The sequence below is a fragment of the Lytechinus pictus genome, chromosome 11 (genome assembly GCF_037042905.1).
Source record: "Lytechinus pictus isolate F3 Inbred chromosome 11, Lp3.0, whole genome shotgun sequence".
NCBI lineage: Eukaryota > Metazoa > Echinodermata > Echinoidea > Temnopleuroida > Toxopneustidae > Lytechinus > Lytechinus pictus.
This window is the reverse complement of record NC_087255.1, coordinates 30919716-30991804: the sequence shown is the minus strand read 5'-3', so window position 1 is coordinate 30991804 and position 72089 is coordinate 30919716. Positions and strand designations below refer to the sequence as shown.

At 35.4% G+C, this 72089-nt stretch overlaps 2 protein-coding genes across 2 annotated transcripts; one reads left to right on the top strand and one right to left on the bottom strand.

The window, feature by feature from the left end:
• Positions 1–26033: 26033 nt before the first annotated feature.
• On the top strand, positions 26034–40517 carry LOC129271171 (sia-alpha-2,3-Gal-beta-1,4-GlcNAc-R:alpha 2,8-sialyltransferase-like). The gene is made up of 6 exons (XM_054908542.2): positions 26034–26150; positions 27272–27443; positions 33084–33196; positions 33917–34006; positions 34749–34984; positions 35314–40517. Exons 2-6 carry the CDS (start codon positions 27411–27413, stop codon positions 35619–35621), a joined length of 780 nt encoding a protein of 259 aa, XP_054764517.2. The 5' UTR covers positions 26034–26150; positions 27272–27410; the 3' UTR covers positions 35622–40517.
• LOC129271172 (uncharacterized) lies at positions 39026–48543 on the bottom strand. Its single transcript, XM_054908543.2, has 2 exons — positions 47333–48543; positions 39026–41810 (listed from the first exon to the last, which is right to left on the bottom strand). Exons 1-2 carry the CDS (start codon positions 47850–47852, stop codon positions 41164–41166), a joined length of 1167 nt encoding a protein of 388 aa, XP_054764518.2. The 5' UTR covers positions 47853–48543; the 3' UTR covers positions 39026–41163.
• Positions 48544–72089: the final 23546 nt, after the last annotated feature.

Sequence of the window (72089 nt, the reverse complement as noted above, 5' to 3'; positions counted from 1 at the left end):
GTTTGAGAAAAATTGAATAAGTGATAAGAAATTATTTGAAGTTTAAATCATCTAAACTTTAAATACTCATAACTCATAACTTTCTTATTATTTTATTCAAATTTGTCTAAAACTATCGTTGATCTGTTTCTTTGATTTTTTTTATTCCACACCAGCTCATTTGTTTCAAAGGTTTCACCCCCTTTAAACATGCCTTAATTACATGGTGACTATAGCAAAACAATGGACACTCTATTTTTATATTTTTAATTTATTTATTTCAGATATTTTGAGAGGGTAGCCCATTCACCAATAAGTAGTGTTCTTCCATGGGGCCCTGAATAACAATAAACATATTTACAAAATGCATAACGTATGTACAGAATGTTACGGCATTAAGATTCACATTAGGATTTGAAAGTAAAACGAAACATTAACAAAATTAGCAGCAAACAAAACGCAGATGGGCACTCGTTTGACGTATAATCAAATATCAATAAATCAAATTAACTAAGAAAGACATCTTGAAAATACTGATAATATACACCAAATCATGAAGGTCATGCTAACACAAAATACGCACAACTGTGGATGTTCCGCAAGTTATTTATGAATTATGAAGTTATTTACAAAACCTCTGTTAAAACCGCAAGTTATTTATCAAGTTATCCATGGATATCAAAACCGAAAGTTATTTACAAAACCTCTATGAAGGTTTTGTTTCATTTCTACTTTGAATGCATTAGCCCCCCATTAGCATAATAGCTCCATGTTCTGATAGCAATGTACGTGGCCAACTGTGAGTACCAGTCGCTGGTGGAAGCATATTGTGTGTGTGTGTGTTTGCTTATATTTACTTTGAGTTTATTTGAATGAAAACCTTAATACAAATATGTTTTAAAAAAGTGTGTGTGGATCTAATGAAAAACACACTGCAAACGAATATATTGAATAAACAAGACATCAAAGGTGGTGCTTATCTCATTAAATAGTATATCTCCATGGTCCCACAGACTCCCACTGCACTTACGGATGCAGAGAGGATGTAAAACGGAAAAAGAATGGCATCCGTTGGAAAACGTTATGTATATGTTGTGAACTCCTTGCATACGCGTTTCATACACTATATCCATAGAGCTATCTTAATAGCTCCATGCTATATCCTAATAGCTCTATGCTATATCCATAGAGTAATAGCTCCATGCTATATCCATGGAGCATCAGTCCACTGTGATTCTATTGTTCGCCCATTTTGTCCATTAATTGTCTGGAGCAGATGAAAGCGGATGGAGCCACGCCAAAAATGTTTGCTTGTCCGCTGTATTCTTGATTGGTTTTTAATGGCGCTCTCATTAAAAAAAGAGAATGTAATGCGCCAATCAAAATTATTTTATCATATCAAAAAATGTTTTTGTTTTATTATTTTCAGTCGATATAAGGCCTTGTATTTTAAGACTTGAGAAGTATAAGGCCGTCAATTGGATAGAAGAGACTTCGCAAGTGCACGCAAGCTTTGTTGGGTATAACTCGAAAAAATATCAACATCATATCGCATTGGTAAACACCAGATGAAGGTGGATGTGTTCAGTACAATACATAATTGATATAATAATAGCAATAATGGTGATGTCTATTATTATAAGACATGTCTTATAATTAACAAAGGTATAGTTATATGCATCATTCGCCGGTCATTCCTATCTTCATCCCGTATCCGTTATAAATTCGTTTTGCGTCCGTCGGCCAGTGTCATCATGGACATACTACCTTCTTCTGATCATGCGCAGAATGGAACTACAAACTGGCTAATTAAGCAAACCGCATAAACACTCGTTACAAGAAACAAAGTAATACTGGATTATGTGCTCCACCGATTCCTCATAAGACATATGAATGAGAAGAGTTTTAACAAATAAAATCAACGCTTATAATGCATCCCACAAAAAACGAAACCGAGATTTAGCGATGATTTATCACATAGATTAGACAAATGTACTATCACTGTAAAGCTTACAGTCTCCTTTTTTAGCTGGTGCTATGTATTGAACATGTCCCATTCACGCATGAGTGAGTAAAAACAATTCGAAGAAAGGATACCAAACAAGTCATGGGGGTATCTGAATTTTAAAAAGAAAATCACATGCCTGAGAAGTTCAATATCTGTTCTTTAATTTCATACCTCAATCACATGAAATGTCAAGAATTAAAGGACAAGTCCTCCCCAACAAAAGGTTGATTTGAATAAAAAGAGAAAAATCAAACAAGCATAACACTGAAAATTTCATCAAAATCGGATGAAAAATAAGAAAGTTATGATATTTTAAAATTTCGCTTAATTTCACATAACAGTTATATGCACATCCAGGTCGGTGTGCAAATGAGGGGACTGATGACATCACCCACTCACTTTTTCTTTTGTATTTTATTATATGAAATATGAAATATTTCCATTTTCTCCTAATTGTCATGAGAAACAAGGTTTCATTTCTCCATGAACACGTGGGATTACCATTGTTTGAACATATTGTGGTCCAACCAAGAGGGACTTTATTGTCCAATCTAAGAAAATTGAAATATTGTATAATTCAAACAATAAAAAACAAAAGAAACAATGAGTGAGTGACATCATCAACTCTCGCATTTGCATATCACTGAGTTGTGCATATCACTGTTTTGTGAGAAATAAGCGAAACTTTAAAATGTAATAACTTTCTTATTTTACATCCGATTTTGATAAATTTTCAGTGTTATGCTTGTTTGATTTATCTCTATTGATTCAACATTTTTCTGGGGTGGACTTGCCCTTTAAGAGACGGGTCATTATACGACAAAAAATAGCCTTACCCGGAACAAATTGCAACAAATGGGTTTTCAACGTTTTCTTGTACTAACTTGACCTCAGGAAGAACATACTAAAAATCTACCAAAATCCGTATCCGGGAAAGTGGTTATTTACAAGATGGCCGCCATTCACTGAACATGCCTATAACTCAAACATCATCCGCCCTAGAATCTTATTTTGGTTCATATTCCATGGTCCAGGGAGTACAATAATTTGTTGATACAAGTTCGAGTGAATCACTCCAGGATACCTGAACATCCAAGATGGCGCCCAAAATGGCTGCCGTAGGCTAAAGTCTTCTATTCTTCCATTACTTATTTTAGTGACTTTGATTTGGTTTCTATTCAATGGTTTTAAGGGTGAAGTAGTTCATTGGAACAAGATAAAAGGGCAGTCAGTGGTATCGTGGGGCAAAAAAAATCCAAGATGGCTTCCAAAAGTGGAGTTTAAAATGGCTGTTGATACTAAAAATGGACATAGCTCATTTCATATCCACCTGGGAGGTACGGTGTCTAGACCAAAGTTTCAACGGTCAAAATACATTGGGACAACTTACACGGACATTCAGTGGTCCAGTATGTCAAAAAAAAATCCAAGATGGCTTCCAAAATGGAGTCTAAAATTACTGTTGCTACTTAAAATAACCCCCGACATAAAATGTTGATTAGGTCACACACAGCAAAAACTGCGGTGTTAACCGGTGTACCTAGAGGACCACACCAGTTATTTTACACCGGTGTTAAATTTACAGTGTTAGTTTAGCACCTATAGGTGTTATTGCAACACCTTTGGTTGTTACATGTACACTATTTGGTGTTATATTCAATCTCTAGTGTGTAATTTTAACACTAGAGGGTGTGGTCCTCTATTAACACACACTGGTGTCAGTTTTAACACCACAGTTTTTACAGTGCACCCACGAAACGACTCGAATCCGATCGATGGACTGTCATATTACATCGGTTTGGGGTCAATTTCGCTCATGGCACTGGGAGGCGGGGGTGCACCGAACAAGATTTTCCTGGGGGTGCTGCGTGTATCATTCTCCATAGGCAGCACCCTATGCGTCCCATTTCATAAAGACTTGTCATAATAACAAATCCACCATTTCTATAACAAATTAACAATAAGCCAATCAGATAAAAGGATTTTAGTAGCTTTTAACATGCAATTGGGTTTTGTAACAAGTTTTATGAAACGGACCCCGGATATTCTGGAAGGTGTGGAAAAATTGAATATTGTAACCGAAATGACCTTCATTTTGTAGTGGAACAATTTTTTTTTTTTCTTTTTGCTTTTCAAATTTCTTTGGACCAAAATGACCTCGATTTTGTAGTCAAAACCTCTTTTTTATCATTTTTTTTCGCTTTTCAAATTTACATCAGCACCCCCAGAAAAGAATAATCGTTCCCAGTGCCCTGGTTTTGCTTGTGTAACGGTATACTATAGCATCAATGGTGTAAGCTCATTCTGGCCATATTGGCTGAACAATAAATTGTAAAAATATCTACCTTAAGGTGTAGATAGCGAATTCATAATTTGACCATCCAAGTTGCATTTCATAGGAATCAACTAATTTGATATCCCCAGGCGAAGATCATTTTATCCAATTACCAATAGCATAAGCTATTAGTAAGTGATTTCAAAAGAAGTTTTCTCGTGCTACGCATTTTTCATACATTATTATTTACTGTTTAAGAAAAAAAAACGCATTTAATTTTCAATATTTAAGACTTTCGCGATACGCACTTTGTGAAATTGTAGAGTTATTCATTTAAATCTAGGAAAATTGAGCGCATTCCTCTTTTTGCATGCATGTACTTGCAATGACACTTCTTTCGTTTTCAAATAAATTAATTCAGAAGAGACATTCTTGATAGTATTTATACTCTAAAAATGAAAGGGAAAGAACAGATCCCTGCGGAATTCCCAATTCCGATTTGATGACGTCATTGATCATATTTAAATGATCTAAATAATCTTATCAAGAATCTATAGAGCGTGTTGTTAAATTATTGATAATTCGTCCATTAATCAAGAAGAGTGTTATACTCAACCTTATCATTTATCAAATTTCTCGGGATTTTTCTTAAAAAGATAATTTAGTAGTAAAATTCCCCAAGAGATCTATTGATCGCATAGTAAGTCAAGAGATGTATGGATAGAGTTGTCAATCAAGGAATTTTTTTTAAATATTTGTCATAATTTATATAATTTGTATCTTTAACTATGAAAAATGAAGAAAACAACCAAGAGAGCAAATCATAAAAATAACCAACCCACCAACAAAATATTATACTAAATAAATTAATTTAAATAATGAATATATAGGCCTATATACTTAATTGTATATATAAACTTTTTATACTCATATTTAGATCTACATAGACATGATAGAGATTTATAGATAAAGCAACCTCTTGATTTGATTGACAAGATATAGGGGGGGGGGGCATAAAACGTGTTTCCATGGTTACGAACGTCAAAGTGAGTGAAAACGTAAGAATCGCTTCATCATTATGTTGATCTGAATTTACTTTCAAGAATTGTTATTTCATTTAAAACAAATTAACTACAAAATCTTGAAATTGATGTGCAAAAATGTTGATTAGGTGATAAATACCAAGCCTGTCCGCCTATAATACGTAAACTGTGCAATATAGATAAGATAAGAGTTTATTCACTCTATCGACCCCTTTTCGGGGTATGAGAATACAACATAAATTATAAACATACAAATGTATGCGTACATTGCATGCAATCAGATTTAGATAACTTAATACAATTTATTTACACAAGAAAACGAACTACCACTTCGAGCACGAACTGAACTAGCCGAGTAGAAGTACTACATCATAGAGATGTATACTAATTACGTTATTAGTATACATCTCTATGTACTACATGAATTAAAGCATCAAAACGGCCTTTGTGGTAACAGGTAGTGCATGTGATCTACATCTGAAGTTAGAAAGTGTCTTTCGCAATCATGACGTGATATATAAATTATGATTTCAAACTCTATTGGACTTTGGATTTTACTATCGAAGTTTATAATGTGTCTACTTCTTAAAGGGAATCAAATTCATAAATGGCTAGACTTGTGTAAGGCAAGAAGGTGTGTAAAACAACTGAGAATCATTCAAGAAATTAACTATTCCACAATTTTCTTTCTCGAAGCATCTTTGCCCAGTTGGTTCCTATTTCAGTTTCATTTGTTCTCATTATATAACCATGGTAACAGAAAAAAGAGAAAAATTTCCATATATACAAGTATCAGTGGTGTAAATCCGTGACGTCATACTATTCAAGGGGGTGGTGACACAATAGATCATCCCCCTTAACAACAGGTTCACCGCTTGGATTTACACCAGTGATAAAAAGAAAATAAACAATTCATTTTTTTGTCTGTTTCATTTTTAAACTGAAACTGAAATATTAACCAGTTGGGCAAAAATATTTTGAGGAAGCAAAATTGTGGAAGAGTTGATTCCTTGAATGATTATCAGTTGTATTAAACGTCTTCTTAATAAAAAAATAAAAATTGGTATAGATCGACAACTAAAAAGATTGACATAAAAATATCGAGAAAGCCACACCGAACTGTAGTTGAGAGTTGGATGTGTATGCTACGGTAAATCTTGGTAACTTGTATATTTTTACCAAGATGTGCCGTAATATGCACATACCATATAGCTTAATTTATATAGGCAACCAAACTTTCACCCACCGCTAATATGATTTAGAATGCGTATGCATCACATTAGGTTTTCAAAACCACCCGTAAAAAATATAATATAATGATAATGTACTATGTAGTCAAGAAATTGCATAAATTGCGCTAAAGTCAACAAGCTAGATAAAAAAAACAGAACGCTACATTTCTTTTAAACATAATTGCTGGGAGTTCCACAGAAAAAAGTGGAATATAATTACTATGTAAGAGTGAAGTGTATAGATCAATTTTTTAATGATATATGTTGCATATTACCTTAACGAATCATGGTGTCTATCTATATGAACGTAAAAGAATCATGTATCTGTTTATGAGATATCTTTGTTAAAATGTGAATTGCAAATAAAACTCATTATAAAAATCAAACTAGAACAACACTGAAAATTTCATCAAAATCGGATGTAAAATATAAAAGTTATGACATTTTAAAGTTTCGCTTATTTTTCACAAAACAGTTATATGCACAACTCAGTAACATGCAAATGCGACAGATGATGATGTCTCACCTGCGAAGCAGAGTGAGACTGTAGGCGCCGCTTTTCCGACGGCCTCGGCGTCAACACCAAATCTTAACCAAAGGTTAAGTTTTTGAAATGACAGCATAACTTAAAAAGTATATGGACCTAGTTCATGAAACTTAGCCATAAGGTTAATCATGTATTACTGAACATCCTTCCTGAGTTTCAGGTCACATGACTAAGGTCAAAGGTCATTTAGGGTCAATGAACTTAGACCATGTTGGGGAATCAACATCAATTCTTAACCTAAGGTTAAGTTTTCGAAATGTCACCATAACTTAAAAAATATATGGACCTACAGAAACTTGGACATAAGACTAATCAAGTATTACTGAATATCCTGCCTGAGTTTCAAGTCACATGACCAAGGTCAAAGGTCATTTAGGGTAATGAACTTTGGCCAAGTTGGGGGTATGTGTTGAATTAGCATCATAACTTTGAAAGTTTATGAATCTGAATCATGAAACTTGGACATAAGAGTAATCAAGTATTACTGAACATCCTGTGCGAATTTCAGGTCACATGACCAAGGTCAAAGGTCAATGAACTATGGCCATGTTGGGGGTATCTATTGAATTACCATTATAACTTTGAAAGTTTATGGATCTGATTCATGAAACTTTGACATATTTGTATCACTGAACATCTCATTCGAGTTTCAGGTCACATGACTAAAGTCAAAGATCATTTATGGTCATTTAATTATTAGATTGCTGTCATAACTTTGAAAGTTTATAGATATAGTTTATAAAATGTGGATATAGGGGTAATCGAGTATCAGTGACAAGTCTTAGGTCACATGATCAAGGTCAAATGTCATTTATTGTCAATGAACGTAGTATTGTATCATTACATGAATGGTGTTTTTTGTGAATAATTATTTTATAGTAGTTTTCAAAGTCAGCACTGCTGCTATATTGAATCGCGCGATGCAGTTGAGACTGCCAGAGGCGCTCCACTTGTTTATTGTTTGAATTACACAATATTTCATTTTTTACAGATTTGACAATAAGGACCAACTTGACTGAACCATATGGTATCATGCAATGTTAATTCCACATATTCAGGGAGGAATTAATCATTATTTCACTTGACAATGAGGAGAAAATTACAATATTTCATATTTTATATAAGGATTTACAAAAGAACGAGTGTGTGACTTCACCAGTCTCCTCATTTGCAGACCGACCAGGATGTGCATATTCATGTAACTGTTTTGTGAAATTAAGCGAAAATTTAAAATGTCATAACTTTTTTTTTACATCCGATTTTGATGAAATTTTCAGTGTTATGCTTGTTAGATTTTTCTCTTTTTATTCAAATCAACTTTTTGTTGGGGTGGACTTGTCCTTGAAAGGGGAATGAAACCTTTGAAACAAGTAGGCTTGTGTCGAAACAGATAAATAAAAGAATAAGAACAAAGAAAGTTTGAGAAAAATCGGACAAATAATGAGAAAGTTATGAGCATTTGAATAATTATTGCAATCACTAATGCTATGGAGATCCTCACATTGGCAATGCGACAAGGATGTGTGAAGTCACATGTGAACAACTTTCCCTTTGATGGACTATGAAATACCCTCAAAATGTCCCTTTTTGCTTTTTCTTATTGTGATACAAACTCTTTATCCATGATGTATTCTTTAAAAATCTGTATTACATGCCCTCCTCTAGAAAGAACACATGATCTACTGATAGATGTGATAAAAGAGGCAATTTAAGTGAAATATGTACTAAAGTAATGGGGAGAGTTGTTAACAAGTGACATCACATATCTTTGTCGCATTGCCAATTTAAGGATCTCCATAGCATTAGTGATCGCAATATCCAAATTCTCATAAAATTTCTCATTATTTGTCCGATCTTTCTGAAACTTTCGTTGATCTGTTTCTTTGATTTTTCTGTTTTCACACAAGCTATCTTGTTTCAAAGGTTTATTCTCCTTTAAATAAGGAAAGAGGATACATGTATAGAGTCGTAAACACGGCATGAGACATTCTTTGTGATAAGCGCTATATAAATGATGTTAATTATTATTATTATGATAGCAAGCGTGTCAATGAGTAATTAACTAAATCATTCACGATCTGGGGCTCGATCGTTTCATATGTTATAATAAAAACTTTGCAATGACAGTTAAAAGCTACTGAAATCCTTCAATCTGATTGGCTGATGGTAAATTTGTTATAGATGTTGTGCATTTTTTTACTATAACAAGTCTTTGTGAAACGTGGCCATGATAAGGATATTGAGATCAGAGAACAACGGAAATTTCGTTGACATTTCCCTGATAAAACCAAAGCCTTTTAGCGATGTAATAAAAATAAGCATTCCATATCGGTTGATAAAAACAATAACCAATTTTTTTTAATAGGGCAAGGGAATCTAATGAAAACTTTACAAGTTCACACAAGCTTGGTGAGCGAATTTATAGGCCTTTTATACAAAGAAAATATTCAGAGAGGTTTTATTGTTTTATACTACTTTTCCTTCTTTTTTTATTTTCTCCTCTTTTTTATCCTCTTACATAATATATTCCTTGCAATAACAACTTATTGGCATTTTAACGATATCTTGGTTGGGCTTCTGTGACATTGTATCACTGAAAATATGCAATTAAGTGTCAGGGGCTTGCACCCAATATGCGATTATTATAAACATAATTGTTACTATTATTATAATTATTAATATTATAATCGTTATTGATATTATTATTATCATCATTATTATTATTATTATCATTATCATCATTACTATTATTATTATCATTTGAGATTGTGTTATTCCTTAATGCCAAATACTTTGTAGTCCTCGATACATTTTTGTAGAATGCTGATAATATTCTACAGAGATCATTTGATGACCACTTACATGACTAATTTTTTTAAATAAAAAAAATATGACAGTTGGGTTTCCTTTTTTTCGATACACGCAGTATGGGTGGCGATCGGGAGGGGGGGGGGGGTGAGTTGACCCCGATATATATATTTTTTTGTACAACAGCTAGTTGGGGAGGGTCACCTCTTTGTCCCCCTTTTAGAACCACCTTCCTAATTTTTCCTATTTATCTCGTTTTCCCATCAGACGAGCATGACGTCCCGGAAGGCCCAAAGACTATTACTGTGGACAGCCGTTTTAGCGGGCATTATGCTCGTGGTCTACATACCCATCATGGTCAGACACGCTCACAGATCTACAAGACTCGCTCACAGCTCATGTGGAAGTAAGACAGAATGCGATAGGTCAGTATGTGGGCGGTGCTCCGGGGGGGGGGGGGCAGCCACCTTCTCTATTTATTCATTTTTTATTGAGTGATGGAAAAAAGGAGCAGGAACGGGGGGATGGAGAAAGATGAAATAAAAAGATGGAGTACGGAAAAAGTGATGAGCAAATCGCATGATGTATACTCATTTTTTGTCTACATGTATTATAAAAAAAAGTCCGAATTCATTTTGGGGTCATCTTCCCCCCTCCTCCACCCACCAAAAAAGCACCCGGTACCATAGAATGACGGATTTGGTGTTATTTAGGATCCAAACTAAGGAGGGGCTAAGGTATGATCAAGATCAAAATTCAAGACTTCACAATTATACTTTTTTATTCTCATTTTTTTTTCTCCCAGGTTAATAAATATTCAAAGTGAACATAATAGGAAATAAAATATAAGATACTATTACATCACTTTGAACAATATCTTGCACTTTTTTTTTTGGTGCATTTGTTGTTTATACGCGATTATACATCAAGATGGAATTTTGACATTCTTAGAACGGCCATTGTGCAAATATGTTTAGTGCGTATTGGAATCAGACAAATATGATTGAGGTCTGAAAATTCCGGGTCACAGTGTGCACATGCACACACAAAATAATACTTATCTTGGACGGACTTTGCACGGTGTTAGCGGTCAAGTTCCAACTATACGCATATAATTATGATAAGGCAATGACTCAAAATTACACACTGAAACGTGGCTGTAGATCCATTCTCCATGAGATTACAATTCTAAACTTGGGAGAACCGACAGCTGATTTGTCAATATTGGCCAAGTTGACCTGAATTATTGATTTACTTTTATCAATAGAAATAGATAAGTAAACTTCCCGAAATGCCCTCTATGAGTTCACAATACTTTGCAGAATTAAAAATGAATTGTGCATAGGCGGATCCAGCTTTTGGCGAAAGGGGCCAGGCGCACTGCCGAGTGGCGCACATATTTTTACACTTCACCGGCGCCATAAAAGAAAATGTTGAAAAAGGGGTAAAGTCTGACCCTGTCAAATGCTCTTTTCAAAATGTAGGATTTCCAGTCATGCCATTTTGCATGACCACACGCAGATAATATTTCCGGGGGGGGGGGGGGCAAGACTCGAAAATGTGTTGCACATCTCACATTTGCACATTTTTCATAGTTTTCATGAAATGTTAAGGGGAAAAAAATGTTTTTTACAACAGCAGATCGCGAATGTGCCCCCCCCCCCTTCCCCCTGCTGCGTACGACCATTCCCTGAAGTCCACTTAAACATATCTCATTGTAACAGAAAATATACATCAATTTAAACATATAATCTTTCTAAAATATATATAGAGAGAGTTTGAAAAACTTATTAAAGAAAGAAACAAGCAAAAAGTAACACAAATTATGCATGTTATGTGCGATTGCGATGAGGCCAATACTTTTGTATATTAATATAGAGATACAAGTTTTTCTTTACTATATGTATATATATATATATATACACAGGGGCGTCGATCCTTTTTTTAAGATTTGGGGGGCAAAATCATGAATCAACTTTCCAAAGGCGCTCGATATCACACAAAACAAACAAACTCACACAAACACACACACTTGTGCATATATATACGTATGCATATATATATATATATATATATATATATATATATACACTCGGCAAAAAAAGTTCTTGGACACTTAGAAAACTTAAAATATTTTATATAGATGTTTGATTAAAGGCAAATTATTGTATGTCAACGTGACCAGACAATATTCCTCTTCCAGTATGACATGACATTTAACCGCCCATGCATGACTGTTAACATGAAAATGTCATGTCATACTGGAAGAGGAATATTGTCTGGTCATGTTGACATACAATAAGTTGCCTTTAATCAAATATCTATATTAAATATTTTAAGTTTTCTAAGTGTCCAAGAACTTTTTTTGCCGACTGTATATATATTCATATGACTCATGAGATAGAAACACATATCTCACCAACAAATTAATGCGAGCGCGAAGCGCGAGCTGAAATTTTTTAGTATACTGACCTGAAAACAGGAAAAAGGAAAAAGGTGCCTGTTTAGGACTGTTTGTAGTAACTCATGAGGAGGATACATATCTCACTACACAGATAATGCGAGTGCCGAGGGCCAGCTGAAATTTCTTTATACTCTGACTACTAAAAGCTTGATATTCTATGCATTTTTGGTACCAATGATTAAGATGGGAATCTAAAAAAAACAATAGATGCGAGCGCGAGCTTAAAATTTTGATATTTCAATCTGAAAAAAAAAATGACAGTTTAATGGACGTTTGTAATAAAGAACAAGATTATATCCAGCAAAAGATTATTGCAAATCGAAGCGGGAGTTCTTTTGACGTTTAGAACTGAAAACGGGACATTCTATTCACCTATTTAATCATGAAAGGTATGGGGTTTTGCTACAGAAATGATGCGAGCGCGAAGCGCGAGCTGAAAATTTTTATATCCCAATCTGAGAAGCGGATAATTTAAGCACGATTTTAAATAAAGAACGAGTTGTGTAGCTCAATCTCAATATTCGGTTGCGTAATTATACACTCCCGGTACTAGCAACGGGTTTTAGCAAAGCTTTGGGCTAAAATATCGAATCATCTTCATAAAACACTATAGTAGCTGTCTTAAACTAAAGGCCATAGAGGTGGCACAATGTGGAATGTGTAAAGAAGAAAAGTGATTGACCTTCTTTTTATTAAAGCATTGGAAAATAAGATCAAAATTAAAGGATTTGCTCTACGCTTTTGTATGATTCTGGGATTTTTTAATAAATAAAAGATTTCATGACATCTGTCATTCTGTGGGCAACTGCCCCGCCCCAGTCCACTCTGTAAGGGCATGGCGATAAGCTTTGTTATGACCATTCAACAATAAAATGTATAACCAGGTGCCGCTGATCATTCTTGACCGGCGCCGATCTAGATTTGGTTGGCGATAGGCCCTTCTTCATTATTCTACCGGCGCCTATTTATTGGAACCAGGGGACGCTGATTATTCTTGACCGGCGCCGATTTAGAACAAGTAGTGCTGATTATTTTTACCGACGTCACGTAAGATTCAGGCAGCGGCAATTCAAAATTGACTGGCGCCGATTTAGAACCAGAAGGCGCCGATTATTCTTGACTGGCGCCGATTTTTAACCAGGTGGTGCTGATTATTCTTGTCCGGCGCCGATTTAGATTTAGGTGGAGCTGATTATTCTTGATCGGCGCCGGTTAAGACTCAGGCAGCGCCGATTTATAACCAGATGGCGCTGATTATTCTTGACCAGCCCCGATTTAGATATAGGTGGCGCTTAAATCCTAGATCGGCGCCGGTTACGAACTCAGGCAGCGTCGATTTTTCTTTACCGGCGCCGATTTATAACCAGATGGCGCTGATTATTCTTGTCCGGCGCCGATTTAGATTAAGGTGGCGCTGATTATTCTTGATTGGCGCCAGTTATATGCAGGCAGCGCACTGCTGATTATTTTTAACCGGCGAAGTTGTTGGGAAAAGGGCAGTTAATAGAAAAGATAAGGAAGATGATATGATTGTGCTTTGCTGGGGGATAGTCTTTCCTTACTGTTGCTAATATTATATCAGTGTATACTTTTTTTAAGCGCCTTTTCTTTCCTTTATTTTTATTTTTTCAAGCAGCGCCTTTTCTTTCTTTTACTTTTCTTTTATTTTTTTTGAGCGCCGCTCAAATATTAGGGGGGGGGGGGCGCGCGCCCCCCGCGCCACCCCCCTGGATCCGCCACTGTTGTGATTGATTAGAAGTCAATAATGGCTGATAAACGTACGTCTCAATAAAGACGTAAGCTATAAAGCGTATTAACATGTAATTTAAACATCGTCAAAATGTAAAGAATGTCAAATCAACATTAAGATTAACTAACTTGTAAAAGTTTGTTTAGCCTAAAAAATTCAAAAATATCTACTAATAAACGTCAAACTGCTAACCAATTTTTCTTTGAGTTTTGGTTTCTTTACTTACTTTTTGTAGGGAATATTAATTCTATTTATCGATACCTATTCATTCTATTTACTTTTAGATTTATTCAATAAGTTAATAAATTCATTTCATTTATGCATTTATCTACATAATTATGCATTCCCCTTTTCAGGAAAATTGAGAACGAGAAACGAGAGGCCATTCGAGCAAAACTGATGCAACAATTCGATGTGAAGAAATTGAATGTGAAGGAAAATAAAACAGATGAGTAAGTATTTCACTATTACGTCATTTTCTAAATATCACTTTAAAAAAGAATGTATTAATACCGCGCTTAACAAAACCGTTGATTCTATATATTGTTGCGAATCCATTCTGAAATCTTATACTATGGCTGATGACCGCCACACCAAGGAGGTCGTATATAATAATGGATGTCACAACGGATATGAAAAAGAAAGTCGAATTAGCGTTCAATTTCAGGCTACATCATGCAGGCTAGGCGTCCATGAGGCTTCTTTTATTACATTTATTTTAATATAACCAAGTTGATTTTATGGTACTCATTAAACAAAGACAAGTCTTTCTTCGATGAAACGTATACAGGTATAGGACATGCTACACCTGGCCTAGTCGTGAGGCTGTAGACAGCTGAAATATGATCTCTATATATATTTTATTGTAACCGAGTTGTAAACACTGAGCTGAGATATAATATTTCTTCTTTTTTTTTGTTGAAGATAGAACAAAAGATCCGGGGTCAAACAAGCTAAAGGCCACCGTACACCTTACGATTGGTCTGTGACCCGTTTTTTTAAAAATAAAACTTAGTAAAATTTGATGCGAATTATTGAGACATGCACATCTTAAATTTTGAAGTTCTAAATAATTGCACAAATATTATAATGTTCACATCTGTGATTATGCTACCATCCTTATTAGAATATAAGCCGATTTAATGTTTAGTCGTTATGACTTCATAGCAATCGTTTGGACTACGATTTGAAACCAATTTGGCCTTTACTCCAAAATAAAGGCTTGTGATGTTAAAAATTTGTTATGTTTTAGTGTTCTCATAGTTAATTCAAACCTAAAGCCAGGGTTGCACCAAAACCGAATTCTCCCGAATAAATTCGGACTGATTCTGCCTGATTCGGATGGTTTCGGAACTTATTCGTCTCTGATTAGGTGCTCCTCGAATAGAGACGAATGGGTCCGGAATAGGTCCCGATTCAGCACAGAATCGCCAATAATTGACCCGAATCACTTTTGGCCATTACGAATAAAGCCGAATGCCACCCGAATAGTAGCAAGAATCGAGCCGAATGTGACCCTATTGCTCCGATTACAGCCGAATGACGCCGATCTTGGACCGTTACGCCCCGAATCATACGAAAAGATCCGAATCTACCCAGAATACTCCGAATGTCTCAACGAATTCAATCGAATATGGCCCGAATAAAATTTGCAGCGAATATTCCAGAATGGAATGGTTGGTTATTATTTTTTTTCCAAGTCTCCCCTCATCTTATTTCATTCACTCGTCTTCCTCCTCTTATTTTTATTTTCTTTCCCCCTCTCTTTTACCTTCTTTCTTTTTCTTCTTTTTCTTTCTTTCTTCTTTTTCTTTTGCTCCGCCAATAGGCCCCCCCCCCCCTCTGGATCCGCCTATGAAATTTAGTGCTTTCAAGAATTAAGAAAAGTACTTGCGAGGACAAATGCATCTAGTCCGCCGAGCCCAAGGCCCCAGTGGCCACGTGGGCTTCATGCCAGCCCCCCTAAAAGTAGATTGCTTGGATGTGAATGTTTTAGTATTTGTACCCGATATTAAACAGGTCCATGTAGGCCTATATGCTTACTGAACATTTTCGTACATGAAGGTTTGGCCAAAAGGAGTTACCATTATTTTAACAAAGTAGGTATCGTCCTTAGTAGTTTCACTTCCTTATTTTTTCCCTTCAAAAGAATGCCTTGTAATATGTTCAGTGGTATGTATGGCTCTATATTTCTCGCTTGATTTGTCCATATGCAGGGGCATTGTCATTACAAGTGGACAGCATGGGTGGATACAGCCTTTGCTAATAGGGGGGGGGGCGGAATTTGTTCAGCCACATTTTCCCTAATCAGCCGCTTGAAGTTGATTTTTGTTTGTTTCTTTGAAGGGGTAGTCCTAATAAACACTTCCAAGCTTTATTCTTATAAATCAACAAAAAATATATCACAAGCCTTATTTAAATAGTGCGAGCGCCTATCGCAAGCTATTTTTTTATTATTTCATGTATTTTTTCCAGAAATTTAAACATTCTGGGCAATGCACCGAGATGTATATCAAACTAACCCTTTTAACGGCTATTTTTGACATTTCTACCTGAAAAATGGAAATTCTAAGCACTTTTGATTTTGTAATCGTGAAAAGGATCAGTATATAGCTGAAGAATTGATGCGAGCGCGAAGCGCGAGCAAAAAATTCGAGATTTCCACCTAAAAATGGAACACTCTATTCATGTTTTGTAAATCATGAAAAGGATGAGTTATTGTAAATCTTCCTACAAAATAATGCGAGCGCAAAGCGCGAGCAGAAAATTTGTATATTGTGATCTGAAACTGGATAATGATTTAAATAGAGAACAAGCTGTGAATCTGAATAAACTGGCCTGAAAACTGGACATTTAAAGCACTTTTGTAATTATGAATAAGATGCATGAGTTGATATAATTATTTTCAACAATCAATGCTAGCGCAAATCGCGAGCCGAAATTTTTGATAAACTGTCATGAAATGGTGATTTCAAGTAGTTTGTTATAGAATTGATATTGAGATATACATAACTCACCAATCAAAATGCGAGCATGCAGCGCCAACTGATACGTTTTGACAATCTGACCTGAATGGGGATATTTTGTGAACTTTATTGAATACAGGAAAATATATAGGCACCTGACAAATCAATTTGCGAACGCGCAGCGCGAGCAGAAAATGTTGATATTCAGACCATAAAACAGAAAGCTTTACAGAGAACTTTTTAAAAATCCCTCTGTAAATCAAACAAAATAATGAAAGTTCGATTTCCGAGCTGAAATATGTTTTGTATATTGACTTCAAAATTTGATATTTTAAGCTCCATATTGAGCAAGATATGTAAATCACCTAAAAGACAATGCGAGCGCGAAGCGCGAGCGAAAATTTTATATAGTGACGTGAAAGATTTTTTAAAATTATTTTTAAGTCTTCCCCTCATCTTATTTTATTCACTCGTCTTCCTCCTTTTATGTTTCCCCTTCTTTTTTGTCCTCTCTTTTCACTTCTTTTTATTTCTTTCCCCCTTTTTTATACATTTTTTTTGCTTCGCCAATAGGGGGCGGGGCGGGCCCCTCGGCCCCCATGGATCCGCCTAAGGGACAGTCTGCTCGATTAGAATAGGGAAGTAGAACACGGCGAAAGTTCGGGCGTAATAGTCGATGTCAAATAAACTGTCAAAATTGAGGGGGGGTGGGGGCGAGTTATACAACGCGTAGTGCGAAAAGGATATTTCAGTAATTCAGCCTTATGAAAATACAATATTTGAGACATTATTTAGGGCAGGGAATATTGTGACAATTAAATATAGGCCTTATACTCAGATTACTCGGTATTTTTTATATAGCACGTATAGGTACTCTGTTTACAGGGTCTTTTTTTTTTTTAATCGATGTAAGAACAAGCTTTTACAGACAGTGCCTCCTGATTTCTATGCATTTACAGGTCTTTTATTTTGTTGACTTGTGTGGTTGTATTTCAATATATTATAATTATTTTCAAAGATTTTTTTTCAATATTCACTGAATAAATCGGAAAGGTATTCCTCAGAAATTACACATAAAATTCACGAATTTCCACATCATGTTCATCAATTGAATTGTGTTTCCGAATGACTACAGATTTTATTCTGTTCTATTTCCTATTTTCTCCCTCTTCAAAACGAAATACAATGTCTTTGCAACAGGCTCCGTCCTTGCATTTATCTCTATTTGCCATGATTATGTACAGACAAGTTCGAAGAGTGTATAATTATGTACATACACCGCACCGGGACACACTTTACAAGCGGACTTATCGGGTATTACGTAAGCGCTCTCTGACTTTCGCCTCCTGTGTATTAAAGGGATGGTCCGGGCTGAAAAATTTATATCTAAATATATAGATTAAAATTCACAAAGCAAAATGCTGAAAATTTCATCAAAATCAGCTAACAAATAACGAAGATATTGAATTTTAAAGTTTATCAATATTTTCTGAAAACAGTTATTTGCACATCGTCATGAATATTCATTAGGTGGGCTGATGATGTCACATCCCCACTTTCCTTGTTCTTATGTTATTACATGAAATCATAAATGTTTAATTTTTTCATACATGTGTAAAATGATGTGTCTCCATTATGATGAAATAAGTTGCGGCAATAAATAACTAATGCCCTTAATCAGTTATCAATCCAATTGTTTTAGTTCCTGGTTGAAAATTTGAGAATGAACCTGATTTCATATAATAAAATACAAAAGAACAAGTGGGGATATGACAACATCAGCCCACCTAATGAATATTCATAAGGACATGCATTGGCGGCGGAAGCCAAAACTTTTAGGGGGGACCACAACAATTTTTTGACAAGCAAAAAAAAAAATGTTATCAGGGTCATTCTCAGAAAAATGCTACAATTGATGGGGGGGAAATTGTAAAAATGAAGTCTACAAAATGGGTTGAAAAATACATATTGTGAAAGTACCATGTATGAGAAAGTGGCAATAGAAAAGGGGCATGTCGCTGTTGCGTCAATTTGAAGTACTGACCGGATTAACTCAAGCACTGTATATCAACGTTACGGAGGTTAATCGTTAGCATTGTTCACTTATGTTACTCAATTAAATCTCTTTTGAAATGATTGAAATAGAAATGCACACCATTTAGTTTCAGTGTGGTATCAACAGTTTTATTTACTGAAGCAAAAATGTTTGCAAGATAGCAAAAATATTCAATATTCTTGTTCAGAAGCAGGATTTTACCAAATAACATTTAACAAAAAGTACCATAAAAATCATTGCACATCTTTCGTTTAGTTTAATGTTCATAATTTGAATGAGGCAACCTTAAAATAACTTTCATCCATAACCTGAGATCCTAAGCAATGCATGACCAATGCTAGGAATCAAAAGATAGTTTACCATTAAATCCTCTCGATGGCATTTAACCTTGTCAACCTTCGTTACGGAAGTTAAAATCAAGTTACAAATTGCACTACTTATTCTGTTAGCTTAGGAACATCCATATTAAGGTATTGGTATAACATTTTTCTTTTAGTTTATTGAAGATGAATGTGGAACGCATTGCTTAATTCCCCCCCCCCCCCCCCCAAATAAAAAAAAAATAAAAACACAACAGGAAACGGACAACTGTCATTTTTGTTGTCGTTCTTGTTCACAGTTGGAATGAGAAAACCGAATAACCGGGCCACAGAATTGTAGTTCATCTTACAAGTTTCTGGTCCTAAGTAATCCTAAGCAAGATCCTAAGCAATGCATGACCAATTCTGGGAATCCCAAGATACTTTACCATCAAATCCTCGAGTGGCATTTACCCTTGTCAATCTTTGTTACGGAAGTTAAATCAAGTTACAAATTGCAGTATTTATTTGTTAGCTTAGGAAAATCCATATTTAGGTATTCGTATAACCTTTTTTTTAATAAATGAAGATAAATGTGGAACGCATAGCTTAATTTGCCACCCCCCCCCCCCAAAAAAAAAATGTGAAAAACATAAACAGGAAACGGAAACTGTAATTTTATTGTCGTTCTTGTTCACAGTTGGAATGGGAAAACCGAATAACCGGGCCACAGAATTACAGTTCATCTTTAAAGTTTCTGGCAATAAACAAAATGTAACAATCGCAGTCCCGTAACCAGGACGAGTTCTCTGGGTTACGAGGACTCCCGCCGCTTGCCAATAGCCAAAAAAGATAGAAAAATAGGGGAAAAAACATTTTAAAAAGGACATGGGGAAATGAATAATAAAAAAGTAAGGTGAATGAAACAAGAGGCTAAAAATTCACAAATACATAAATTATTAATGGAATCTATATGATCTAATCGCATTTTTTTTTCATTAGTTTGTTTTATCGAGATACGCAATTACGCTTCCTATTCGTGATTAAAAAAAAAATATGAATAGCTAAAATGTTTGATTATCGAAATACGTATTTCATTTATAAATTCCAACAAAGCGTGAGTGTTTGAAATACCCCTTTCCATGTTTTCATGTCAGTAGGCCTATATCGATTATTCAAGCGCTTTTCATGCACATTAAAGGGGTCATCCAGGCTGAAAAATATGATCTCGAACAGATTATAAGCAGACAAACAAAATACTTCAAATATGATCAAAATTGAACAAGAAATAACGAAGTTATGCCATTTTAAAGATTTGCATTATTTTAGTGAAACAATATAGTCTATGCATATCTTCATGAATATTAAAAGAGTTGATTGATGGTGTACATACATGTAATCCCCACTTGTTTTTTTGTATTGTATTGCATGAAATTATTTTTTATTCAATTTATATCCTTTTTATTTGAAAGCGTGCTTAAGATGTCTGGTTTTCATATTGGATTGACACATATTTTCAGCTCGCGCTTCGCACTCACTGCGCATCATTTCCTTAGCAAGACACCCATCCTTTTTATGATTACAAAAAGTAATTAGTAGAATGTCCCGTTTTGGGGACTAAACCTAAAAAAAGCGCGCGTTTTACCTTTGCAATAATTGTTTATTGGATATATATCTTGTTCTCAAATTACAACGTCCAAAAATTATTGTTTTCATATCAAAATATAAAAAAATTACAGTCGCATCAATTAAGATACCCACCCTTGTGATTGGTGCAAAGAGTGTTTAGAATGTCAAGCTTTCAGTCAGAATATGAAAAAAAAAATCAGCTAACACTTTGTACTCGCATTAATAGTTTATTCAGATAACATCCTGATCATTTTTACAAAAAAATCCTAGAATTTCAAGTTTTCAGGTTAGACTATACAAGTTTTAGCTCGCGCTTTGCGCTAACATTTTTGATCGGTGATACATTAACCCTCCTCATGAGCCATTGCAAACAGTTTTTGTATCTTTCCTTGTCCATGAAAGCTTAATTGTTTCTCCTTCTTCCCTTTCTCTACACCATTTCTGCCGACTACAGCATTAGACAAAGCCATGTCACCTGTTCTGGAACTAGAATCGTGCTATCAATCTTAGCAAAGGAAAGCAAAGAAGTGTATTAACTTCCGTAACAGTAATTGTTACGGAAGTTAATGCACTTTATATAGCAAAGGAAATTAGAAATCTTAAGTTCTAAAGAAGATGCCAATATTCAAAATTTGTAGTATGAATTATTTAAAATTCTAAAAGCATTAAATATCATATATAATTCTCGGAAAATTGTTTTCGCTGGCAATTTTCCCTCTTTTCAAAGTGATGTTGAAAATAAGGTGTGTAATAATAATTTGACAGGGATGAATAGCTATCATTTTATGGGTAAGTAGGTGGACGGTACCTTATATGATTTATATCTGTATGATCCGGAGTGATTCAGTATAGCACAAATTTGTAGCATATTCAAGAAAAAATGTTACGGAAGTTAATGCGTTACGGAAGTTAATGTCTTTATGCTTTATGGTCCAACGTGGTCCTTATTTAGCAGCCATACCTTTGAAAATTGTATTTATTATGAAATGTGTCTCTTATCCTATATAATACTGAATCCTTAACAGAACTGCCAAAGTGCATATTTTCTTAAGGTGCGTTACGGATGTTAAAGCTGTTTAGTCATACTTTTTATTTTTTAAGAATAGTCCTTTATTTCCGTGTAATACAGGAAACACATAGGATAATTCCCTATCAATTATTTATTAATGAATATCACTCTACTTGTAGACACATTATCACATAATATCATTCAGTATGAATGGGAGAAAAAACTTGTAGCAGTATTCGTTACGGAGGTTAAAATGAATTTGGTACAAAGTTAAAAATGAAATTAATCACAAAGGGATCATCAAATACTAGGATAAGCGCAGTATGTCGGACGTTTACACCAAGCTGCCCTCACCAGACATTAATGTAGGTAAGAAATACAGACTACTTAGGAAAGACAATGATAGTAAAATCTAAAACTGACCCGAGACAGCGTCGATTCTAACAAAAAGCAAAAATAAAAGGCTTTTGTAATAAAATTAGAGCTTTACTAGTCACTGGTCGCATATGCTTTGTGGAGCTAGTCTATTATTGTCATTTTCTTGATAATATTTTTGTAGAAAATGTTCAGGGTTGTGAAGCTAGCGGCCATAAGATAGTCGAGACACGTTTTTTGTGAATTGTAACATTTTTTTGAGAATGACCCATCAACCAAAAAATTTAGGGGGGGACACGTCCCCCCCCCCCCGCTTCCGCCGCCTATGAGGACATGCCTAGAACTGTTTCACCGGAATAATGCAAGTCTGTAAAATTCAATAACTTTGTTATTTGTTATCCGATTTTGATCAAATTTTCAGCATTTTGCTTTGTAAATTTTACTTTATTTATTGAGATATAAATATCACCAGCCTGAACCATCCCTTTAAGCGCTCTCAGACTTACGCCTAGCCGAGTTATTCATTTGTCTTTGAAGGGAAAAAAATAACAAGCAAAAGGCTAGATGTACTAACATGCTCTACTACACACGCTTATCACTCACCCTAGTCTAGATTCTATCCGTTGGTGTATACATGGACCACGGTGTATGCGTGTTTGTTATTCTCTCCTCTTTCTTCATCGGTAAATTGCCAATTCGTCTACTGCCAATTCGTCCACATCACCACATGGTATACATTCATTTAGTCTAATGCCATTCCGTCCATCAACATTTCGTCTAACAACCACGTAGTCCATTTAACCATTTGGTCCATGCAATCATCACCATTTATGATTTAAAGGTCAAGTCCATCCCAGAAAATTGTTGATTTGAATCAATAGAGAAAAATCAAACAAGAATAACGTTGAAAATTTCATCAAAATCGGATGTAAAATAAGAAAGTTATGACATTTCAAAGTTTCGCTTATTTTTTCACAAAACAGTTATATGCACAACTCGACAACACGCATATGAGAGAGTCGATGATGTCCCTCACTCACTATTTCTTTTATTTTTTATTGTTTGAATTATGCAATATTTCCATTTTTACAGATTTAACAATAAGGACCAGTTTTACTGATCCATAAAATATTAGAACAATGGTAATTCCCCATGTTCATGGAGGAAAAAAACTTATTTCACCTTTCAATGAGGAGAAAATTACAATATTTCCTATTTCATATAATAGAATACAAAAGAAATAGTGAGTGAGTGACGTCATCAGTCCCCTCATTTGCATACCGACCAGGATGTGCATATAACTGTTCTTTGAAATTTAGCAAAACTTTAAAATGTCATGACTTTCCTATTTTACATCCGATTTTGATGAAATTTTCAGTGTTATGCTTCTTGGATTTTTCTCTATTTGTTCAAATCAACTTTCTGTTGTGGTGGACTAGTCCTTTAATCACCATTTCGTCTCATAACCATTTAGTTGGTCTAGTCCATTTCATTTTCCACTCATTTTGCACAATTTTAGTCTAATTTGACCAAATGGTACTTGGACTAAATGGCACTAAATAAATTACACCGATTATTGTATTCTTATTTTTAGCGTTAGAAATTTCTATGAATATGGATTCTATATTTTGAAGTTCAATATCATGTCTTACTTTGTAATTAAGATCTTTATGTACATAGAGAGTGACACCTCCCCGGCCCTTACCTACTTTTCGATCTATATGCAAAAAGATGTAATTATCAATGTTGAAAATTGGAGGAGACATTGGATGCAACCCCGGGGGGGGGGGGCACTCGACCAAAAAAGAAGTGGGTATGTGCCGCGGGCGAGACAAAAAACGGGGGCCTGGGAGCGGGCTTTTTGTAAAAAGGAGGGTCCTCGGAACGGGCTTCGGAACGACAAATGTTTATGAAAACGGGGGTCCTTGGAACGGGTCGCCTGCGTGTGATTGTGTATTCATCCCTATGGAACGGGCATACGTCCATGCAGCTATTGCCCGGCGGCACGGGCGCCGGGTGCGCTAGCGCAGATGCGATGGTCGGACAGCGCTCCGCGGCCGCTTTTCACCAAAACTGCGGCTCGTAGCAGATCAATACGGCCGGAACGGCGTAACGGAAAATGTGCGAAGTTTTGGAGCGGATTTCTTTCTTCTTTTTTTCTCGATAAGAAGAAAATGCTATGCTTTGGAGCGGCTTTCTTTGTTCTTTTTCTCAATAAGACAAAAATGCTATGCCTTGGAACGGAAATTTGAGTGTGAAAATGGGGGTCCCCTCCGCGGCACATACCCACTATGCATTATATACTGAGTGCCCCCCCCCCCCCCGGGGGATGCAACCAGGTCTCTGATACATTTGTAAGCTTCTTATATTTAAATGCATTAATTAAAATAGTCAGGAATATCACTTTGAGCTAATTTATGAAAAGCCTTATCAAATTCATTGGCTGTATAACATTTACAGGGGGTGAAAAGGTTTCCCCGTTATTATCTGCTCTACTGAAAGAGAATAAATAAGGCATTGTGTTTACAATCGTTGAAGAAGTAATCGAGGTGCATGGTGCATGTGAGTGCAAGTAAAGGTATATGCCAGAAGCGTTGAAGAAAGTGTTGTTCACTTATGTGTGACGATCTGACAGACTCGGGCTGGTGCTTACATCATTGTCATTAAAATGAGTTATATGATGGATCTTTTGAAAATTTTGATAAATCTTTATATAATTGTCCAATATTTAGTAAAACTAAGTTTTAAAGATAAAATGAAATTGAAATGACTTTTTAAAACTTTTAACGCAATCAACAGTTTGTAAGAAAGATTTTTTCAGAAGGTATAGTGATTTCATGACATCATTGTGCCTTAAATGAAATCCTGTACAAATGTGCTTTATACTATTCTATTCTTCACTTACAGCAGTCCTATATTCTGTATACATATAGGGATATATATAAGTAAATAGGGGATAGTCCATCTATAGAGCCATAGAATTGGAATGCATATATAGAAAAGTATTTATTTCTATGTCAGCAAGCCATGAAGGAGCAAAAAGATCCTCATTTACATGGGAATCCGACACACCCATTGTATAAATGTATAACCGATTCAATCCTAGCTGACAGAAATGGTGATCAATGAAATTAATAACTATAAAACAAGGTATTTATGTCAGACCATAATCGAAACACTCCAAATGTTTGCTTTGGAATGAAAGAGACAAGAAGAATGCAGCATGGTAACAAAGTAGTCTATATACGCATAGACCTATTACGAATAGGTCTATGATATACGTCATGTGTCGGAAACTTGATTATATGCGATCCTCATTTATACTGGAATTATTTTCTGTTTCAAAGAAGGCAAGAAGAAGTAAGAATATAGACCGAAGTAAGAATATAGACCAAGTTAAGAATATAGACTTTCTTATTTTACATCCGATTTTGATGAAATTTTCAGTGATATGCCTGGTTTTTTTTTCTCTATTTATTAAAATCAAAAATTTTCTGGGGTGGACTTGACCTTTAATGATCACAGTATAACTATTAGTTTTGATATATTTTATGGTTGTCTCTTTTCACCTTTGTTTTTCAACGCAGGATCCATCTTTTTACCAAAAAATTATGGCATTTTCGACGAGCTGAGGCTGAAAGAGTTTATCTTTATCAAAGAATACTAACTTCTGAATGGACCGAGAACAGGAAAAACCAACGCAGAATAAGGTACATGCTTAAAATAGCATTTTCACTTTTATGAGATGGGGGTGAAATTTTGAAATATGATACTTTTTTCGATTATTAGGTTAAAATACTTTTGATTGTTTTTATTGTTCATATAATATTGTATGTTGTATATTGTACCTTTTTAATGGATGTGAACAAAATGAATTGAAAAAAATTACATTTTCATAAAAAAAAGGCCAACATTTTCGATCGCTTGGCACTTTTCATGAAATATTTGTCCCATATGCTGTGTTGTGCCCCTTGAAAATTAATTGCTCGTTGCCAATGTGCATTGTACATGGCTACGCGCCTGATAAAAAAACATTCAAGGATGTTTCCGTGTTTATTTCTATTTTCTCTGTTGTTTCCCAATCATAAAAGTGAAATCATATTTCCTGCTTAGAATATTAAAAAAGACTGCATCAAAAGGGTATTGTATAGTGGGCGTTTAAAAAGAAGGATATAGGTGATTCTCCTTCTCATCAACATTATTAGTCTCATCATTACCATCATCATAATCATCATCATCGTCATCATCATCACCATCATCATCGTCATCATCATCGTCATCATCATCATCATTATCATCATCATCATTATCATCATTACCATCATCATCATCATTACCATCATCATCATCATCACCATCATCATCATCATCATCATCATCATCATAATCATCATCATCATTACCACCACCATCATCATCATCATCATCATCATCACTATCATCATCATCATATCATCATCATCTCCATCATCATCATCATCATCATCATCATCATCATCTCCATCATCATAATCATCATCATCATCATCATCATCATCATCATCACCATCATCATCGTTATCGTCATCATCATCACCATCATCATCGTCATCGTCATCATTATCATCATCATCATTACCATCATCATCATCATCATCATCATCATTATCATCATTACCATCATTACCACCATCATCATCATCATCATCATCACCATCATCATCATCATCATATCATCATCATCTCCATCATCATCATCTTCATCACCACCACCACCACCATCGTCATCACCATCCTTATTCTCATTATAGCGCTTTGGATACATAAATTATAATACATTTTTTCCATATAGATACGAGCTCCGGAATCACTCAAACATCGATGCAGCAAATTTTGTGATATCCCGATCTACGAATAGTCCGAATTCCACCTTGGATTATTACATTTTTCCTAAAGCTTTGAGGAAAAACGATAATTATTATCACTACCACATGAATGATGCCCTTTATGGTAGATTACCCAAGGTAAGATATTATACTTTTGATTTCTATTTTTCTATTTTTTAATACTTTTCCTGGCGCTGTTGCAAGAAACCGTATTAGCTGAAAATCTTAGTCAAAATTTGCTCTTAAAGGGATGCTCCAGTCTGAAGAAATTTATATTTTCATAAATAGAGTAAAATTTACAGAACAAAATGCTGAAAATTTGATCAAAATCAGATAACCAATAACGAAGTTATTAAACTTTAAATGATTGCATTATTCCGTTGAAACAGTTCTAGACGTGTCTTCATGATTATTCACTGGGTGCATTGGTGGAAATCCCAGGGGGGACAGGGGGACGCGTCCCCCAAAATAGTAGGGGGACACAATATACAAATAGCGAATAGGCATGAGTGCGATGGTGCGAGATTTCGCATGAGGTGAAAGAAAGATGCTCTATTCAACGAGGCGTGAGCCGAGTTGAATAGAGCGTTTCTTTCTTTCACCGAATGCGAAATCTCGCACCATTGCACGAATAAGAATATTCGCTATTTGTGTTGTACAACGCCTCGGAATTTTGCGAAAATATGAAAAAACAAAGAGTTTATCCCTATATAGTAATCTATGAAAAGGGAGCAAAAATACCGAAAGCAGAAAGCAAAATCCCACAAGCGCACATGACCTTGGGCAGCCTTGCGCGTTTAGCCAGCTGGTTTATACGCGTATTGTTCATTTTTACCGAACACAATGAATTAAATCGTATTGTACAACGCCTACTTAGCTTGTTGTACGCGAGCAAATGGGAGGCTGAATGTCAAACATTCGTGCCGTTGCACAAAAGACGTACCATCCAAAATGTACCGTCCAAAGTGTACCGTTGCACGACTTTAGGAGGTGACGTCACAATACGATTTAATTCATTGCGCTCGGTAAAAATGAACAATACGCGTATAAGCCAGCTGGCTAAATGCGCAAGGCTGCCCAAGGTCATGTGCGCTTGTGGGATTTTGCTTTCTGCTTTCGGTATTTTTGCTCCCTTTTCATAGATTACTATAGGGATAAACTCTTTGTTTTTTCATATTTTCGCTAAATTTCGAGGCGTTGTACAACACAAATAGCGAATATTCTTATTCGTGCAATGGTGCGAGATTTCGCATTCGGTGAAAGAAAGAAATGCTCTATTCAACTCGGCTCACGCCTCGTTGAATAGAGCATCTTTCTTTCACCTCATGCGAAATCTCGCACCATCGCACTCATGCCTATTCGCTATTTGTATATTGTGACGTCACCTCCTAAAGCCGTGCAACGGTACATTTTGGACGGTACATTTTGGATGGTACGTCTTTTGTGCAACGGTACGAATGTTTGACATTCAGCCTCCCATTTGCTCGCGTACAACAAGCTAAGTAGGCGTTGTACAATATCAAATGTCCCACTACTATATTTGGTCCTTTATGATGGAAAGAAATCGTTTAAAATCGAAATAAAACATGTATTTTGGTCGAAAGGACCTTACATTTGGGGTGATAACCTTTTCTAAACCTTTTTTTAATTTTTTTTTTGCTTGTCAAATTTTCCAGCACCTGGTCCCCCTACTTTTGGGGAGAGATTTCCGCCCTTGACTAGGTGGGCTAATGATGTCGTATCCCCACTTGTTCTTTTATATCTTATTATATGAAATCAGGTTTATTAAAAAATTTTCAACTAAGAACTAAAACAATTGGATTGACAACTGATTAAGTGCATTAGTTATTTATTGCTGCAACTTATTTCATCATAAAGGAGACACATCCACTACACATGTATGAAAAAAATGAAACAATTATGATTTCATGTAATAACATAAGAAAAAGGAAAGTGGGGATATGACATCATCATCCCACCTAATGAATATTCTCGACTGACGTGAATATAACTGTTTTCACAAAATATTGCTAAACTTAAAAATTCAATAACTTCGTTATTTGTTATCCGATTTTGATGAAATTTTCCTTAAAGGTCAAGTCCACCACAGAAAAGTTATTTTGAATCAACAGAGAAAAATCAGACAAGCATAATGCTGAAAATTTCATCCAAATTGGATGTAAAATAAGAAAGTTATGACATTTTGAAATTTCGCTTATTTTTCACAAAATAGTTATATGCACAATTTACCCACATGCATATGAGAGAATCGATGATGTCCCTCACTCACTATTTCTTTTGTTTTTTATTGTTTGAATTATACAATATTTCAATTTTTACAGATTTGACAATAAGGACCAACTTGACTTAACCATATAATTTTAAGCAACAGTAACTCCACATGTTCAGTGAGAAGTAAAACTTTATTTCACAGGACAATGAGGAGAAAATAAAAATATTTCATATTTCAAATAATAAAATACAAAAGAAAAAGTGAGTGAGTGATGTCATCAGTTCCCTCATTTGCATACCGACCAGGATGTACATATAACTATCATGTGAAATTAAGCGAAATTTAAAATAGTCATATTTTACATCCGATTTTGATGAAATTTTCAGTGTTATGCTCGTTGGATTTTTCTCTTTTTAATCAAATCAACTTTTTGTTCGGGTGGACTTGTCCTTTAAGATAGTACCAATGGTCACACTCTGTCAATTCTTATAAGAACAACGTTTTGCTCAATTTGTCTTTTGAACATTAATATACTTGACTGGATTTTGTACATCATGCGGAAAAACAATGAAACTAGCTTCATCATGCCATTCAATTAAAGGGGTTTATAATGAAAAGGAAATCAGTCGCTGATTTAATGGTTTGAAAGGGAAGTGAGGTGTGCACAAATTAGTTCACGATCATTTGCTATGCAGTTCTTCTGCAAAGGAACCCAAAGTTCATTGCCAACCATTTCCTAGTCTACAGGCACATACCCCGATTAAAACTTCGATCAACAGGTGGGTCTCCATGCAAAGACTAGCACATAGTAAAAACTTGCTGTTTCTGAAGGGACTTCAGTACACAATGCTTTATAGGCTGCACATTCAAACCCTTAAAGGAGAATGAAACCCTTGAAACCAGCTGAATCCATATCAAAGAGAAAAATCAAAGAAACATATTGTTGAAAGTTTGAGGAAGATTGAATGAATAATAAGAAAGTTATGAGCATTTGAATATTGAGATCACTAATGCCATGTAGATCCTCCCATTGGCAATGCGACCAAGATCTGTGATGTCACACACGTACAACTCCCTTATTACTTTAGTACTTATTTCACTTATATTCTCACTTTTACAGAGTCTATCACAAGGTGAGGTGTTCTCTTTATGAGAGAGTACAGAGGTTTCACAAGTACAGAGGTTTCACAACATTATATCATTGATGAATCGTTTGTCATATGATTAGAATGAGCAAAAAGAGATGTTTTGGGGTATATTTTCAGTGTCCAAAAGGGGAGAGTTGTTCATCTGTGACATCATAGATCGTGGTCGCATTGCCAACAGGAGGATCTCCATAGCATTAGTGATCTCGACATTCAAATGCTCATAACTCTTCTATTGCTAGTCCTATTTTACTCAAACTTTTGTTGATCTTATTCTTTGATTTTTCTGCTTTCACAAAAGCTAACTTGATCCAAGAGTTTCATTCTCCTTTAACTCTCGTGAAGGGTTTGCACAGCAGACTACCAACTATCCGGTCTGCTCTAATTAACGTAACCTTTTAAAAAAAGTCGTTGTAAATTTGTTGCAATTTCCTTTTCAGTCGATCTTGCCTTGAAGTGTAATTGCCAGCGATTTTTTGAGACAAAAAGATTGTTCTATCTAATATCTATTGGTTTCATTTATTGATACACGTGTGTCATTATTGTTATCAGCTTTTATTCGCGTACAAGCGCTTGATTTGGTTTTCAAAAGGAAGATTGAGAAAATTGCATGACTGAGCTTTATCTATGGAGAGTTATTTGATGTTGTGGGTTCTTTTCTGGTATTACATGAAGCTATATAGGATCACAAATTGAGACTTTCCATTGTGAATCATCGAAGCAGTAATGTTTAATTTCACCCTGTCGATACAAAAAAAAATTCGAGGGATGAAAGGACCTTAATACGTTCTGATGAGCAATCTTTTCAAACTAGTTGCATGAAGGATCGATGCACGAATTGTCCGTTCAACTTGGCGATCATAGATTTCATGATGAGCTTTGGGGCGCCTTCGATGCTCCTTTTGTGGTGGTGGTTATGGGGGGGGGGGTAAATCGCTCGAAACAATGGGTGATTTCAAGTACGGTGTTGACCATTTGGTGTTGGTGTTTGTCAATTTTTACACGATTATAACACCAAAACAAAAAATGAAGATGGTCCCGAAAAGTCACTCACTAGTTGTTGAGATGTCTATAATGTGATCTGGATCAGTTTTGCAATCTCTGAATAAGTTTTGGAGCTAATTAAGGGAAGCAATCCAAAATTCAACACCAACACCAAGGCAAACACCGGACTTGAAATCACCCAATGAGATCTCGACCACGTTTCTTGATTTCATGATTACGATTATGGTACATACTATTATGAAATTGATTTGAATGGCTGCTGAGCCCTGTTATATAGGAATGAATAATAATTATGATAATTTACAATATTATAGCGCTTATCACATCAGAAAGGAAAGGAATTTTTGGCAAACATATCCATTTTATGAATTTATATTATATATTTTACAGTTGACGGTTGAGGGAATTGCATTTTGCAAAGAGAGCGCATGTAAATGCCTATATTTAATGAACAAATAGGTTTTTATATATTTTTCAGAGAGAGCGCATGTAGATACCTATATTTAATGAACAAATAGGTTTTTATAAATAAGGGATAGTAATAATAATAATAATAATGGAAAATTTGTGATAGTCGTATTTTATTCATGAAATTTGTCCCATAATACATTTTCCTTACTGCCAACCATCAAATCTGATTTAATGACATATTCATATTTCAAAACAGTCTTCTATATTCGTTATGAGTGGGCCAAATTCTATGCATATGAGCACTAACCTATAACAGATATAAATTTAGACATCATTAGTATTTATTACTCTGACTGTAAAAATAATCCATGAATATGCAAGCATGAATCAAGGGGAATTTCGATTTTATTGACTCTAATGACCCACTTCAGGGTATCAGCGTACAAGTCATGTACAGTACCCCCAAAATCCATATTTTATTGTTCGAAGTGAAATCATCATGTTATGCAGGGCCCGCTGGGAGAACAGTTTACAGAACTGAAGTGGCTACCCTTATTATTATTATTATTATTATTATTATTAATATTATTATTATTATTATTATTATTGTTATTTAAAACCCTGACTGGTCAACAGTACCAGTCATTACTAACTTTTTCTGCTAGCACCACCGTGGTGTTGTATTGTATACTGCCCACTTGCGGGCTGTGTTATATAGGCTTGGTGAACGGGGTTTGCTTGATATTAGCTCTTTTTTCGGCCAGCTGCATGTTTAGTTGCTTGATGAGATTAATGATAATATTGTGGGCTTGTTGGATAAATACTTAAACTATAGCCATTGTAATAACTGGTTGTCTAACATTAGTAATTTCTTATCAGTGGCGTAGCTTGAATGAAAGATTAATTCACGTGATAGATTCCAACAAATCATTATGATCCATATCACAAATTCATTAAGTTCAATAAAATCTGATCATATTACAGGTATCTCCATTCAAAGAGAAGTTATACGATAGATGCAGTGTAGTAGGTAATAGTGGTATTCTACTCGACAGTCAATGCGGAGAGGATATAGATAAATCCGATTTTATATTTAGGTAAGTTTTCTCCGTTTCTACTGGTCTGAAAGGGGACGGGAAAGGGTAACAGAAGTTGACGTCTATTAGACCACTGCATTCTATCGGCTTACTTATCAGTGGATCGGCTTGGGCAAGCTATGAAAGCATATCAACATGAAGAGGGCGCTATACAATCATTCAAAATGGGGTTCGTTGAAAGAAATGCAAGATGAACATCTGATTTTTCTGGGAACAAAATTGCGTACGATTTTTTTCTACTACTGGGAATAGCCAGAAGCTCATTAAATGAATAAGACATCAGAAACCCTTTCCCCAATTATCTTTTTCTTCTGGCTTTATATAATTTCCAGAGAGTAAGCATACACTAAATTTTCTTATTGTTATTTACTATGGTAACTGTCGTATAACATGGGACTTGTCGGATAAAGTCTTTTCATGAAACGCTCCCCCGAAATTACTCAAAGAGTTTTGGATCAGAGGCGGTGCCATGGGGGGGGGGGTATGAGCAACAGGTGGTGGAGAGGTACTTACATCATACGTGGATAAAATCTTGATCATCCACTACAGGAAAAAATGCTCCTCCAGGATATGATAATGAAAAAAAAAAATAAATGCAAAATGTTATTTTTCTGATGTCAAATTATGGTATTCCGGGAAACACTTTTTCTTTTCAAAAACACCATCTACTCAAAGATAATTGTAAAAAAAATATTGATATTTGTTTTATTTTTATCACAGATGCAATATAGCACCGATTGCGCCATTTAGAAAGGACGCAGGTTCGAAAAGTAATCTTACAACTATGAATCCCAGTATTTTCTTCAAAAGGTAAGAAAAGGCTTTCATAACTAATTCCTGAAAAAAGGGTCATTGAAAAATTAATAAGATCATATTCACTATGTGTTGTAGACTGAAAACATTGAAAAACTGTTCAATTATTCGCTATTCAAAATGAGTATCAAATCTTGATATTCATTATTTTTTTGGAAAAAATAACTTGATAATGATATTAAAATTTCCGTCGTTAATTGATATAGAAACGAACGAAATATAAAAAAAGAGAGAGAATTATATTGTAAAACAAAAATTATTCTACAGTGTCGCACTATGTCCTTCTAACCTATAAAGATATACCAACAATCTTGCTATCAAACCTGTTCTGATTTTCTTAACGTCTGCTCAACACTGCCAATTGGTGGAAATTGTGATATTCAAAATGAAGGAATAAATCAATTAATTACTTAATAGGTAAATAAATGAATATGAATATATGAATATATAACTTTTTCGGATATTTATAGTGTGTCAAGATTTCTTGATCGATCTTAAGATTGATGTTATATTTGGGTATAGGTCCATGATGATGATGACGGATTGTCGGGTGAATGGTTCGTTTTGATAACACATTTGTACAAGGTAAAAACAAAATTGATTGTGGAAAGATGAAAATTAGTTTTACATTTGAACATGGTGAAATTATTCTCTTAAAAGAATATATACCGATCATTAATTTTCGTTGCCTTGATGCATAATGATTACACTCTTTCATTTTGATCCTTCACTTTTCCAGGTTTGGAGAACTTAAATCATCTCAAGATATGTACGACTTTCTAGGGAACATCTCAGAATACAACGGTCATATTTGGTTGCCTTGTTTTGCAGCAAACCATCTCACCAATATATGTCTTAAAGCTTTCTTCAATTTCAATGTTAGCAGTCCCGCTGCCATCTTGGCCAACCCTGATCATTTTGTGCAGATTATGAAGTTCTGGTCAGAACGGAACCACACCAAGCTATTGTCGTCAGGTAAGAAAATATTTTCTTCCTTGTTAATTGTAGGAAAGTGTATACTCTGAATTTTACAAGAGTGGCTGACTGTGGATTCCTTATCCATTTGTTTTAATCCAATCGTCAGAAACTGCAGAAAACTGAATGCCAGGTGCACAGTTTGATGTAGGAGGATGGGGGGGGGGCTGCCGTCCCCGAAATGTTCACAAAGTGATGTAAGTTTTTATTGCGTTTTCAGCGTCTTACTTTTCATCCTCAAGATTTTCATAGATTTCTATTATTGTGGCAAATGTCTATAAATGTATTTCAAAATTGCATTAATTTACTTCATTCCCCACAATACACAGGTTTCTACATTACCCATGTAGCCTTACAGATGTGCAAGGAAGTGCACCTCTATGGCTTCTGGCCTTTCCCTGTCAGCGTCAGCGAAAATGAGCTAAAAGAACAACCTTGTCATTACTTCAATGGGGAGCCTTTTACCCGATCTCACAATATGGATGATGAATTCCGGCTGCTCTTTCAGATGCACCAACACGGTGTCCTTAAGATGCATGTCGGCGAGTGCCCAAGTGCATCCGGAAAGATTCGGAAAGCTTCGGAAGATCGGACAAAAACGGAAGCTTGGTTACCTCACGATATCTCAAGAAGATGAAAACGGTTCAAAAGCGCGTCATTTCCAGAAGGACCAGCGCGTTTATGACGGGTGTACAGACGGATTCTCGAGCAGATATCCTTCGGTTTGAATTCACCCTGATGTCCTCATCCTTTGATATCCACCATGTAACCCTCGACATGTCGCATCAACAGAGTTCTATGGAATCTAAACGTGTACTATCCAATGTGTGACACAGTTTTCACTCTGCGGCGCACAATGGATTAAAGAAGACTGTAAATGTATTCAAAATGCCTGTCAAGTGACAAAGAATAACTGGGAGGTCTTTGTCGAAAATTGTTGAAATGGAACAGTAGTTAGTCCTAAGTTTCGGAGCTGACGAAAAATTGCCAATACGTGTATGTGGTTTGTTCAAAGTCCAGGATGAAACAGCTATTTTGATTCACCAATATTCGACAAAGACTTTTGGTTGTTCTCTGTCTTGAAGGGCATTTAAACATGCGTTTTCTGTATTCTTGAATCTGCCGTGCTCCGTGGTGCAAAGATTGCCTACTGGCAGCTGTCAACGTGTTCATGGTGACATTAGCATGCAGAATGGACGGAAAGTGTTGTGTCGAGAACATGTAAAGATGGTTTATGTATTTGAACGGTGAATGCTTGCAAATGTAGCAAAAGTGGGCACTTGGACCACGGGCTCGCAAAAGTTTCATAAGGTTCGAAAAATTGCACAAGAAAGTTCATTAACAGTCATGATAGTCGTACAGTTTACATTGTCGAAAAGAAATTTTGAACAGTTCTTTTAGGGCGTTCAAAACTTCTTTATTAACTTCTTTATATTTCCACAAACAACTGCTAGAATTTGCAAAATAGACGTTATGAATTTGTGAACGGTTGTGAGATAATGTCGCTTAAGGTTTTCGTTTTTAAATATTTTGTTTTTGTTTTTATGGAAGTGGAAGGGCATTGACCAAATTTGACAAACTCAATTAAAATACCCTTTTGCCGCAGTCATTCAACGTTCAGATCCATATATATTTATCGAGCTCGATAGCAAGATCCTCGACATCATTTCAATGGAACCTGCCTTACCTGCGTGCTTCAGTATCTAAGCTTATTAGAGTTCAGCGACGTACCTGCGTACGAGGCTAGATCAGCGACGCGGACTTATACGCCCGCGTCGCTAATAGCGTCGTTGAGCGAAAACTATTAAGCTGCAACACGTTTTTTTTCCTCTGAAGACGATCCGCACATAGACCTACGAGCTGCATGGTAACTCCATGATATGCAAAAGAAACATTTCATTGCAACCGCTGTGTGCTGAAATCATATGTTCATTATCTTTGTTTTAGAAATGACATGGACTTCTTCCTCAACTATAGTATGCAACTCAATCTAGTGTACAGCTTGATTGTGAAAAATAATCTCACAAAACTTTGTGTAATTATCATGGTTGATGGTGAAGGCTGAATCGTATAAACCACTATTTGTCCCTACCGCAGAACGAATACTCTAAGTAACCAAAGACACGTAGGCCTACTTTCTTTTTAACATAGGATTTTACCAAAGAGATTGTATTTTCATGTATAGACATTTTGGGGTATTTAATTGTAAAAAAAGAAAAGAAAAAAAAGAAACGTAGACCTTTCTGAGAGAACAGATCAACCGAGGTAGGCATTGTTGCCCATTAAGATTTCTATTCCTTCAAATGTACAGTGTTCTTTCCTTTATCTTATAGGTATAAAGCTTATTTATGACGTCGGAAAAGACAATGATCATTTAATCATTTGGATTTCTGACTCTCCTCTCCCTCTTAATATTTGGACTATGGTTGACCAGGCATGACGATACATTGTTTCTGATTTGGTCTAATCCGTCGCCGAAGACGGGTGTTTGTATTTTATGTCGGTTTAAGCTGATTCTTACTTTATATTTATTGGATGGCGAAATGAATGGATGATTGAAAGGATGGATAGACGAATGAAGAAATTAATGGATGTATCAGTTCATCAATAAACAACTGATCAATCTATCTATCTATTTATCTATCTATATATATATCAATCAATCAATCAGTCAGTCAGTCAGTCAGTCAATCAATCAATCAACAACTAATCAATCAATCAACAACTAATCAATCAATTTATCAATCAATCAATCGATCAACCAACCAATCAATAAATCAATCAACAACTAATCAATCAATCAATTAACCAGTAAGTCAATAATCAATCATTTAATCAACCAATCAATAAATGAGTGAATAAATGAATGACTGACTGACTTAATGTTTGAATGGATGAATAAACTGCGTTCATAATTATCAATAGAATATAAGGCAAGGCATATTATGGTTAGAGTCTGCATACTTTTTTTGTAAACCTAAAGAATAAACATCTTCAAAGTTTGAATTCATTCATGACAACCGGATCACTTTAAACGGCATTACGTAATTAAGAACATGGTGTGGTATGACTTTCACGATGCACGAGTTTGCTCTGCGGGTAAATTGGTAAATAACAAAAGGTTTTTTCTTCTGTGTTATTTGGAGTTGCAATATGTATATTTACATATATGTATAGTAAAACTTAATGTATTAGGCATGTGTTTCTACGCTCGGTATTTGGAAACGGCATGACATCATGAATGTAATTCAGTTTGCTATAGTTTGTATTTATATTTCATTTTCAAGTTATAAAATGTTAACTTATAAAACTACACTTGACTTAAAAGTGGTATGAATAACATATCTTTCTTGTTATCGAAGTTTGTAAAATTGTCAGATCTTTTATAAGAAATATCAGTGTTTTCTAGGAACCAAACTAAAAGTTACTATAGTATTTCAATTCGCGGTATTAGTTAAACAGATATTTTCGATAAAATATTTGATTTTCCTATTTGACGTTATACTTAAATATCTAAAACCTCACAAAGGTATGCGGTCCTTTAGTGCATTGACCTGTGTTACCCACACTATTTTCGGACTTTGTAACTACATTTATGTCATATTTAAATATTGTGCACTGTTAGAAAATGTATCCTTGAAATAAAAGAAGTTCCTGCAGCAGAGTCTCGAGAACACTTGTAATCTTACCAGATTGTGTAATGTTACATTATATCGTGTAAAATTACAGGAAATTGGTATTTGATGTATGAAACCTTACAAATTTCCTTAAATAATACACAATTTTCCCCTTTTTAAACAGACCTGTTCTGTTAAATTGCAGAAAAATACCCGTTTTATGATTTTACAGAATGATTCTGTTATTGCTTTCTGCAAAATCTTGTTATTTCTGTAAAATCAGGTTTTTTTAACAGTGTGTTCTATTTCAGAAGCTATCGGTGCTTACATGTATTTATGTAAGCGATGACGTCGCATGGTAATAAAAAACATATATTTTATAAAATCATGGTTCACTTTAAAACAATTTTTTTTCCTCAAATGACCCATATTTTTCATTATGACGAGCACTTTACACATTTTCAAATGAAGATGTTGCTTAAGCTTTCCCGGCAAAGCATTCAAATTCTAAGAACGAAAGGCATTGTATACTAGACCAGGTGCATAGTACATCAGGGGTAAAGTCCCGGGGGTAAAGTTTGGAAATCTGTATGTATTATTTCTGCTTTTGGCACATTTGACTATTGTTTCATGGGCTACTGCCAAATACCATTGATTATGAAAATGTCGGTGAGTTTGAAAGCCATCTCCATGGTTTATCTCAAATGACCTTTTACTGCTCGTGCGCTGTTGGTCTAAAACAATTCGACTTGTGGAAAGTCGACTAATGCAAGTAGAACACGCATCATTCTCCAAATTTTTAAGTGTTGTGCAATTCCTTTTATGACATCCTCATTGTACAATTTTACTCTGTGATCATGGTTTTTTTTCCTTCTAATGTTTGAAGGGATGGTACCTCTTCGATGAAAATTAAGGACATAATTCAATTTAATTCAATTTATTTTTCTCAGTATAAAAACAACAATATAAATAGTACAAACATGAAATAAATAAAAGGAAATGGTGATAAGAATGTTGACTCTATACGTGTATAGTGAGAGGAATAAGGTTCAGTATTTTATGAATGGTTTATAGCTGTTTCTGAAGATATTCTTTCTTATTATGATTCTAATTTTATCTGTTTTCAACACAAACAATTATTATCTGATACATTGGTCATTTAATCAAAATAATGTAACGGTATTGTGCTACGATAGAATCGGATAAATTTTGTAAAACTTGTGCTGATACTTATTGCCCTGAGATTTCAGAAATTAAACTTTGTGAAAATCTGAGTGAGAGGTTTTTAAGCGTATATCATGTTTCATAGCTTTGTGAAGTGGATATTAAATACTGGAATCATATAGAATGGAAAAGACATAATGGACATGTTGAAAAACACAAGCTGCTATGACACATGGATTATTGGATATCGTACAGGCCTACCTCAGTACCATAAGGGTATTTTCAAGTGTGTGAATTTAAAGTTGCTTTAGATTTTACTTTGAGGTAAAAGGGAACCAAAACAATCTTGCCTTTGTTTCATACTTCTTAGTTGGTATACATTTCGTTTTTTATCGCCAACGTCATACCTTGGATTTTACTGGATGTATCCTCATATGTAGTGTGTATGCCAGCTACGTTGTTGTGGATTGTAGATGTGTTTGCGAAGAAGTGTGATCAACTTTTAAATATGAAGTGTAGGCCTATTTTAAATTAATTCTTGCAAAATTTACATTTTTTCTCTTGGTTTGCGAGCAACATAAATTACCATGTACATGTAGCACTGGATTATGATTAAATATGAATCTCAATCTGAATATAAATATGTATGATATTCTGGATGATACCACTCTGTACAAAGTTATATTGATTGTATTTAATGCTCAATCTAGTACTTCAGTTTATGAAATAAATCGTATGTTTGAATAAGTCAAGGTAGCTTTGCTTGATTTCTTTTATTTCTGCCCTCAATTAATCATATCAATATTCCACAAGAATGTTATATATTTAGTTTAACATTTTACAAAGGTATTACTATATTCAAATTACACAAGAATGATTCGAATAGAAAATCATGTAAAATTGTAGCATACAAGATGATTTATTATTTTGTTAAAACACTGGATGATTCATAAGGTTTTTTATGGAAATGTAGAAATAAACTTTGAACTTTGACCTTAGAAAAAAGGGATCATATTATTTTACCCTGTGATAAATACAACAGGACAGGGTCGGGTCTGATGTATTAAGTATGGGGGGTGAATGTCTTTAAAGAAAAGGAGGTCACACGACATTGTAAGTCTCAAATACACTAATTAGTGTTACAGACGTCACTTCTCGCCATTTATATTGTAATTTCGTGCACTTTTCTCCCATTGGCGCTCTCTTTGTTCCAAATTACGTTTGAAAGACAGCTCCAAACTATCGTGGTGGAGGTGGCTTAAATCATTGCAACGTTTCTCAAGAATACTGATTTGCGAGCATATTAATCGGTGACGTAATGACAGTACTATGTCACCCTGCTTCAATCTGTCTGAATGGTATAATATCAGAACTTTACCTTACTGAAGCTAGCTCGCATCATTTAAACATTGAACTAATAATGCTTGGTGGATCATTTTTGAGAGAATCAAGCAATTCTCGTTGTTTTCGGATGACTTTCAAACGCTCTTCATGTTCGATACGAGCATAATTCATCTCAAGTCGAAGTTTTCGAATTCTCAGTTGACATTCCTGCTTCTGGAACCCTTTGATAGTCCGTCGACCCCTTGTAGGAGGCGCCCTCTTTGCGGGGGAAACAGTCACAGCACTTTCCAAATTTTTCACTGAATTTTCCTCCACCCATCCGCCGTTGTAACTAGCGTGACTGGGCGTGGTCGAAGTAGTAGTTTCCCTAGTTACGCCTAAAGCAGTAGTGGTGGCGGTTGGGGTAAAATGTTGGGTACCGGCTAAAAAGGTTGACTGAACAATCTGCTGCTGGGTGGATGTCGTGAACGGTAGACTGGTTAGAGAATCCCTATCTTGCTCCGTGTAGCTCCCGATGCTCGTACCTAAGTACCCAGAAGGTTGCGCTTCCGGAAGCGGGCCTCGGGAGGGTGGGTGTTGTACTGGTGGATCTCGTGCGGCTACTGTTGTTCGAGGGTCAAGGACATACCGTTTTTGTGCCGGTGGGGGCTCTTCGACACAAAGAATAACATCGTCTTCTGATTTATCCATTGGTTCGTAATCTGTAAATATTAATAAAAAGGAAATAAGAGCGAAATCCTAAAACAATCAATAGTTGATATCGATCTGTTTTAATTTGTTAGATCATAGGCGGAACGAGGGGGCCCGAGCCCCCCCCCCCCCCATCCCCCATTGCCGGAGCAAAAAAAAAAGGGGGAGAAAGAAAAAGAAGGGAAAAGAGAAGAGGAAAAAGGAGAGGAAAAATAAGAGGAAGACGAGTGAAAAAGAATACGATGAGGGGAAGACTTGGGAAAAAAATCATGTCATTATATAAAGTTTTTGCTCGCGCTTCGCGCTCGCATTGCCTATTAGGTGATTTACATATCTTCCTCAATATGGAGCTTGAAACATCAAGTTTTTTTTTCGAACTATCATTAGTTTGATTTACAAATTGATTTTTAAAAAGTGTTTTGTAAAAATGGTCTGAATATTATTATTTTATGCTCGCGCTGCGCCCTCGGAAAATTTGATTTGTCAGGTATAGCCTACCTATTATTTTCGTGTATTCCTCAAAATATCCCTATTCAGGTCTGATTATGAAAAATGTCGGCTAGCGCTGCACACTCGCATTTTGATTGGTGAGTTATGTATATTTCAATATTAATCCTTTAACTAACTTAAAATCCCCATTTCATGACAGTTTATCAAATTTTTGGCTCGAGATTTGCACTCGCAAACTCTGACAGTTTGTCATTTTCCCGACAGACATCAGTCCAGCAGCCCTGCGTGTCGGGTAACGGAGGGCTGTTCCAACTGGTCCATGTCGGTTTTTTAAGTTCCCTTATCTTTGTCAAACGTCATGATTATTGCATCGTCATTCAATAGCGATTTTTGTTTTCGCAATGCGGACGTGGGGTGCTCTCTGTACCGACAGTGATAAGAATGTCCCATTTTAAGGTCTAAATGTTAAAAAAAATCAAGCTCGCGCTTCGCGCCTGCATCATATATTTAGTGGGATCCATGTCCTCTCAAAAATTTTTCTTTCGTGATGGACAGTGCTTCAAAAGTTCCTTTTCGGTCAGTATATCATAAATCTAAGCTCGCGCTCGCATGTTTGTTAAAATACCCAATTTAACAAAATTGTGAAAATGTTAATTTTTAAAGTAAAATATAACAAAGTTTTCATCTCGCACTTCTGTACCGATAGTAATTATTATGTCCTTGTTTTATATCTACATCTAAAAAAAAAATCAGCTCGCGCTTCGCGCTCGCACAATTATTTAGTGAAATCCATATCCTCTTAGACAGTGCTTAAAATGATCTCTTTTGGGTCAGTAAAAAAAAACCATCTCGCATTATGTTTATTGAGATACGTATACAGCTTGTCCATTTACTGATGCGGAATCCGAGTTTGTTCTGTATGTAAAACGTGTAAAAATTATAGATTTCAAATTAATATATAAAAAAATTAGTTCACGCTTCGTGCTCGCATCATTCATTGATACCTTTCCTTTTCGTGATTACAAAAACTGCATGGAATGTCCCATTTTAAGTCTAAATCTAAAAAAAAACTAGCTCGTGCTTTGGGCTCGCATTACTTGTTCATGATTGCAAAAAAATGTTTAGAATGTCAAAATTTCAGGTTGTAAGATAGAAGGTTTTCAGCTCGCTGTTCAGTGGTTAGTATGTCCTGTATTAAGGTCTAAGTCCCCCAAAAAATTAAAGCTCGCGCTTCGCACTCGCATCATTAAATTGTGAAATCCACATCCTCTCCACAATTTTCTTCATGTTGGACAGTGCTTAAAATGTTCCCTTTCGTGCCAGTAAATCAAAATTTTCAGCAGGCGGTTCGCGCTCGCATTTAGTTTATTGGGATACACAGCTTGTCCAATTACAGATGCGGAATCCAAGTTTGTTCTATATAAATATAAAAACGTGTTAAAAAAAGTCGAAATATCAAACATTTTCAGCTCGCATCATTCATTGATACCCTCCATTTTCTTAATTACAAAAACTACATGGAATACCCAATATCAAGTCTAAATCTAAAAAAAAAAAATAACCCTAGCTTGCGCTTCGCGCTCGCAGTATTATATAGCGAGATCCACATCCTCTACAATTTTCCTCGTGTAATCGGTACCGATATTTGTCGGTAATCAGGGCCTCCACACCCCCCTACTGGAAAGGGCCTCGCGACGCCCCTGGTCATAACTCCATAAAAAGAAAAAAGAACTTCTTACTATACATGACCATTATTATTACGTCCATACTTCACCGGCAAGCCAGTTATGTAATTCAAAAGTCTTCTTTCTATAATCTTGACGAAACTGCAAAGCTTCTGGATGTGTTTCGTGTGGACGGCTGTCAGGGGCGGCGATCCGGGGGGCGGGGGCACAGTGCCCCCACTTTATGAAGCACTGAAAATGTGCCCCTTTTTACGCAAGAAAAAAGCACCCTCGCGAATATAATAGGGCCTACCGTGCCTACCTGAGGAGGACCTGTTTTAGGTGTTACCAAGGGCCCCTTATAAGTGCCGATTTTTACAAAAAAACCACGAACGTATTTTGTGCCCCTTTCACATGAGAACCACCTATTTTATGTGTTAATAAATGCCCCTTTTCCTTCTTGTAAGTGCCATAGCTTTCTCGAATCATTGCCCTTTTTACCAATGAAAAGTTCCCCTCTTGAACGTGTTATGTGCCCTATTTCACCTGAGAAGGACCCGTTTTATGTGTTAATGAGTGTCACTCTGCCTTCTCAAAAGTTGTAGCTGTTCTTCATATCAGACAAGTTGTCCTTAAAACCATTCTTTTCGTGCCCGATGATTGCCGGTTTCTTTATTTAGCGTTCTGCTTCCTTCTTCAAATGCATCCTCAAATAATCCCTTATATGGTTTGCCCCTTTCGCTACTTCTTTTTTCTTTTGATAATAAAAATCATCCTTTTTAAACTCTAATTAAATACCTTATTTTAGTACGCCCTTATTTACTTTTGTTCTGATCGATGGTGTCCCTTTTCCTTTCGAACAAGTGTTTCTATTATATATTATTCTGGAAAAACACATTTTAAAATGACGAATTTCACAAATAATTATCTTGAGGAATACGAGGCTGTTGCTATTCGAAACAAAACGCTGCGTTGACATGGTTGAGGAAAAACGTAAGCGTAATAGGCGCCAGTGAAATATGTTCCACATGCACACGTGACTTCAAGCAGAAATGCAATCAAGTAATCAGAATTAGAGGAGACAGTCATTCTTTTTATAGCTTTTTATAATTACGTTGTATGTTACTAATTGTGAAGGAAAAAAATATTATAAGAATAATCCCACAGAATAATCCTACATGTACGTGCCTTAAAGGGATGCTATGGGCTGAGAATAATATGATTTAAACAGATAAAGAAAATCAGACAAATAACACTGAAAAATTCGATCAAAATCGGACTAGCAATGACAATGTTATGGCATTTTAAAGATTTGAATTATTCCGGTGAAAAAGTTCTAGGCATGTCTTCATGAATATGTAATGAGCAACTTAATGATGTCATATCCCAACTTGTTCTTTTATATTTTATTACATGAAATTATGTTTATTCAATTTCTTTTCTACCAAGAACTGAAAATTTGGATTGACAACTGATTTAGTGCATTAGATATTCATTGCTGCAACTTATTTCACTATAAAGGAGACACATTATTCACACATGTATGAAAAATTGAAACAATTATGATTTCATGTAATAACATAGGAAAAAAGGAAAGTGGCGATGTGACATCATCAGCCCACCTAATGAATATTCATGATGACGTGCATATAAATATTTTCACAAAATATTGCTTAACTTTGAAATTCAATAACATCGTTATTTTTTGTCCGATTTTGATGGAATTTTTATCATTTTGCTTTGTGAATTTTACTCTATTTATTTAGATATAAATATTTTCAGCACGGAGTACCCATTAAGTTACATGAGTCATGTGTGTGGGGTAGATAAGTCATTTTTTCTTTGTTTTCAGACAGTGCCCTTTTCCCCTGTGCCCCCCCTCCTCCACTTTCAAATTCGCTCCGCCGCCCCTGACGATTGTTAATCATTTTTAAGCCTAACAGACGCCCCACTAGTGGATAATACAGTGGTGCTCAAAATTTATTGAACCCCGGCCACTAGAACAAGTTCTGCCATGGTTTAGATATTAGGCGATAAAATATTACATTCAATAAAGTTTGTTTCTCTGGGCTCGCTGAACATATAATGTTGTCGTCTACATTCAACATGCAGTGCGAAGGGATGGCGGGTTCACTAACTTTTGACCACAACTGTGTTTATATAAATACACAAATACATATTAGTATATTAATGATAAATGATAATAATAATAATGGTAATTTTTTAATAGTAGACTAAAAAAATAAATTTAGAAATCAACATGTATTTCATAGATCTTGGTATTTAGAATTACATCACGTAAACTTCTTAATGACTTTACTACAAGTTTAAAGATTTGTATGCATGCATAGAAGTGTAAAGAAAGCTAGGTTATCACACATTGGAAAATGGAAGACAACACTCACAAAGAAATAAGCTTACTGTATCGAGCAAAGAAAATAAATCTAAAGAGATTCAAAATCACCTTGTTTCCAATGTTAAACGAATCAAAACATATTTAAAACTATCACAGTTTATTCCTTTACAATTATCATAATCATTATTACCTCCATCGTTATGAATTAATTTCCCGGGACAGTCCCCTTATTTGGATGTGCATTTTCTAATATCAATATTGAAAACAGCTTCATTTATCTGTAGTGCATACATTGTATGTAGTCTGCTGGGCAAACCCTTCACTCGAGTTAAGGGTCTGAATGTGCAGCCTACTCATGCCTTGTGTACTGAAGGCCCTCTCGTTGGAACAACAGTATGAGCTAGTCTTTGCGTGGAGGCACACTTGTTGATCAAACTCCAATCAGGGTCTGTGCCTGCAGACTACATTGTATGCGGGCATGCCAGCGCCAGGATCCGATGACAAGGGTATTTTGTAATGCGCTGAGAGACGTTGTTCTGATGTATCAAGCGTTATATAAAAGCGGATTATTGTTATAATTATTATTATTATAATTATTATTATTATTATTATCATTATTATTATTATTGTTATTATTATTATTACAATTATTATTAGTATTGTCATTATTATTACTATTATTATTATCATCATCATCATTATCATTATTGCTATTATTATTATTGCTCTAAATAGGATCAAGTCTGTATTTTTCTTGCAAAAACTTTGCTCTAACAAAAAGCACCAAGTAATTTCAAGTGAAACTAAGAACTTTACACTGCTAATTATTATGATCATTATTATAATTATGATTAATATCATCATCATCATTATTATTATTAATATTATTATTAGTAGTATTATTATTATTATTATCATCATCATCATCATCATCATTATTATTATCATTATTATTTGGCAAATATGACTCTTTCTACGACGAACCCTTCCACCTCGACTTTATATGCTCTGCCATCATGGCCCATAATACTTTACAATAAAAAAAGTAGATAACTGAACCTACCCTGTTCTGCATAAATCATTTCCGACGCCTCCTCATCATCTTCAAGGTCATAGGTGAAATCGCTTGATCGGTTCTGCTGCTTTGCTATCATCTTCATGTAGTAAATAACCTTCTCTGCAATCGAATCTTCTGCCAGATTGTCCAAGTCCCTATCATCAGGTCCTCCAGCAGACGAAGCAGCCCGGAGTTCCCCTCTCATCGTCTTTTGAAGTCTGTGAGCCGTCACCATTCTTTTGGCCCTGGTCTTGATGTTGTCCCATAGTTTCTTAATCTGTTTGGTGTCACGCTGGTGGCTGCATCGGACATCGGCGTTGAACCTGTCAGCGATGTCTTTCCAAGTTACATTCTTGAGTTCTAGGGTAAACTGGTCTCGAGTATAGTTGTTTTCGATTATGTCAATGCGGTCGAGAACGAGCTGGACTAGGATTCTCTTCTCCTGGTCGGTGTAATGCCGATGCCATGCCTCTGGAAGAGCTGAGGCAGGATCTTTGGAGTTCTTGGACGATGATTTGTTCTTCATCGTTGCTTACTTTGTCGATCTCGCCTTAGAATTTTCTTCTTACCAACTCGTTTCTCGTAAACTTGTATCGTATTATCCCACGACAGCTCGTTGGTCTCTGCCAATCTCCCAACTTGGCCCGTCAGGTGAAACAATTCTTGAATTGCAAAGTACGCTCTCAGATGTACGCCTGTTAAATCATAGCAATGACTAAAACTACAAGTATAGACCTACCTCGGACTGCGAAATGATAATAAGGTGTTCATTGTCTGATGGCCTCCAGCTCATAACGATCGAGTCTAATATGTTCCTTATGAATTTAATTGGAGAGCGATAGGTTAATCACAAAAGAATAATTTTTCTCTTTCAGATTGAGTCGATTTTTAAAGATTAATTTCGATGAAACTAAATAAGGTTTTAGATAAGGCCTACTCGCTACCAGGCAATGCGCAGCTACATGTACTATATGTGAACCTATGTACGTAGCTACGTACTACACGGGGAAAATAAGGAAGTGAGGATTTTTGTGCGTACATTGTATACACAGACAACGAACGGAGTATTTCAGTCAGTACAAATCTCAGTATAGCCATTCTCACACACACACTTTTTCAATAAGGCAGCCCGATGTACACGGCCTTTGCGTGCAAGTGTATGCCTTATTACAGTACTCGATATGTGTACTCTATTCACCTCACACATTCGCATTGTTATGGCCATTATTGTTGGCCATGGTGTGGCCATTGCTCTCATCATTTAGCACGCATGGGGATTGGAAAGGGTGCGGGGAATTAGAGGAGAATATGGCCTGGGGGTGCTTAGGGGTAATTGAGGCCGGGCTTGAGGCGAGCAGCTGTGATTGTATCCATTGTATATCCGATGCCAAATGACCAATCATGTAACTTTGCTTCTGTTAAAAGTCTTCATCGCCGAGGGGGTATGTATTTAAAGAGCATAAACCAAAGGCGCCGGACTCGGGGGGGGGGGGGGGGTGTGGCAGACTGGCAAAGAGGAAAACCTAATTGTCCAAAAATAAATTATCGAGTGGAACGATCCCTCTAAAAATTAAGATGATAAATTAAATGAATAATCTTTTCTTGTCTATAAAGCTTGTCAATTGAAAATAAAACATGAAGAACACGTTATGATGATCTTGAACCAGCAGTCGCTTCGCTCTCCTGACAGATCCAGGGGCGAAGTGGCCGCGGTCACCCCCCCCCCCCCCCCCCATTGGCGGCGCTAAAAAGAAAAAGGGGGAAGTAAAGGGCAGGAGATGAGAAAAGGGAGGAAGAAATATCATGAGAGGAGGGAAAAAAGTAAGTGAATGAAATAAGGGGAACTTTGGAAAATAGAATAACTCTCAGGTCGTTAAAGGGGAAGGTTACCCTGACAAAAAATGTTCGTTGTAAAAATAGCACACACAAAATTAATAAAAGATATGCCGAAGGTTTGAGAAAAATCCATCCAAGAATTAAAAAAAAAGTTATTAGAATTTCAATAATCTTATTGATCTGTGACGTCATACCTGTCATATAGCTTTCCTACACATCGTATAGCAAAACATGAATGAAATGTCATTTTCTTAGAAAGTTGACAATGCTTTTAACTGTACCTTCATTATATCAATAGTAAGTCATCACGAACCATTAAAACATGAAATTTATGCATTTCATATCATATAACATAATATGGGGCAGCTGCTCGTTTATGACGTCACAAATCCAAAACTTAAAATTCTAATAACTTTCTTAATCTTTGATGGATTTTCCTCAAACCTTCACCAATGTTTTTTTTTAATTTTCTGCTATTTTTACAATAAACTTTTCTTCAGGGTGAACTTCCCCTTTAATAATAAAAAACTCGTTCACGCTTGCACTGTCTCTTGAGTGAGATAATAAGATAATATAACATAATCAAGAAAGAAGGAGATCGATAGAGCTGCAACTACTTTGGGTTGGGCTATAATGAGATTCATTTTTTTTTAAAGGATGTTTTATTGTATTCTCTCAAATCAAAATAAACATTCACATTCCATAAGCAAGTTGTACAAACTATTTGAAACATGATTACAAATTATACAATAAATCCATAACAAATATAATTATACAAACTATACATCAAACTTCAAAGATACTAGAAATTGATACTAATGCGTTTCAGCAATTACAAAATGAAATATTAACAAGATGTATGAATGATAAGAGAGAAAAAAAAAAAGATAAAAAGTGTTGTTCTACCTCCCACCCCCCCCCCCCCCCCCGTCCCTAGGTTAGGAGCACCCTCCCCTTTTTATGCCTATACTCTACATGGAAGGGACTACAATTCTCCGTATTTATTTATTTTTGTATTTTTTGTGTGGTTTTGTCTCTCGTTGTATATATACCTTTGCCTCACTCTCCCTATATATTCTTTTAATTCAGATTTTCCCATTTCCTTAAATGTAGAGACATCTTACCTCTACCTAGCGCCAGCCTTCTTTCTTCCCATTCTTCTTCTTTAAATTTCCTTTTAATTTCATCCATGGTTATAAGTGCACCCTTTTCCCTCCCTTTGAAGATTAAAAATTTAACAAAGATTAGAAAATGATTGACTAAACGTTCCTTTCCTTCGTCCTTTAATTCTACACCTACAAGAATTTCCTCCCAGCTTAAATTGCCCGTTGAAATAAAACCAAACATCTTCTTACAATTATCCCAAACCAGACAAGCATATTCACATTCCAAAAATAGATGGCGATATGTTTCTTCCTCTTTTTTACAATAACAACAAAGATTATTCTGTGAGATTTTAAAACGGAACAAGTGATGATTTGTATAAGCAATGCCGTGTAACATTTTAAACTGAAACTCTCTTAATCTACTGTTCAGAGTACATTGTCTTGGTCTCATAAAAATGTGTTCAATCTTTTCATAAGAAAAACTATATTTGTTTTTTAACCTTTCGAAAACATCAGGTATTGTGAAGTTACATTTCATAAAATTTGCATAAACGTTTTTAGATACTAACTCCTCTATTGACAAAATTCTTTTTCCAGATATAAATGACATTTCTTCCCTAAGAGAAGCCTCTTTGCTATCTATTTTCATATTTCGTTTCCAGCTGACTGGAAAAGTTTTATAAATTGACTCTATTAAATGAAAATCATTTATGTTTAAACCCTGTCTTTGGAAGTACGAAAATGACCTTAAGTTTCCATCACAATCCATAATATGTTTCAGTCTGTAAATATTTTTTTCATATAATTTTTGGTTAAATATGCATTTCCCTTCAATTCGTACAAATTTATTGTTAAAAAATATCTCATTTCCTTCATAATCATGTCTATCGATATGCAAAAGTGACTGAAATATCAATAGCGCCATCACCAGCTATTGGTTGGCTTTTTTTGTATATTAGTCTGTGGGCTTGCTTATGTATAGATTAATGAATATCCATCCAGTGACTCGAATTTGAAAAAAAAAAATATTTTCGCACAATGAATATTCTTAATTTATTTCAATCTGAATTAGAAAAGGTCTTGGAATCTAGGTTTTCCTTTTATCTTATATTATTACTGTTGTTGTTTTTCCTCATTCTTTTTTTTGGGGGGTATATAGATTTTTGTTCGTTTTACTATACTTTGTTATGATTTATTCATACTTTGTTTTTGTTTTGTATTGTATGCACGTCCTTTTCTCTGAAAAAAAAAGACTTTGCTTAATCGAGGGCTGTTTTACAGGAGTTAAAATTAATCAAATTCGATCTTATCGAATTTATTCATATCTCTCGGAAATGCCCTCAAGACATCGGTCCCCTCTCCCCCCCCCCCCCCCCCATCCATACAGTGTAAGACACGATACTTGCCTCATTCCGTGTTTCGATATTCCTGTAAGTTTTGTTTCCAGTTGTGAGTTTACTGAGAGGGCCCTATTATAAAGATCATAAAATTTGATAATGCATATCTCAAAAAAATACGACAAATTTGATGCGTAAAATTTGCTTTCAACTAAAAAATTTCAAAAATCAATCACATTATACATTCAAAGGGAATTATCATCATCTTTGGACATAATTAGCTTTCAAATGAACTGAAATTTAGCAATAAGCCATGTCCACTTCACCAGAAGTTGATTTGAATACAAACTGAAAATCAAACATAACATTAATAGTTCCATCAGATTCGTATTAAAAAATACTTTAAAAAATATTTATAGGATGCTAAATGTTTTGCTATATAGTTAGTAAAACAATCATTTTCACGATGCGGATTGTAATCGTGCAAGAGCCAAACACTCACTATTTTCCTTGTATTTCAGTTGATATATTTTTTTATTTAAAATACATACACACACACACACACTTGAAACTCTGGAAACCTTCATGTGCTCTTTTACCCATCCATCATTTTTTTTTTCAATATGCAACTTTTCAACTTAGCAACTTTTCATTTTACGCAGTAAGTTATTTCTACAATTATACCATTTATTCTCATTCCAGCAATGACATGTTTTTTTTAATAAGTAATACCATTACCCCCCCCCCCCCCCATCTGTATAATAACGGTACTATGGCGTATAATGTTGATTCGGTGTTGTGCACCCCCATGTAAATTTACTTTTGATTGTATGTGTGCGTGGGTGTCTGGGCGCGGAGTGAGTGGGGTGTGTATGTGTGGGTGAGTGTGTGTGTGTGAGGGTGCGTGTGCGTGAGTATGAATTTTTGGATTTTTGATTGCGGTAGATTTTGAAAAAGCTTTTGACTCTGTTTCTCATCAATACTTATTGAAAGCGCTACATTTTTTTGGTTTTGGGGAGTAATTCTGTTCTTGGGTGAAAATACTATACAAGGATATAAGTAAATGTGTTTAATATGAATGGAGGGTATTCCACCGGTTACTTTAACGTAGAAAGGGGGGTCAGACAAGGTGACCCACTGTCGCCCTATTTGTTTTTTATTGCAATAGAATTACTGGCACATGAAATAAGAAAAGACAAAATCATTAAAGGGATAAGTTTTGGGAAGTATGAAATAAGACAAGTATTGTATGCCGACGATATGACAATTTTTTTGAAAGACATGGATTCAATAAAAAGGTTGCATTATATTTTTGAAGAATTTGAAAAAGTCAGTGGCTTAAAGGTAAATAAGGACAAGACACACTTTATGTACATGGGTAAGGAAAATTGATAAACAAATGACCCTGTATATGTATTTGGCAAATATGTTAGGGAGGTCAACATTTTAGGAGTTATTTTTTCAGTTGATTTCAGATTAAAAGATGATCTGAACTATAAAGAAATATTAATTAGAATAAAAAAGCTTTTGGGTTGGTGGAAACAACGAGATTTGACTGTTATGGGAAGAATACATTTATTGAAAACATATGCATTGACAAAGTTAAATTATGTTTCATCCATCCTTGTTGTCCCCTCATGGGTGTATATAGAAATCGAGAAATTATCATTTGATTTTATATGGGGAGGGAAAGATCGTATTAAAAGAAAAATTATGTATCAGAATTATAATTGTGGTGGGGTTAAAATGATGAATTTTGAAATATTTGTTAGAACGCAGCGTATAATGTGTGTAAAAAGACTTTTGTATGGAGAAAGAAATCTGGGTAGAAGTTATTTTTTTATTTTTCCCTAAGTTCAGTTGGAGGAAGGTTAATTTTTCCATGTGATTATGAAATGAAAAATATAAAAAGTAAGTTGAAGATTCCATCGTATTATTTGGAAACGCTAGATGCTTGGCAAGAGATCAATAATTTAAGACATTTTAATGGTTCTAAAAATCCAATCATTTTCAATAATAAGAATATTTGTATAGAAAATAAGATGATATTTGATAAAGATTTATTAGAACGAGGGTTAATTAAGGTGGAACATATCATTGACAATGGACATGTTAAACCAGTCGCATACTTTTTAAACTTGGTATGGGAAGTGATCATTTGTTTACAATAGGCGAAATATATCATGCAATTCCAAGTGATTGGAGAAATGATTTAGGTCCGATACAATTTTGTGAGATAGACTTAATTAACTATAATATAAACTTGCTTCTGTTGGGGAGGGAAATTAGCTTTAAGGAGGTACCATCAAGAAAAATATATGATTATTTTATTAAAGAATTGCAAAAGTCATATGATTTACAGATAAGAGATGGACAAAATAATTATAACTATGCAGAGAAAGAAATTGGTGAATGTTTTTTTAGACCAAGAATAACATTATTGATTGGGAGACAGAGAGAATTTCAATTGAAGCTACTGCATGGGGAAATTTACACTAAAGTTAATTTGTTTAGATTTGGATTTGTTGAAGATAATCTCTGTTCGTACTGTAAACGGGAAACAGAAACATATTCACATATATTTTTGTCTTGCTTAAAGGTTAAACTGATATGGGAAACTTTGATACAGCGATTTGAATTAGATGAAATAAAGGACTTGAATTGGCGGGATATATTTGTTGGTCTGCCAGGCAATACAAATAGAATAAAAAGTTGTAATACTATTATCTTTATGGTAAAATATATATTATCTATATTTAGAAAGGAGGGGGTATTACCAACCATTGACGATATACATAAACGAATTTTAGAATATAAGGATCAAGAAAAGAAAATAGCTATTAAAATGGGGAAATTAGGGCGGCACTTGCAAAAATGGGAAACAGTAAAATTATGACAAGGTTAAGTTTGCAAGTCTTTATTTACTTTCAATATATGTAATGTTTCTCCCGTGAGCTTGTTATATTCAAAATTGTTCATCGAATTGTTTTGTACTTATAAATATGATTGATAGATATGATGAGTGTAAGCAGATCTTCTGGACAGTGGTGTGTTGTGTGTGTGTGTGTGTGTGTGTGTGTGTGTTGGGGCGGGGGGGGAGATTGGTGTTTAAGCATTTTTATAATAACTGATTTCATTGTTTTCTTTTAAGATATATATGATTCATGATTATATTAAGTTAGTGAAAAAAGTGAAAATATGAAATGTAAAGTATTATATGTGATTTGAAATGTTAAATTGAAATGTTATGTAACTATTTGTTCATGAAATCAGAATAAAAACAGTATTTAAAAAAAATGAATGTTTAATGATAGTTTAATTTTAATTTTCTGATTAATAATATACTGTCAATGCATCATACAGTTTTTCAAAACTATTATGCCTGCATGTAATTTATGTGATTTTTACTCAATAAACAATTTTTCTTTTTATATTTCAAATTTCAAATAGTCGACACTAACGTACCGACAAATTTCCAATAAGGTGGGGAGGGCCGGGGCAGAAGCGAAGCATCCCTTGCAATGCTGTGTTATGTGAGATCGAGCAAATTGTAAACATTTCATAACTTTATATTCAACATCCGATTTCGAATGCTGTGCTTGCTCATTTTTTTTTCTATACATGTACATGTAATTCTGTTCAAATTGTATAACTGATGTGGACCACGGAAATTCTGTGAGGTGGAACTGTCCAAGTCCAGGAGGTTCAAGGTTCGGAAATGCCGTCAAACGCCATCTATAGTCCTATCTTCAAGTAAATCGATAAATCTCTGCAAGCGTTAAGGGCGTTAAGTAAGGGTGGTCAGGCTGACGAAATTAAAATAAGCTAACTCCTCGAATTTACACTGAAATGTCTTTTTGACTTTCCTGTTATATATCTTGTAATTAAATATATAACGGTGCAAACACCGATCGGTCCGTGGCAGTTGAAGATACCCCAATTTTATCAATGTTGGACTACGGGTAAAGTCCATGCAGCTTACATCCTCAATAAGCCCTCAGTTACCAGTATGTATAAGTAGATCCTCCAAGAAAATATGTGATCTTTAGAAAGAAACATTTTCTTTTCATCTTCGAGTGCAAGGTTCAATACATCAATAGCTTTCTGCTGCGGTCAAAGTACCAATACAAAAGAGATTTAATTGACACTTGTCAAAAGGGAAGTGTCAACATTCTTCCGAAATTGGATGAAAGAATAATTGGTTTGTGAGTGGCGATGACGGTGAAAACGATTTTTGATGATCTTTTGTGAGTCCATCAGACCGCACTTGGTTTTGTCAATATGCTCAGCATTTCGAAACACTTCGCCCTCTGCAAATCACTGAACGAAAAAATAAGAAAATATTTAACAGTATACTTGACATTGTATTAAGCCCAATTCGTGTAAAGCTAACAACATAATCTTTGGGGAGAACTTCGATGAAACCGTCAAGTCTTCAATAATCTATCAATCTGTTATTTCATAACAAATGCGTACAGGTTGCTTCTTGATGGGTTTATTCACGATTTGGGTGATATAGAATAGATAAAAAAGATATATTTTGACAGAAATTATGTCATACAAAATAAGATGATACACTCTTGAAAATAGAGTGGTCAAAATAACTAATATTGAGAAAAAAGATGGTTGAAATCTATTAGAATCCTGGCGTAGAAGCTCATGAATTCAGAGTTTTATGCAACAATTATTGTATCCCGAGGATTGTACATTTTCCCTCATGATTGAGAATGGTTTTACCCCCAAACAAGAGGAAACTGCTGTCTTTTATATTTAGGACAGGAATCAACTTTTAATCAAGGTATTCATTTCACCCAGAAATGTGACATTTTTCAGATTAAAGGGTTCACACATGTTTTATGATGATATTATTTGAAAATGAATTCGGTTTGTAAATAAGATTTATACCATGAGAAGACTACTTATTTAGGTAATGTTTAGATAATCAACAGAAGTATATTTTTTATAACCAAATGGAGATCATTTATAGAGGTGGACCAGGATGAGGAAAAAAGCTCGCCCCTTTTTGTCCTTTTGTACAATTTTGGGAATAGCTTGAGCGACAGAGTTTAAAGGTGTCAAGAATCGTCTCTAAATAATAAGCTTTAAAAAAAATGACAGGCTCGGCGGTGTCGAATCATTATTATTAACACATAATGATATAGCTTGACCGACCCTGCCATGGACATGATGGACGTATATAGGAGAGGTCCAAATGACCGTGCCATGCTTTTGTCTGGTGAGTACGTTACGACGTCACCGGACATGCATGTTGCCTCAAATAAAACAAAACAACTTTTGATAAGTAAATAATGTTTAAATATTACGCAACCATGAAACAACCAATCAATTTTTACACACATGACACAACTGATATCGGGGCAGAAAATCACGTTAAAATGCGATTTCACAAAAAACAAGCGTATTAAGCGTCGCAAAGTTGCTGAGTTACAATTTTATTATTGAATGCAAATAAATATGCTTTCAAATACAGATGGCCGGCTTGGGGGCCACCCCCCCCCCCCCCCCGAAAAAAAGAGGAAAGGAAAGGAAGTATATAATTTCTCATTATTGCGTCAAAATCTATCCCCAAATTCGACTTTTGTATTAAAAAGGGCCCAATTTTTGCTCCATTTGCCATATCTGGCCCCCTCAAATTTGTTTGCTCATTAAGCCATTTTGGTTCAGTCGAAGATTCATTTAACACAGGGCCTAATGCTTGATTTTTTAAAACTTTAATAGATTTCTTGCAATGCCCCCATTTTTTAGTATTATGAATTAAGACTAACTTTCTATTGAATTTCGGAGCCGAGTGAACTGGTGGAAGACTAAATCTTACGATTTATAACCAATTGATTTTTTTAGGTATAACTGAACGAGCTGGGAAGGCGGGGGGGGGGTGGTAAATTCCAAATGTCTTCTCTTTTCTGAAGGTCATAAGGTTTTAAGATGACTGGTAGATCGGAGTCATTCATCGTGCTTTCAGGTTAAAGACTGACGAATTAATCAAACAAAAATGGAAGAATACAATACAGCATTATCCGTTTGCTTTCTCCACAGACCTACATGGGTGTATTTGTAAATCAGTAGAAATATTGACACGATGTCTTGTGTAAAACCAAATCATACCCTCCTCACTTTTTTTTTTTTGGGGGGGGGGGTTAACCGCTAAAAGAATAAATAAGGCCTGCCGCAAATGCAGCGGGGAAATCACCAGACATTGAGCAGTTTTCTTTCTATACAGATTGGTTGTGAAAACTGTTATCCAAAACCTAGGTAAATAGTTCATATTAAATTGTAATGTTAATTATACTAATTGGCCTTTTTATCTGCCATATCTAAGATATCTTTAATCAATTTGCAACTTTGCAGATCATGTTGTTCGCTAGCTCCGAGTGCTTCGTATATATCGACCGCTCAAATTCGACACTTCACCACCATGACCACTGGTATAATTATATTTCAGTGGTCACCAGCGTTATACAAGTATAAACGCCCTCTCTTGTTGAAATGCAACACTCTCCAAAATTCATTCTTTTTCAATGCTTTTTTTAAATAAGGTATAACTTCAATCAGAGGGGAGCGTTATGGCATTATTTGCAGGGGCCACGAAATCGGGGCGGGGGGGGGGGCTTTAACCCTCTTCTCCCCCACTTTTTTTTTATAAGTAAAACCGAGCACAAAAATTTTGCATAGTCAGCCTCCCTTGTCAAAACCGTTCTGAGGCCCCTAATTTGTCTACGTCTGGGGGGGGGGGGGCATGTATCCCTGTTTTCTGTACCCCCCTCCTCAGTCTGTGCCTGACCCCAAAGGAAAATATACTTCAGTCTGAAAGCGGAACACGTGTTGTCATTCCCAAATGAGATAGCTTAACCAATTGTTTTCAAATTTTACCGTAAATTTTAAGGTGTCATTTTGTGTTTGACCCGAACTACTCTTAAGAGAATATAATATAAAATCCTGATCAGTAGAAGTAAAAAAAAAATTCTGATTGCTTAACCTCTATTTTTATTCTCTGATCTTCTGTTGAATTATTTGCCCTTCATTTTGTTATCATTCCTCAAAGTTCTTAGGTTTTCGATACGCAAAGATTAAAATTCAATGTTTGATTCTCGGCGACTTAGAGTAAATTACAAAAAGAAAACTTTCCCTTTCTGTTTCGCCTCCGCTGAAAAGAAAGTCAAATGTTTACACTCGATGTCGAAACTTATTAGAGACCCTCGATCTCTCCAACTGCATTATTTCAAATGAAAAGCTGCATAACTTTCAATGTGTTCTTCGCTGAAGTAGAGTTTACTCGCGAAATTGTCGCTATCCTTTGTACATTACACTACAACATAAGAACAGCCTCTTCGTATAGAACTCTTTAAGGCTTAGAGAGAAAGGAGTTGATATTGGGAAGGGTTAGGGAAGAGGTGATCACAAAATTTTGTTTCTTATGAGCAGGTGAAGGGGAAGGGGTCTCTGGGTGAAAGGTAAGAAAGATTTCCGGAAAGGGGACTGGGGTAATTTTCAGTTCTGCCCCCCCCCCCACCTCTACTCTTCCGCACCCCCAATCGCTGTTGTACATGATCTCTCACGATTTTACTTTCAACTTTTCCGTATCATTGTAAAAGAAATAAAGTAGATGAAACATGGCATTTTACCCTCTAAAAACAGTTTACCCAATATTGGGTAAAATGGGAACATGTATATGCTTGCTGGCCTACCAAATAGTTTGTAAAATTTTACGCAATGTTGCGTTGAAATTTACCCTTTAAACTTGCATCTTACCCAATATTCATTGATATTAGGGAATGATTACGCAGCAAACATGCTTGTTCCCTTTTTACACAATATTGGGTAAATTTTTACTCAATCTTTTTAGAGTGTAAACAAAAAGTACATCGCCATGTTTCATTTGTATAAACATGAATACAATCATTATTATAGGGATAATAAAAGCGCGCGCGACCTGCATGCTGTTCCAGAAATTAGTATTTGGTATTTGGTATTCGGTATTTGGTATTTTCGCTCCGTTTTCGGCCGGTCCACATGCCTATATTATCCTCATTGAAATGATCCCATTAACATTTATCTCAATCATGTCAATTGACTCGGCAAACCTAGCCGGTCGTGCAAACAGTTTGCCCCCGAACATCATACAGGTATTTTTTCTTAAAGACATGGGAAATGTTTACTGATAATTTGTCCCTCCATTCGATACGTCGTACCAAGTTTCATTTGTTCAAATAGGGGCACATCAACTTCACCAAAACAGAGGAGGAAAGACCCCCTTCAATTTGGGATATAAGGTCTGGGATGAAAGTTTAATTTCATGGTCAAAGAAATATTCAGGATTTTATGCGCCCCCTTATTAATTAGTCTGTTCTTTGTTAATGGTTACTGCAGTTCCAAGGAAACTGATTGCTTTGTTAATTATGTCAGTAATGAATAAGGGGCGGCACTAAAGGGAGGGGGGGGGGACCTTCTTCTATGATTACTTTTTTTAATGGTGAAAAAGAAAAAAAGAGGTCCTTGTCGAGCACTTTTATTTTCCTACCTGTTCCTACCATGGACCTACTAGTCCATACCAATATTAAGAAACAAGTTACATTACCCCACTCCTATACCCAAATAACCGCCCCTGTACTTCAGGAAAATAGTGCGTGATGCAACTATTGCCTTGTTATGAAATTCATGTATCAAAAATATATATAATATATGTATATAATACTGAATAATACAGCATCATACACTAGTACTTACTTTGCAAGAAATTGTTGCTTTCCTACTTTGATTTTTGACGATTTTCATATGATTATATCATTTAATATTTTTGTAATCTTAAATTCCCATTCAACCGATGCCGCAAGTCAGCTTTTATGACGGCACTAAAAGTAATATAAAAAGCCCCCATTTTATAGGGCCTATATTAAGATCACTTTGAATTTATTGTAAATCTTGTTTAGTTTTTCATGGGATAGGATAGACGGATTGATTTGAACTGATATAGTAAGATTTTTTCTGAATCCTTCCCCCTTCTCCCCTTCGTGGAATTTTCTAGCGACGCCCCAGAAAGGGACTGGTTGATGGTTTCCATTTAGAGAATGGAATAAAAGGTTATAAAATACCGTTACAACATCGTAAGGAGGTAATGATGATTGAAAAGTGAATGATGGTGGCGAAAAGAGGAGAAAAAATGAGACTGATTAAATAATTTAGGCGTGTAAATACACCTGGTTTTGTACACTGGGGACCGACGGAACATGACTTAGTACAAAGCCGACACGGTCGGCGTGATGGTCGATGGCGATGCGGTGAATTGACAATGTTTACCGTCTTTGAGGTTTTGATGGCTGATTTTTTTTTTCTGGTCCAGTTTTCAAGAAGTTACCATGACCATAGCTACTTGGAACTCTTCAAATTTGTACAATTGAGAGAAAAAGCATACACTGTAGCGGACAAAATATACACAAAGATGATTCTTTTTAAAAGTCAAAAGAAAAGAGGTAAAAATATTGAAATATTGTATGCGACTTATATGGATGGGGCCCGGTGGAAGAGGGGTACAGACATTCTTTTGTATAAATCTTTTTTATCCCTCTTTTTTATCATGATGTTTTTTAATTTTTATTTTAGTGTTCATGACCTTCTAGCCTTTGCTGTTGTTTTTTTATAACAGGAAAAATATAACTTTGTCTTGCTTGTTCGGCTTTGAATATCATGAATATACTGCAGCTGTAAACCTCCAATTCATATATAATCATGCTATTTACTCATTACTTTAGATTTACTGTCAAATGAATAAATGCATTGATTTTGCTGGTTGCAAGACACAGACAAATCATATTTAGAGGAAATTAGATCTTCAGTCTTTCACAAAAAGTGACACACCAAATCAGCAATTTATAATAATGTAATTATCATTGCAATATTTACAATTATACAGCGACTAAACAGATAACAATGCCCATCATTATCGATGGGTGTGTCCGTTCTCATGATGGCCAGTTAATTTACTTTCTTTACCCTTGATGTATATACTTTATGTTACCATAAAGTTACTTTGATGTTAATGTTTAAGATTATTTATGAATGATTTTTTTGTTACCCAATTGCTCTGAAAATATATATCAAACTTATTCGGATTGTTGTTGCCCCCCGCCTTCTGCTTCATTCACCTTCCTTTTCCCCTTAGTTCCCTTCACTTTTCCTTTTTTCTGATTTTTATTTTGTCATTCGATAAAAACTGAGAAAAAAGGAAAGGCAACTTGGTAACCAAGCGTTCTTCTAGAATGTGTCTTAATATGCAGAGTATACAGAAACCATAGACACAGCTACCGAATAACACTAAACTTCTATTCACTGTAACCTGTCACTGTCGATAGCTGATTACACAAGGCATGGCGGGTTGGTGTAGGAAGAAGGGGTCGAAAATGGAGATAAGAGGGTGAAAGGAAGAGAAAGGGAGAGGGAGAGAGAGAGAGAGAGTGGAAAAGGGTTGAAAATGGAGAGCAGAGTGGTGAAAGACATAAGGAGATGGGAAGGAGAAAGGAAATAAAGAAAAAAAAAACTTTTATACATAATACGATAAGATGGAGAGAGAAGGACAAAAAAGGGACAGAAAGAAAAAAAAGGAAGGACACCGAAGAGATGATTTGTCTAACGAAGGTATTCAAAACTACACCTGCTATTAAATCTTAATTAGTTAGCACGGGGACTTGGAGATAGAACTGAAAATAAGATTTTTTTAAAGGACGAGACTCAAATAGAAAAAGAGAGATCATGCAAAAGCAGAGATATGGGGGGAAATGGAACAGAACAAAAGATAAGGACAAGACAGACAGACAGAAAGAAAGAAAGAAAGAAAGAAAGAGAGAGTGGGGAAGACAGAATGATAAGGAAGAGAAATTAACCCAGATGAATGATAAGTCAACAAGATTCTTGAATGCATTTTTGTGATACCCGGTGATACAAATTCGTTCTGTACACAAAGCGATTAAGGTGTTTCGCGATGAATTGTGACAAACTGGGACGCACTTGAGTACACAGTAAATTATGCTGGGCCGTGAGATGGCAGTTTCAAGAAGAAAATTATTTAATAAAGCAAGGGAACGAAAGAAGGAGAGAGAGAGAGGGGGAGATAGAGAGAGAAAGACACTGGCTGCTTCGATAATTAGTCATGTCATTTCATTTTTAGGACATTAATACAATTATGGGCCTGTTCACGGAGGATTATCAATTTTTACTGGGGGTGCTGTGACAATGCTCAGCACCCCCAGTAACAATAGAATAATCCTCCGTGGACAGGGCCCTGAATACAATATTAAGGTAAATTATAGGAAATGGACTTGTAGACGAATTTGGGCGATAGAGAAGCAATTGCAACTCTCGAGAAGAAAAAAAAAAGAGAAGAGATAAGATTCAGAGATATGAAAGTTATAAAGCAGTGAGAAATTCTTTTAATTCAACAGACAAAACATCATATGTCATAGTTATGATAATGAAAGTTCCGCATAACTATGACATATTCATACTGGCTTCGTATATATGTATGAATTCATTTTAAAAAAAGAAATAACAATGGAGATGGGGATGACGATTTCTTCATGCCCGCCTCCCGCTCACGTCTCCCTCTCTCGTTCCCTTTCCTTCTCTTCTTTTCTCTGCCCTTTCTTTTGTATTGTATTTTGTATTGTATTTCTGTCTATAGGCGTATCCCGTCACAAGCCTCGGCTTTTAGGGTATACGCCTTCTTCTTTATACCAAACATGTACATATTTATATTCCTCATAACAATTTGATTTTTGTATGAACTAATGTTTATGAAAAAAAAATTGAAATGGAAGAAAATAAATGTTTATTTGAATTGAATTGAATTGAATTGAATTTTCTTTATTCAAGGCGTGTAATTAGAAAATAGTACTTTACTAAAGTTCCTTAGTGTCCCATCAACAATTCAACAATACTACATATAAAGACCTTTTTTGACCATCTCTATAATTCTTGACATATTTTATACCTCTCTTTCTTTTCTATAAGGTTATCCGTTTACAAATCTTTCATTGTCTTTCATTTTCTTTTCGACTTATTCTCTTTAGCACTACTGTGAATTGTATCAGTCAAACTCTAAAGACTTTGTACAAACGACATCGCTTTCTTTGCCGATTAAACTTCCAATGGTGTCCCATTGTAAAACACCCCTCAAGAACTTTCCTTAATTCTCCCCCACCAAATAGTCAGTAAAAACAAACACTTACTTTATCAGCAGCGGACAATGCTAAAGAAACCGCTCTTTACATTTTTATTTACCCCTGTCCCATCTCTTAGCTCCCCTCCCCCTTTTCAGGAAAGTCCATAAGTCGTTGATGCTTTTAAAAGTCTAACGGTTTGCTCAAACAAGATTGGTTGATAAGATATATTAAATCGAGTTAAAATGCTATGTGACGGGTGAGGGGAAAGTGTCCAGTGAGCTTCTTTATTGAATAGGACAGTCCCGTTTTGTTGACTGTAGCAAAGAGCGATACATTAAGTGCCAAGCAATGAGACAGTTTGAGGGGATGATAATCCATTTGCTTTGCTAGAGTCAACTTTTCCTTAAACCCTCTTGAATAGGGCTGTTTCTTTTAATTTCTCGTTTGATTTGCAAATCTGCGCTGCCTCGCATTATGCTCGGCGATGACACTCGCTAATCAGATAGTATATGCAGACGAGATTTTGACCAATGTTTGCGGATTGTTTCTTTGTTTGGCATTTCAAATTTGGTTGTCGCGAAGATACACCGATTGTTTAGTCTTGGCGGTAGGTAGGCGCGGAACCAAGGGGCACGTGCCCCTCCTTTACCAAAGTGTATGCTAAAAATGTACATGATGTCCCCCAGGGCCCTGGGAACGATTTTTTTTTTGGGGGGGGGGGTCTGGGGGTGCTGAAGTAAATTTGACAAGCAAAAAAAAAAAGGTTTACTACAAAATGTGGGTCGGTTTGGTCCGGAGAAATTGACAAGTAAAAAAAAAAGTTTCTCAACAAAAAATTCGGTCTATTTCCTTACATTTCTCAAATTTTCGACACCTACCAAAATGCCAGGGGGTGCTGACTATGGAGAATAATACACGCAGAACTCCCCCCCCCCCCCTGGGAAATTTTTAGGGGTGCTTCAGCACCTCCAGCACCCCCGCTTCCCAGGGCCATGCTGTACCTCATCTTATGCCCCCTTTGGAAGTGAGACTGAAAATAAATGCCTATTTCTAATAAAGATCTTTGGTGTTCAATCTTTTTTTGGGGGGTTGAGGGAAAAGTGACCGATGTAGGAGTGATGATCAGTCTCTCTCTCACTCTCTCTTTTTTTTTGGGGGGGGGCGTCCAAATGGTTTTGAGCCTCGGCCCCCAATCTGAAATCTCCCTAGTGTAAAAGTAAGTACTGGTAAAAAATAGGGGGAAAGGGGTGAAAAATGAGAAAATGCGAGTGAAAGATGAAGGGAAAGAAATGGAAAGATAGAGAGAGAGAGACAGAGGAGGAGAGAGGGGGGGGGAGAGAGAGGGGATGGAGCCGGAGATCGAGGGAGGGGGCTGGTGAGAGATAGAAAGAGCGGATATTTGTAAATGACGGATTTCTAATGAAAATTTATTGTTGAGGGTGAGGTATCGCATTGGTATAATATTTATGAGATCCTTTAATTTGGCGCCAATATTTCGATTGAATATCACCTGACCAATAGAATTTCCAACAATTGATGCTGGCATACCGCCACCACATTCTCATTTCATGCCATTAACTGGCTCATCACGCACCGCTCTCATCCTTTATGGCAATAATTCCTTTATTTTTTGAAGAAATTTGATACAAACGAACGATAGCAGAATATTGTCTAATGTGATTCGTGTTGCTGTCGTTGTTGTTGGTAATGGCTGTTTGTTTTCAAAATATCATTTGTAATATAAAATTATCAGGAATATTACTTCAACGTTTGTATAATGAGGAAAAATATGTCATTGCACAAACTGTGAATGGGATACAATATATCACTGAGAAAAAAATGTATGATTTAATTTTAGAGATTAAAAAAATCTTCTCTGGTCTCATTTGGTTCCCTTTTTATTTTACTTTCAAATTCTAAAATATTTTTTTAAAACTTGCTTTCAAATCTTAAATAATTTTCTGAAATTTCGTACAGGTTGATTAAATTTGTTTTTACTGTGTAGTTTCTTGTAATTATCTTAAATAACCAGGGCAGGATGTGGGCATGACCGTACGCAACGGAGGGGGGGGGCAGGGGAAAGTTGCCCCCCCCCCCCGAAATTTTGAAAACGTAAATTTCTTTACTGAAAATTTCCTCAAACTTCACCAAAAATATGAATAGTGGAATCCTTCTACAAAAATACAAAAGCGCCCCGATGACAAGCTTGGTCGCTTCTCCCCCTCTCTTTCGATTTTTTAAAAGATATACGTCCTGCCCCCCCCCCCCCCAGTCAAAAATTCTGAGAAGAGTCATTGGTGGAGGGTAGGACGGGGGCAGCTGGAGAGTACGGGGGTGGGGGGGGGGCTTTCAATAAAAAAATCAGCATAATCCCACTTGTTCTGTTAGATGACACTTGTAACAAACTGCGTTGGGTCAAGGAGTCAAGTTCTGTGGGATAGTAAACGATATTTTTCTTTATTTCTTGATAGCTCTGGTATCACGCCATTACCCTCTTCAAGCTCTCGAAAATTTGATAAGACACTTCCAGGACTGTAGCCCGAACACGAAAACAACACTTAGATATGCTCAATACCGGATGATAGACGTATACAATAAGATACCAAACAGGCAAATTCCAATCTTTAGAAGTCATCTTCCGTTCCCATAGATTTTTTTCTTAATGGATGTTTCCGAGTAGATTTACTTTTGTACAATTCAATCGGAAGTATTGAATGTTTATTGAATCATAACAAATGTAATCGGAAGATGGATTGTCAAGAAAATACAGAAAATTGGCAACAACCACTGTGAAAAAGGAGGCGTAGAAAATGAAATGTACGCGTGTAAAATGAATGTTAGAAATGAATGTAATGGAATTGGATGGGTAGCAAAGATGATAACACGAAATGTCGTTTCTTTGATTTCATTCTTGGAAAAATCACTTCGGCTGAAGTTTGATCTACTTGTAAATTTCAATAGTGGCGAAATTGACCCCCCCCCCCCGGAAAAAGATAAATGAAAAATAAAACTCAAACACACAACTATAAAGAATGCGAAGGGAGTAAGCAAAAAAAATATTCACCTTTTTAATGAACATAATTATTATACATAGATTTTTAAACGATTTTAAGAAATTATATAATATTTCACCTTCCCCAATTGTTCTCACCTGTTTATCCATTTTCAAAAATACACGTTAGACCCCCCCCCCCCACCCCCATCTAAACGCTAGTCGTTCGGTGAGCGATCTTTACAGGAGACGGGCGGGGTGCTATCGCGTCTGAGTATCAGGAAAGACCGTGACGATAACGAATAACGGAAATAACTCGAGTACCAACCGTACAAGTGCTTTATTTTTATTTAAAAAAGTATTTTTTGATAAACTAATGACGTCAATAGCCCTATACTTGAAGCAAAAAAAAAAGAATAATAAAAAATAAAGGATTTATTAATACGAAGTAATTTCTCTGAAAAAGCCAAGCTTTTTTAGTATGCCGGGAGGACGAAAAATTGAAGAGATTTATTTTAACAAATCCTAGTCTGGTAAATTTGAAATAAGTTGTAAACGATCTCGTTGTACTATATCACAGGAATAGAATAGTAATAGTGAGGAATACATCCTGTTGAAAGAAGTATAATATCACATGCACAAAAAACAATTTGTGAAGTTATGTGTCATTCCTTCTATGAGTCTTTTATTCCGAGAGTGAAATGCTCAGAATATTTCCACGCCTACAATCTGTACAAACTCAGCAACAAATTACACAAACGCTTCCATTAATTATGCGGATAAATGGAAATCTTAATTATGCATATAATGCTACTTTAACTCAAATGGGCAACGCCGTCGTCGTGAGACAATTTTATATAGATATTTCAGCCGTTTTCATAAACCACATTTGCTGAAATAAACGATGAATATAATATATTCTGATTATTATGAACTAAGTTTCATTCCAGCTGACAGAGTTATTAGCTAACCAAATCGCCAATCTTTCTCAGTACTGAAAGAAAATTGGTAATAAATCTTTGAAACGTGTTTTTTTCCTTTAAACGCAAATGAGAATTATCATAATAATTAAGATGTTAAAGGATGATAATGTAGGTTCTGATTTTTTTTTAAATCTTTACCCTTTTCCCTGAGAAAACGAATTTAATTTCAATTAGTTGAAAAACATCTTCAACTTTTCTTACGAAGGAAAATATCCTGGCGGTGTAAATAAATGCCACGATTTAGTCTGAAAGAAATTTATTTGAAAAAAAAATCAAACTTCTGCAAATAAGAATTAGATGAATTTAGCATGCTTAGTGAACTTTGAATGCCTGGATGGTAGCACATGATTTGCTTGGGCCACTAAGTAGTTTGCATTATCACTCATTTGATCCCAGAAGACAATACATCTTATAAACTCCACAAGGTATTAAAAGGCTTATTTGTCAAACTAAAATGCAAAGCAAAAATCCTTAAATTTCAGATATTTGCCTCTTTATCTTTCCTTGAAGCTTGTACAATTTGTACTTTGGAAGAGGTTTTCCCTGAGGTTGTGTAGAAAAAAAGAAGGACTCTGAAGGCACTTGGGCAAACTTCCTGTTCGCTGCTTCACCTAGCCTAATGGGTTTTCCTGTGTTGACATAGGTGAGCGAAATCGACTGAAACTAGAATCATACATTTTGTCTGACTTGGAGACTTTTATCTGATTGTCCATGTCTTATTTATCTCCACACCGTCGCTCTCTTTCTTTCTCTTTCTCTCCTCCTCCCCTTTTACTGTCCAAAATTATATCACTTCTCTTTATTCTGTACCATTTTCTCAACTCATTTCAACATCATCTTTAAAGTTTTCTCTCATCCCCTCTCCCCCCTCCTCTATACACACATCGTGAATTTACAGGTTAGCCATGTTAGCTGACACGCTTGTGAAGCTTCCGGCAAAAGTCCATCGATTGCTCTATGTCAAACTATATTCTGTCTACAAAAAAGCATTTACAATTATTTTGTTAATAGATTAATCATGAAAAACCATATTTCGCGCTCAGGAGCACGATGGATGTGGTGATTGATTATTATCTGTAAACTCAAGAGCTTCGAGAGACTGTAAAATAATTTCTTGTCCGAAAGTCTTGGGATTGATTTTTGTACCCTCTCTATCATTCTGCCTATATCTGCCTGCCTTAATGTCTATCCATGGAGCTATTAATAGCTCTATGGTCTATCTATTCCATCCAACCATCCATCCACCCACCCATTCACCCTTCTATCCATCTATCTAATTATCTATATATCTATCTATCTATCTATCTACCTATCTATCTATCTATCCGTCTGTCTGTTTATCCATCCATCTATCTATTTGTCTATCATTATACCTTTCTATCCATCTCTTTATAAATACACACATACAAACTGTTTTTGTGTCAGTCTGTCTGTATGATTGTCTTTATGTCTGTCTGCCTGTTCATCTATCTGTCGGTCTATTTATCTGTTTATCTTCCTATTTTTCCAAGTTTATATGCTGAAAATTCATAAAGAAATAAAAGAATCGAAGCCGTGATTAAACTATACATTAAATTAGATTATTCATCTGTTCCTTTAATTTACAAATTACATTTCGACAGGGAGATATACGGACATAAAACCACAAAAATTAAACCTTTGTTCTATACTGATCTCAGACGACAGACGACATGCGCAGATATCGTTATTTGAATGATCGAACACCGCTGGTATCGTATCGATTTCTAAACTCGTCGTCTGCTTCGGATTCCGTCTTCAGCTAAGCCATTTTAACCCGAAACTGCAGTAAAGGCACTGTTGTAGGGCTGAGAGGGTTAATTGTATTGAGTTGAGCGCAATTTGCGTCCACAATTTTGTTCGAGCTCTAAAGATCATTTTAACATTAACAGCATGTGCCGAATCAGTGTCTCTCGAAATTCGGGGTCTTATTTTCCAGGATCATTGATTGATTTGAAGCAAGTGGAGCTCAGTCAGTGCGAATCCAGAATTTAAAAGTTAAAAAAAAATATTTGTGTATACCCCCTGGAAAAAACAAATCCAAGAAGGCGAGTGTCTTCTTTTCTTCGTTCATTATATCGGTTGATCAACTGCGGGGGGGGGGCATCCCGGTCCCCCACACCCTGCATTCTACAGTTTATATAGTTGGTCTTCTTCTCAGATAGTCTTATACCTCATGGGCTATACATATTTGACTTAACTATTATTTTGGTTTAATTGTGTTTCGTCTGCACTACACTTAATTTGGTCTAATTGTGTTTCGTCTACACTATACTTAATTTGGTCTATATACATGATAGATATATCAATGTTCTTATTCTCATTTTAAAAAAATGTTTGTTTTTTTGCCCAGATGGTCCAATATCCACTTAATCTACTAATTATTTTTTTCAATTCAATTTGTTTTATTTCATTTTCAACAGAACAAAGCAAAGTGGTCGAAAATAATTACAATGACATTCGCAAAGGAAATATATACAAACAATATAAATTGAGGTATGTACAATATATCATAATTTGTCCATAAGTAAAACAAAACAAATTAATATATATTAAGCAAATTATCATAAACATTATAAAGATCTGAGAAAATAGAGGGATCCATTAAAAAGCAAATGCTTGTAGTGTGTAGACCCCTCTAATTATCTTGCACTTTCCCTGCTGGAAAGAATACGTTGTCACATGCACACTGTGGGTGATTTCAAGTCCGGTGTTGACGTTGGTGTTGGTGTTGGAAGCACAATTTGGATTGTGCCTAGCTCCAAAACTTATTCTGAGTTTGTAAAACTAAACCAGATCACATTATTGACATCTCAACAACTAGTGAGTGACTTTTCAGGACCATCTTCATTTTATGTTGGGTGTTATACTCGTGTAAAAATTGACCTAACAGCAGCACCAAATGGTCAACACTGAACTTGAAATCACCCAGTGTGTTCACTTAGTGGACTATGTGAAAATATTATTCACAGTGTTAAAATGCTCAAATTCAACAGTGTGAAGATATTTTCACACTGTATACACCTCGCGTCTGTTCCCTATAGCGTGTTATACATACTCGACTATGTCAGTATGTGATTGACTCTGTTGAAATGCTCAGTGTGAATGTGATTTCACATTGTGTTCCACACTGTCAACACACTGTGGCACACACTGTGGGACACTGTGTTATTGTAAGAATAAAGAAAATGTTGACATTTCAATGGTTTCTTTATTTGGTTAAACGGGAATAGAACTTAACCATAAGATGTATACGGGTATTATTTTTCTTATTATTGTTAATTTGTGCAAGCGCAATACTATCAGACAATCAAGTTCCAAACCCGATATAAGATCAATCTTATATACGACAATTTTCGTTTTTAAAGATATTAACACAAAATTATTACAACTTTTACAATTTGGATTTCGTTACCATGGTTACAATATGTGATTATGGCCGCTGCATTATGATTTTCAAAAGAAAACATCGTATTCATCGGATATTAGATTTTTGCAAACATTTGTACATAATTGTTCCAAATATCACTTTTATTATCATGATGCTATTGCGAATTTTATTTTTATTGATTTAAGAGTTTCATATAATGAAGATAAAAAGGCAAGCGAAACAATAGAATGACAGATTGATGTTCTTAGAACGTTGGAATATTCATTCATTTAATTTTTTTTCGCGTATAAAGAGGATAAAAAGGTATATGAAACGATATAATAAGAAACTGATGTCATGAGAACGTTGGAATATTACAAATTACAATATTACTTTGATGAGAAAGAACAATTAAGGTAATGATAACAGGGCAGAAGACATAAAGCTGAGAGAGGTAGAATGATGATGAGAGGGTAATAAAAGCCAGGGAAGAAAAAAAAAAGAAATCAATTTTGATTGTAAAAGTCTGGGAAGAAAATAAATTAAATATATAAGGTAAAACATGGATTAGGAAATATATACAAAGCATGTAGACGAAGAGAGGGGGATGGGGTGAGAGAGAGAGAGAGGGGGGAGAGGAAGCCGTCTCCCTGAGAAAAGAAACAGTGGTCGAATCGAATAACTAAATAACCTTATGACCCCAGTTCAAGTGCAAACTGCCGGTGTTTTCGTCCTGAAATTGAGTCTATAGACATTAAAATATCACATTTTGGCTAAATGTTTTGTCACTTAGCCCGTTTTCAAACTCTTTTTGTAATTTGTAGAGTTCTCTTCCCCTCTTTCCTTCTCAGAAGACCGAAGTGCCTCTTTCTTTTGCTTGCCGCTCTTGCTATATGTACAGTAAGGGTTTGCTACGAGTTTGCTCCCCCGGAGGTTTCGGCGCACCTG

What these genes read in the sequence shown, in the direction of transcription:
- LOC129271171 (XM_054908542.2), top strand. Translation starts at nt 27,411, where the DNA reads ATGAATGATGCCCTTTATGGTAGATTACCCAAG. An exon ending in AAATCCGATTTTATATTTAG is followed by an intron (nt 33,197 to 33,916) that starts GTAAGTTTTCTC and finishes TTTTTATCACAG; the next exon opens with ATGCAATATAGCACCGATTG. An exon ending in CACCAAGCTATTGTCGTCAG is followed by an intron (nt 34,985 to 35,313) that starts GTAAGAAAATAT and finishes CACAATACACAG; the next exon opens with GTTTCTACATTACCCATGTA.
- LOC129271172 (XM_054908543.2), bottom strand. Translation starts at nt 47,852, where the DNA reads ATGAAGAACAAATCATCGTCCAAGAACTCCAAAGATCCTGCCTCAGCT. An exon ending in AATGATTTATGCAGAACAGG is followed by an intron (nt 41,811 to 47,332) that starts GTAGGTTCAGTT and finishes TAATATTTACAG; the next exon opens with ATTACGAACCAATGGATAAA.